The sequence below is a fragment of the Labeo rohita genome, chromosome 9, assembly GCF_022985175.1.
Source record: "Labeo rohita strain BAU-BD-2019 chromosome 9, IGBB_LRoh.1.0, whole genome shotgun sequence".
Lineage (NCBI taxonomy): Eukaryota > Metazoa > Chordata > Actinopteri > Cypriniformes > Cyprinidae > Labeo > Labeo rohita.
Genome location: NC_066877.1, coordinates 42,174,047 through 42,246,135, shown reverse-complemented (window position 1 = coordinate 42,246,135; position 72,089 = coordinate 42,174,047). Strand labels below are relative to the sequence as shown.

Genomic DNA, 72,089 nt, shown 5'->3' with positions numbered 1-72,089 from the left:
ACCGCCAGGGGCGTCGCTAGGGCTAATCATTCTGGGCTCGAGCCCCGAAAGTTTTTACTCTAGCCCCGAATGATTTTTTGTAGGGTCCTATGATTTCCACGGAATTTGACAAAGTTTGAATGATTTAATCAAAAGTTGGTCATTAAACTTAAATCAAGTCGCGATATGGACTGGTATCTGTAAATATTATGCCGCAAAAGACTTATATTTAAATATGAATCCTGCATGTTCTGCGTGTCTTGTTATGAATGAACGGCGCGGATGCGCGGTTTCGCTTTCTGTACATGTAATACTGACACGCGCAGTGATTTCAGCGTCTGCCGTTTCACTAAATGAGGGCGTAAATACAGCAACAACATCTCCAGAACTGCTCTGAGAGTCACTTCATGAGCATTTCACTGTTTCATTTGAGTAAAACAAGCGTCAAATGTATACACAGAAATTTAAAAGTATTCATGGCAAGTCGGAAACCCGTCAAAATAAAAGTACGGTTTAACTTTATTAATCATTCAGTATAATGTACGTGCCTACTACTACTACTACTACTATTAATTAATAAAAATGTATATATTTTTTTACACAATATTTCTTCCATGTTTTACATTTTAATAGTAAATAGTTTAATATTTTTCATTAAAAGATCAATTAAATCAATATTTTATACCTTCATCTGATAACCAGAAAAATACACAACACAGAATTCCATAAGGCTATTGTAAAAATAAATAAAAGTTGTTTTTATGCATTCAAATAAACAGACATGCTAAAACATATTTGGTAACAATAAAATGTAAAGTGAGAAAAAAGTTAAACATTTCATAGGGTCCTAAACATGTAATTTGTCTTAACTTTTGATAAATTGACGGTAAATTGCATAAGATTTTTAATTAATTACACATGATTAAATACATTTTGATTAATAAAATTAAATTTAACCATTAAAAAGAAGACCAGAAAAATGAAAACTGAAAAGAGAATTTGAAAAAAATAAAATAAAATGGAATTTGGGAAAAAATAGGGCCCTATTTTTGCATCCAACTATATATTTGTTACAGTTATAAATACATTTTCAAATGTATTATTTTATTTGTCTAACATATTTTTGTAATGCTATAATTTTGTTATAATACTTTGATGTGTTTGCTATTTGCAGTGATTACTATTTACTATTGTTAATAGTGTGACAAGGTCTTTAACCCCCGGTTTAATGCCCCCGGACCCCCCTAGAAGGATCCAGGTTCAACCACTTGTGTCTAACAAAATCTTATGTGAGCATGATGTGAGCTCCCACCGACGACCACTAGCCCCTGATGTTTTTGCACCAGCCCCGGATGTTTTAAAATCCTAGAAACGCCCCTGACTGAACTATGTTGCGATTAACATGGTCCCTACACAATGTTCATCGCTCCCCACTCCCTGAGCAGTGGTAATCAGCTTAAGTTTACTTAGGAATATTCATTCGTGGATTTGCGCTACGCCACCGGCTGCATAGTCTTCACACACAGACGAAACTTAGAGAAGTGTGATAATATACCCCTGTAAATAAATGCAATTTAAATTCATGTCTTGCACACTTTAATGCTCGTTGAATGGAACATATACGCTGTCTTCGAACTGTAATCAGGATGGAATATGTCAAGTTCGCAGGGCACTTACTTTTGAATAGAACAGACATCTGAGATACACACAAAATGTGCAGAGCGGTGCTTCACTTACACAGCCAACTGGCTGAGATCAAGCTGGTGTGTTTATTTTATCTGGCAGATATACCAGTGACACCTAGTTATTAAAAACTGCAAAAGAGAAATTAACACACAGTTGAGTGCTGGAATAAATGCAATGGATTCCAATATTAGTACAATTATTCTAAGCAAGTGCAAGCAGCTCTTAAAAATATTATATCGCCTTTAGTGATTTGTGTTTATAGTCATTGTCAGTGTTGGGGGTGACGCATTACAAGTAATGCAAGTTACGTAATAGTATTACTTTTTCAAAGTAACTAGTAAAGTAACGCATTACTTTTTATTGACAAGAAAATATCTGAGTTACTTTTTTCAAATAAGTAACGTCAGTTACTTTTCTGCCCATTTACCGATTAAAAGCTCTCCTGTCCCCATGTTGACAGAAGTCGGGAGTAAGACGTTAGTTCTAGAATAAATGTGAACATGCATTAATTCATCTCACTCACAAAAAACAGATTCAGTATTCCTCAAAATGAATAAAAACAGTGAAATTCAATTTAGAATATGACGCAAACCTGCAATAATTAAATATGTTAAATAATACAAATATCCTTTATGCATTTAATCCCATTTTATTAACCAGTGTCTTTGCTGCTGACCTTCGATGATGCAATTCAACCATACTAATAAGCAAAAATTACTCAAGATAATCCTTTTTCCTTGTTTTTATTGCTGAAGAGTTGACATTTTTTCTTCTGCGGTCTACTGTACAGACGTGAATTTACTTTTCTCAAAGTCTGAGGCTTTTGGTGTGAAATGGCTTTTACATTTGCCAAAAATAGAACTTTTTATATTAAAAACAAAACAAGCAAGCCCTGCCCAGATTTAAAAAGTAACGCAAAAGTAACGTAACGCATTACTTTCCATAAAAAGTAACTAAGTAACGTAATCAGTTACTTTTTTAGGGAGTAACTCAATATTGTAATGCATTACTTTTAAAAGTAACTTTCCCAGACACTGGTCATTGTATGCTATTTAACGTGTCCTAAAACATTGCGGCGACTACCCAGAATGCAGTGCGCACTGACGTAGACTCCCGACCTCTATAATACAAGTGAGGTTTTCACCATAAAACCCATACATGAAGATGCTGATCGTGCCTACTCTTAATTACGTAGAGATGACCTAATGACACACAGAGTATTCTAAACATGTGCAACATCAAACTTGGCATCAATATATTTGTTTACACCAACGGCTTTTGTGATTAAAATAAATCGCTATAGCAAAATGCAGTTGAGCACAAATACCTGATATTACCGCACACTTGTTTATAGCATCACTGAATGAACGAGACGAGAGCACACTATGCTTCTGTGCGTCTATATATAGCACGCACAGACGTAAACATTACGCTATGCTACAGACTTATGGGAAGTGTAGTCCCAGACTCATACATAGCCCCATCACAGTACACTTTTATGAATGTTACATTGTGTTTTCCTTGTTTCTTTTTGGTTTGGCTATTCTCCTCTGCCCGTAGAAATATAGTTGAATGTTTTATTGAACTTGTTCAAACAGAACAGCTTATTTTAATTTTGCCAAACAATAACTTCGTGACGGTACATTTATTTTCTGTAATTCAACGGCACGTTGTCAGTTAATCCTTTCTTGTATTTGTTGTGAATTTGAGACCAGGAGATGTTTTGGATATCTTGAAGCAGAAGTTTCTCTTTATTCAGATACTCGCTGCTTGGCGCTGCAGTCATCAAAAGTCATCTGACAAAATCTCAGCACAGCAGAGTATATAGGTTTGAAGGGGGAGGAGTACATAGAGGTGGAATCAATCTAAACAAAGCATGCAAATGTGGTACAGGAAAACAGCTCAGTTAAAGATTTTCCCAGCCTTGATCTATTTAGCATACAAGTGTCATTCAAATGCATAGGTGCTAAACAAAAGGCACAGTTGTACCTTGAGCTTAGAATTCACACTTAACTTGGGAAAACCTGCCAGATGTCCAGGAACTGCATAAAGACAAAAGGTAACTGTCTCAGGGCTTGGGCTGCCTGCTCTTAGACTGTCACAATATACATAACTTTTTCAGTTCATGCTGTTATTGGAACCTAGCATAGGATCAGCATATTTTAAACAGATTCTTAAATTTGTAATCCCACATATTATAATCATCATTATTTTTATTATTATTAAAGTGCTATATAATTGCTAATTTAAGCCATTAGTAGGCTAATCGCACATTTATATTTAATTGTGATGCGATCTAGGAAAACCCAACACATGGTGAAATTTTACCTTTTATTTGATACCATATGGAAGCTGGGTTCAAGCCCTTTTCAAACCTTTTTATTTCCATTTTTTTATTTATGTCCACAGCTTGAACATAACAGTTATGGCTATCTTACGTTGGCTGATATAGCGATGATTTTCAGAAATGGAATTTTGAGAAAAACGGGTTTAAAGTGAGACAGCTTTCACTTCACGGGTTTAACGAGAGTTGTCTGTCAAATCAGGAGCACTATACTGCATCATTACACAAACAGGGGTGTGTTTCCCAAAACCAACCATGGTCACAAGTTTTGTCATTACCAATAGAGTTCAATGGAACTAACGATCATAGTTAGCTAATGATGCTTTTGGGAAATGCACCCCAGACCAGTGGCAAAGCAAGTCAGCCATGTACTCATTAGTATTCACTTAAAATTAGACAAATCTGCTATTATTGTTTGTCAGTTTAGATAGTTTATTAATGCTTGGCAAACTATCAGAAGACACGAACCAGTTTTATATTCCAGTCGCGCTGATGGGGAACGTTGTAACACTGCGTTAAAATCTGCCTCACTATTATTAAACTATGCTATTCTATGACATTAGCCATTAATTTTCACTATTTACTTTTATGGATTTAAAAAAAACCCCACAAGAAACAGGTGAATAAAGACTCACTATTGATGTTTAATGTTGAGAAATTATTATTTCAAGAAATGTAAAGCATTTTGGCTGGTTTATGTGTCTCGTGTTATGAGAGCTGTGTGTGGAGGGAGGGGAGTGTTTTTTTTCTGAATGTCTGAATGTGTTTCATCTATTTGTGCGCATTGTTTTGAACTATACTGTATAGCTGTGTTTTGCGATCAGGGCCGTCCTGCGCAGCTCTCACACCAACACAACACCGATGCATCATGGTGCTCTTGTGAACATTTTTTTTGCCTTTGTGAATAAAAATGCAATGTTTTTTGTGCATATAAACCATTCACAGCACTTAAAAATTAAGCATAAAATTAAGGTTAAACAACTGGAGTCACATGGCTTACTTTAATGACGTCTTTACTACCTTTCTGAGGCTCGAAAGTGGTAGTTGCATAAAGTGTGCAACAGAGGGACAGAAATTTCTCAGATTTCATTAAAAAGATCTACATTTATGTTTCAAAGATGAACAAAAGTTTTACAGGTTTGGAAAGACATGAAGGTGAGTGCTGAAAATTTTTGGTTTAACTAACACATTAGTTAATCGGTTCCCTCAGGGGCATCAGTAGATCTCTGCCTGATCTCTGATCTTCTGCTTCTTCTGCTCCTTCCACCATCCCAATCCTGGATTATTGAGCCACGACAAAAGTTTCCACTTTAAAAGCTTCAGCCTGGCTGCTTTTTCTCCAGCATCTATAAATGAGAAAGAAAACTAGAACCAAAATGTAAATGTTAAAAACAAACAAACAAATACACAAAAGAGTGGGAACTGACTTGCAGCATGAGAACAATTTTCTAGAATTTCAGCACAGTTTAATGTCACTTCTTATATATGCATCACAAATGTGGTACAATTAAAATGACAATGCAAGTACTAAAAAAATTCAACTGCTGAAATGTTTAATGGACAGTACATAAGAACTGTACTAAAACAGTGAGCTCTAAAATGGTTATAAAAACCGAAACAAAAATAAATACTGAGAACGTGTTTGACATTACAAAAACAAAACAAAAAAGTACTTTCACAGCAAAAGATGCAGTGACCTGTGGCTGAATGGACTTTGGTTTTATTTAGCTGTGATTGACACACAAACAAAAGGGAATAGAAGATAATAACATCACTGAATATGAGTCAAATATTGCATATTTCTGTTCAAATTAAAGTGTACTCTTTATCACTTTATTAGTGATTATTAACTAACTACTGTGTCAGGGGTTCTTCTCAACTCTGGCCCTCAAAGTCCACTGCCATACAGAGGGTGTGTCTCAATCACCTTAATAGTTTGCTAGGTTGTGAACTGATATATTGTTCACAAATTCAGACACTGATAAGGACAGTGGCTCACTACACACTGGTTACTATTTTTTGAGTTTCAGAACTTCCTGTAATCCTTGATCAGCTGCTCAGGTCTGCTTAATTGGTGTTGGAGCTAAACTTAAAAAAGAGAAAGAAGACAATCAATTATGATATTGTAAAGTAAAATAAAGTTAAATTACATTTTTTTTTATTAAATTAATATGATATAAATATGCTCAACATCTGAAAATGCACAGAAGAAAGTGATGTGTTTAATGAGAACTTTAAATCCACTGAAAAATAAAAAGCAATATGAAGTCACAGATGCATTTTTTTAAATTCTTGTCGTAAAATAAGTTCTCATTACCTTGTGTTTTATTGATGATTTTCAGTCTCTGAAATAGAAAAGTTATATTATTTATGAATGGCATCATACCAGTTTTAACACCGTGAGCAAAATGCATACAAGGTCCAGTGCATAGAGTTTTATTAATATAATCCACAGGGAAACAGGAACGGACAGGAAACAGCAGGGAACCCGCAAACACAACTTAACATGACGGAGAACCATACAAACTAACTGAATGACAATTAAGAACTGACAATCTAACAGAGGACACAACCAAACTTAAATACACAGACAAACCAATCAGGGGAAGACAGGTGAACAATCAAACAGTGACATCATAATTACAAACGGAACAGGAAGACCAAATAAGGGCAACACAGGGAAAAACACACACAAATCAGTCCAAAGGGTCTGACACTACCCCCCCCCCCCTCCTAAGGCGCGACTCGCGCCATAACAAACACACTGGGGAGGGAGGGTGGGCGCCCTGGAGGCTCGTGCGGGGCAGACACCGGAGGGATAGGAGGTACGCCTCCAGGGCGGATCAGGGAGCCAAGGCGGAGCATACAGTCCCGGGTGCCATGGCGGGTCAGGGAACTCGGGGAGCCACGGCAGAGCACAGAGTCCATAAAGCCATGGCGGATCAGGGAGCTCAGGGAGCCACGGTGGAGCACACAGTCTATAGGGCCATGGAGGATCAGGGAGTTCGGGGAGCCATGGCTGAGTACACAGTCCAAAAGGCCATGGCGGGTCAGGGAATTCGGGAAGCCATAGCCGAGTACACAGTCCATAAGGCCCTGGTGGGTCAGGGAGTTCGGGAAGCCATGGCCGAGTACACAGTCCATAAGGCCAAGGCAGGTCAGGGAGTTCGGGAAGCCATGGCCGAGTACACAGTCCATAAGGCCAAGGCGGGTCAGGGGAGTAGCCCCCCCTTCCCAAATTTTCTTGGGGGAACTTAGGGCATAGCCAGCCCAGGAGAGTACAGGAAGGCCGGGCTTAGGAGACGCAGGCACAGGAGGGCGCTCGGGAGGTGCAGGCACAGGAGGGCGCCTCAGCACTCATGTTGTGGGTCGGTTATTCTGTCACGTCGTTGTGTGAGTGGAATGACGAGGAGGAGAGAGGAGGTCCAATGCATATTTATTAATATAATCCAAAAGGAGTTTTATTAATATAATCCAAAAGGAAACAGGAACGGACAGAAAACAGCAGGGAACCAGCAAACACAACGTAACTTGACGAAGAACCATACAAATTGACTGAATGACAATTAAGAACCGACGATCTAACAGAGGACACAACCAAACTTAAATACACAAACAAACCAATCAGGGGGAGACAGGTGAACAATCAAACAGTGACATCATAATTACAAACGGAACAGGAAGACCAAATAAGGGCAACACAGGGAAAAACACACACAAAACAGTCCAAAGGGTCTGACATTTTTAGAATAAATGGACTAATATTTGAATCCCTTGCATTATTAATGTTTGTGGTCAGTTTTGTTTATGTTTTTGACATAAAAGAAAGAAAAACTGCATTTATTTGGTCATAAATGAAAACAGTAATATTTATTATTGCAATTTAAAATAACTGTTTTCTATGTAAATATACTGTAAAATGTAATTTATTCCTGTTTTCACAAGTCTGAATTTCAGCATGATTTCTGAAGGATCATGTGACTCTGAAGATAACACCGTGTCTACACTGGACACGACACAGCGACCGCTGCAAATCATTTGAACTGTGTGTGAGCACGTCATCAATAGAATGCGGCAGCAGTGTTGTGCCGCAGCATCCACAGCATCAATGATTATAATGGGTTCTACTATATTTTGTCGCGTCGTGCTGCGCCGCATCCAATGTAGACACGGTGTAACCATAATGATGCTGAAAAATCAGGTTAGATCACTTTTTAAAACATATTGAAATAGAAAATAGTTATTTAAAAATGGTAATTTCACAATATTACTGTTTTACTGTATTTTAATCAAATAAATGCAGCAGTTGTTGCCATAAAAGACTTATTTCATTTCTTAAACTTTTAAATGGTAGTGTATGTTTAAGATATTACTTACTAGTCATATGGTTCATAATGTCTAGAGATGTTCTTCGACAGGAGATATGTCCTCCAGCATGGAAGAATCTAGGAAGGAACATAAACAATCTGTCGCAGGGCCAACAATATTTATTATACGATGTCAGGTTTATTAGAAGTAAACTATAGCAGAGGTAAAATGCAGAAATGAAAAATAAATAATATATAGAATATACAAAACAATACAATTTAATAACAGAATTTACATTTTCAGGTCTACTTATTTAATGTTCATATATAGTGTTTGTACGTTAAAGTCCTTTTAAAGTAACTAACAAGCAAACAAACATAACTCCTTCCGCTCCAGACTTGAATGTTCATTGATCATTGATTCATCAGTGAGGTCGGTGTATTATGAGTTTGGTCTTTTAATCAGAGATCATTGTGTGAGCCCACTGAGCCGCGGAAAGCATTTATTTTATTTTATTATTATTATTTTTTTAAACGGCATGAAACCTTGCACATTCATTCACGCTCTACATCTGCTTAACTGTAGTCTACATAGGTCATATCATTAATGAAGTGTATTCTGAGAAACAACACCATAATTTCCTTTGCATCAGAAAAAGCTGCAATGACTTGTACTACTGGTCGCTTTCGCCTTCATCAACAGCCGCTTGCTCCTCCTGCTGGTGAGCAACCGACAGCAGCTGGAGATCATGCATCGGTGCTCTACTGCTATTCCTGCAGCTCCCGGATGTGAAATACCGAATTTTCTGCCGAATTTGAACCACTGAATTTGTGGAAGCGAATTTGTAAAGTGAAATAAAATGGACCGAAATTTGCCTGTTGAATATTATACATCGTATTTTTTAACAGACTGAGTATTTGGGAAGTGAATTCTGGAAGGTGAATATGAATTTTTGAATTTTTAGTTTCATGAAAATGAAAATGAAAATGTTTGTGAAATATTTTGAATTGAAATATTCACAGCTTAAATAAACAACTCAGTTAAAGAACTTCAGAGACAAGAACTGTTTATTCAATGCATTATTTTTTCAGTTAGTGCAATTCAACATGCTTTTTTGTTTCAAAGACATTTGTCATTAATTTTCTTCCCTACAGACGAACCGACTTTTTGACATATTCGCATCACAGGAACTACGAATGATTTTAGTTCAAGAAACTTAGCTGAAGAAACTAAATTAGCTCCTACTTCACAGTACAATCTAAAACAGTTCTATAGGAACAATGATGTAAGCGTGCGCCAAACACATACAAAACACCAGATAACCAGCATTTTTAAAAAGCCGTTTAAAAATACTCCATGAACATGGAAAAGAATGATAACGGCATGTTTTTTTTCTCAGCCTCAATATGTAACACTGAAAGTTCTCATAAGAGACAGCTACATGGTGTGAAAGCCCCTTATTTCTGAATCTATCTTTGGTGGCTGGAACAATAGTTCTGCACGGCCAATAACATGGAGCCATATAGTTAATATCACTAATACATAGCATGCACGATACAAGGAATTGGCCAGTAACCTTATCACTTTCAGGTAAGATAATGTGACGAGTCGGCTGCCTCCCCCCTAATTGTCAGCTTCACCCCGTCGGTAATCGCCGCCCTTCACCAGGCTCCCGACGGGAGTGGGCGTGTGGGAGGAGGAGGGGCGCTGAAACATCCAGGTCTGGCGGCGTGTGATGAGGCACACCTGATGTGAATGAAGCCTCATCACTGCCGCTGTTAAAATGCCGAGTGCGCCTCTCCTCAGGAGACCGGTCTCTTCCCCCGTGCATGCACGCTGGTGTCCTCGTGGGTCCAGGAAGGGTGCGTAAAGGGACGAGCGCCGCCGATAGGATGGACGAGCTGCCGGACCCGCGGTCCGGACGTGAGCCGCATGGAAATGGCTGCGGGCCAGGATGCCAGGCCTTCTCACCCGCCTGAGGAAGTGCCGCTGCTGAGGAATGGATGAAGCCGCTAAAGGAAGCCGCTACCAGCCACGTTGCCGCGGACCACGGCGGGGAGCAAGTGCGGCCGCCGGACTCCGCCCCTTACCTGGACCCTTCCCTTCTGAACACTGCCCCTCCTTCACGGATTCCCTTCACGTCGAGGACACCAGATCCCCCGTTTATTTTGGACACTTTTTCCCCCTTTTTGGACACTTTCTGTTTATTGTTTAATAAAAGCCTCTCCAAGGCCTGACGTCACGCCCACTGTGTCTGTCGCTTTGCGCCGCACCCGTGACAATATCTATATCAGTAAGATTAATTCCATGCAATGTAATTAAATTAACCATATGATTAAAACAATGAGTGGGCCCAATGACATTTTGCTTGACTCCAAAAGAGTTTAAGTGAGTAAATTCAAGTCCTAACACATCATTTTTTTATCAGCACAAATGTTACAGTCTCCAAAAATTAGCACTTTATTAACATTAACCAATATTTCTGAGAAGTCAGTTCTTTTAGGAAACCTTTATACAGCCATGGTGGTCTATTCACAGTAGCCACAGCAAGACATATATTTTGCGTATCTGACAGTGTAACATTAAGTACAAGTAGTTGGACCTATATCCTGTTTTCTAAATGGCATTGGCAAAATACTATATATTGTTCAAACACCGCCACCACAACCAGTCTAACAGAGCTTATGCTTATAGCAGTTGGTGGAGTAGACTCATTTACACCAATACAATTACTTAGTTTGAGGCAGGTTTCAGTCAAGCTGAGTGCATCAAAACTATTGTTATCATTTCATTTACAATAACTACTTTGTGTGCAAATAATCTAATGTTTACAAGCCCAAGCTCAAAGAAATGGAGATGTTTCCCAACATGACTAATGCTCCATCTCTGCTGGGGTGCAGGCCATCACCACAAAAAAGCCTAGGACATTCCAAGAAAAGACTGCAATAACCATGCATTTAAATTAAAAAGTCTACTGAACCTTTAATCTCCTCATCAATACCTGGGAAGCAGTCCTAACATCTGGTCCTGAGATCTCGAAGACCGAAGCGGGAGAGGTCCTCGCCCGAGGCCTCGGTCACATCTTCCACAGCTGATTCAGTCCATGGTATTCCAGCACCATGGTAAAGGAGACCTGGGCCTATCATGTCCTGGATGCACAGGGCCTGTGCAGAGAAACAACCAGAGCAGAGGTGGTGAGAAAATTACTATCACACCAGACTTGTGAGTATCAGCCCAGGAAGTTTCCAGCACCCCTTTTCACTTTAATGTATAATTGTTTTTCTATCAATAAACATATCCAAACAGCTGCTCTCTCCTCTAATAAAACACATGATATACTAAAACTGTCAGGAACGAGACCGGGATCCAGTTGCAGGTGCAACAAAAATTTAATATTTATTTGGAAACAAAAATATTCAGACAAAAAGTCAGCAAAGCAGCAAAAACAGCCAGCAAGTGGTCGGCCGGACCAGCGCGGAGCACTTGTCCGCTTCAGCAAAGCCCACAGGAACGAAAGGAGGTGGGACGGCGATGAATAGCCGCGGCTGAATTTCGGAGGGAGCGCGGCGTGCGAGCGGGGAGAGAGCGGGCGGGACTGCCGTAAAAAGAAGGAAATCCTGGCGGAGTAGAGCCAAAGCGGAGAGCAGGAGAGAATCCTAAAGGACAGGCCAGCGAAAAACAAAAATTGACAAAAGACAGGAACGCTAGACAAGCAGGACTAGGGAAAAATAAACAAAACAAGACGACTAAAAAAAACCGGCAACTTGATTGACGAGGCAAGATAGTCAGAGCTTCCACACATTGAATAACGGACTGACGCAAGACAGAAAACACAAGGGCTTAATAAAGGGGAGAAAATTAGGACTAAACAGGGTGCAGGTGACGGGGAAAATGAGCTAACAAGGATAACAAGAGGGGCGGGGTGGACACCACAATGACAGCGCAGCACACGGCGAGCTGTCAAAACAAATGAACGTGCTCCAGGACAACAAAGCACCCGAACAACGAACACAAGACAAAAACCTAGGCAGACCACACCGAGATCGTGACAGTACCCCCCTCCCCAAGGGACGCCCCCAGGCGGCTCAAGGGGGGGTCTACCTGGTCTCCGGTGGAAGTCCTCGATCAGCGACCGATCCAGAATATCCAGAGCCGGAACCCAACTTCTCTCCTCCGGACCATAACCCTCCCAGTCCACCAGGTACTGGAAACCCCTGCCATGACGTCGAACATCTAGCAGTCTCCTAACAGAATAGACAGGAGAACCATCCACTAGACGAGGGGGTGGGGGGGCAGGGGGGCAGGGGATGACATGTTGGCATTAAGGGAAGATCTGAAGACAGGTTTAACCCTGGATACATGAAAAACAGGGTGCACCCGACCAAGAGAGAAAGGCAACTTGAGCCGTACTGCAACCGGATTGAGGACCTTAGTGATCTGGTATGGGCCAATGAACCTAGGTGCCAACTTGCAAGAGGCAGCCTTGAGAGGCAGGTCCTTGGTAGTAAGCCATACCTTCTGACCACAGACATAGCGGGGCACTGGAGTCCGGTGGCGATCGGCCGCCGCCTTGGTCCGTCTGGAGGCCTGGGCCAAGGCCTTCCTAGCCTTTATCCAGACACGTCGACATCTCCGGACAAAGGCTAGGGCAGACGGTACCGCAGCATCGGGTTCCTGAGAGGGGAACAAAGGAGGTAAATAGCCAACAGAACATTCAAATGGTGACATACCTGTGGATGCCACTGGGAGAGTATTGTGGGCATACTCAATCCAAGAGAGCTGTTGACTCCAGGAGGCAGGATCACGGGACGCCAGGCAGTGGAGAGCTCGCTCGAGATCCTGATTGGCTCGCTCACACTGTCCGTTAGTCTGGGGATGAAAATCTGAGGACAGACTCGTGGAGACCCTGATCTGTCGACAGAATTCTTGCCAGAAACGGGAGACAAACTGGGGACCCCTATCAGAAACCACATCAACCGGAAGACCATGGATCCGGAAGACGTGGTCAATTACCAGTTGAGCTGTCTCCTTGGCAGAGGGGAGTTTGGGCAGGGGGACAAAATGAACCGCTTTAGAGAAGCGATCCACCACCGTGAGAATGACGGTGAAACCTCTTGAAGGGGGTAAACCAGAGACAAAATCTAAGGCTATGTGTGACCAGGGACGAGAGGGAATGGGTAAGGGCTGGAGTAGACCAACGGGGGGACGATTGGAAACCTTGTTCTGGGCACAAACTGAGCAAGCCAATACAAACTGCCTGACGTCCTGGCCGATGGAGGGCCACCAAAATCGCTGGCGGATGGCAGCCAGCGACCTCCTGACTCCTGGATGGCAGGCAACCCTAGACTCATGCCCCCACTGAAGGACTTCAGGGCGCAGCGCCTCCGGCACGAACAACCGACCCGCCGGGCACCCATCTGGCACTTCCACCCCTTGTCCGGCCTCCTCCACCCGCCACTCGACGTCCCAGAAGAGGGCCCCCAAGACCACCCCCTCAGAGAGTATGGCATTGGCCGGAGACTCCTCTCCTGGGCGCTTGAACTGACGGGATAGAGCGTCGGGCTTGGCGTTTTTGGACCCGGGCCGGTACGAAAGGGTGAAGTCAAAACGGTCAAAGAAGAGTGCCCAGCGAGCCTGGCGCGAACTCAGCCTCTTGGCCGAACGGATGTATTCTAAATTTTTATGATCCGTCCAGACCAAGAAGGGCTGCGCTGACCCCTCCAACCAGTGACGCCACTCACCCAGGGCCAACCTAACCGCCAGCAGCTCCCGGTTGCCAATGTCGTAATTACACTCAGCTGGGTTGAGGCGATGAGAGAAAAATGCACAGGGGTGCACTCTCCCATCCTTGGGGGATCGCTGGGACAAGACTGCGCCTACCCCGACATCAGAGGCGTCCACCTCAACAATGAATTGCCGTTCAGGTTCAGGATCTGGAATGGAGAGAACAGGGGCAGAGATAAACCGGGACTTTAAGTTATCAAAGGCCTCCTGAGCCTGAGCACTCCAGGTGAACGATACCTTGGTGGAGGTGAGCGCCGTTAAGGGTGCAGCTACCTGGCCAAAGTTCCTGATGAATCGCCGGTAGAAGTTGGCGAAACCCAAGAAATGCTGCAGAGCCTTTCTAGTGTCGGGGACTGGCCACTCAGCAACAGCCTTGACCTTGATCTCCCCAGCCGCAACAACAAAACCCAGGAACGAGACCGACTTGGCATGGAACTCGCACTTCTCCGCCTTGACATAGAGCTGATTTTCCAGCAGCCTTTGGAGGACCTGGCGAACGTGCTGGGTGTGTACCTGAAGGGATGGGGAAAAGATGAGAATATCATCGAGGTACACAAAGACAAACTGGTTAATCATGTCCCCCAACACGCTATTGACCATGCCCTGGAAGACAGCGGGGGCGTTAGTGAGCCCAAAGGGAAGGACCAGGTATTCATAGTGTCCCGTGGGAGTATTAAAGGCTGTCTTCCACTCATCACCCTCGCGAATGCGGATAAGATGATAGGCGTTGCGGAGGTCTAACTTAGTGAAGACCCTGGCTCCCTGCAAGAGTTCAAAGGCAGACGACATTAAGGGCAAGGGGTACCTGTTTTTAACAGTAATGTCATTCAAACCTCTGTAATCTATGCAAGGACGCAGAGAGCCATCCTTCTTCTTAACAAAGAAGAACCCAGCGCCAGCAGGGGACGACGAGTGGCGAATGAGACCGGCTTTGAGGGATTCTTGAATGTATTTGTCCATAGCCTCTCGTTCAGGACCTGACAGGGAAAAGAGACGACGCCTGGGCGGAGAAGTGCCTGGGAGGAGATCGATAGTGCAATCGAATGGCCGGTGGGAAGGAAGCGAGGTGGCCCGGGACTTACTGAACACCAGCCCCAGATCACAGTACTCCCCCGGGACCCCGGTGAGATCAGCCGCCTCAACCTGCAAAACAGGAGACACAGACACGGGGGGAGAGGCAGGACCTAGGCAGCACGCAAGACAAGATTGACTCCAAGACAAAATCTGGTTGCGGGACCAATCCACATGAGGGCTGTGCTGAACCAACCAAGGGTGCCCCAGAACAAGACAAGCATGAGGGGACTCCAGGAGAAACAGCACAACAGACTCACGGTGATTGCCCGACACAACTAGACTTACACAGGGGGTGGCGTGGGTGATGGTGGCTACAGGCTGACCGGAGAGACCCCAGACAGTGACAGGAGAGGAGAGGGGAATGGCAGGTATGCCCCAGCTCATGGCCGTGCTGCGGTCCAGAAAGCTGGCTTCAGCGCCAGAATCAATTAAGGCCTTGCAGGAGTGGACGGAATCTTGGTAGGTAATGGTGGCGGGGAATTGAGTGCGTGACTGAGGGGAGACATGGGGAGAAACGCCCACCAGGACCCGGTTAACTAGTGGGCCTTGGCTTTTAAAGGACAAGATAGAGCAAAGTGCCCCGACCCCCCACAGTAGAGGCAAAGGCCCTGAACCAGCCTTTGTTGTTTTTCTTGAGCAGACAATCGAATCCGCCCCAATTGCATGGGCTCCGGTTCAGCCAGCGGTGATTGAGGGGGTGGGTGGCTCTTGGACGGTAGGGTTTCCTCTAGCCTCCAGGAGGAGTGGGGAGCCAAGCGTCGCAGACGCAAGCGGAGACGACTCTCATCCTGGATGTCAAAATTAAGCCCCTCCCGAAACATAGCTCGCAGCGCCCCCTCATTCCAATCGCAGGAAGCTGCTAAAGTCTTAAATAGGATGGCATATTCAGTCACTGACCGGCCTCCCTGACGGAGCCGCGCTAGCTTGGAAGCAGCTTCATCTCCCTTGACGGAGCGATCAAAAAGCTTTGTCATCTCAGCACGAAACTCCTCAAAATCAGTGCAGAAAGAGGCACCAGCGTCCCACACGGCAGACCCCCACTCACGAGCCTTTCCTGTTAGCAGAGTAATGACGTAAGCAACCTTTAATCGTTCAGTGGCATATCGGCGTGGTTGCAGCGCAAACACCAGCGAACATTGAGACAAAAATGCCCGACATGAATTAGGATCTCCATCATACAAGGGCGGGTTGTTGGCATGCGGCTCGGGCTCACGCTGGGTGAGAGAGAGGGGAACCCCTGACGTCGGTGACGACGTAACGTCTTGGAGTTCGCGGAAGCGGCCGCTTAATTCAGCCATTTGGACTGTGAGGGTTTCAACCTCCTGAGCGGTAGATGACAGCTGGCTGGCTTGGTGGCCGAGGAGCGCTCCTTGGTGAGCGATGGCCCTCAGTGTTTCCATACTTTTGACATAAAACTGAAATGAAGGCTCATGCAGATACAACATCATTCACAAGCCACACAATGACATGTTCCATCATATTACTGAAAATACCTCATTTCTGTGGATATAAACATTATTGAAAACATTTGGGATAATATAAATAAACAGTTGAACGACAAATATCACACTGTTATACTGCTTTTTGGTTATTTCATTGCAAAAAAAACTTACTACACTACACTACAAATACTGTTCCTCTCATTTTTTCTTACCAATATCATTTTTTGTCATTACAATCCTCTTACCACAGTCAATTGTGTTTGACAAATCATATACCTACAACTCTCATAACTCAATCAAAAACTCAATCTAACCATATTCTTGCGTCTATTATCAATGAAACGAAAAGAAAAAAATATATATATATATATATATATATATATTTGAAGAGTTCAGATGCAAAACCAGCTAAATCCATCTGACGTCTTTCTTTAAAAAATGCATTTTTATCAGGCTCAGATGTATAGGTTTCTATGTAAGTACTGGTACTTCTGATTGGGCTGAGGCTGGTATTTTTAGTTTTAAGTAAAAGTATTTGACGGATGTATAATACATGTCAGGAGCATTCACTCACTATCATTATCTCATTTTTGACCGAGATGGCTTTTAGCTGGTTTTGCATCTATATATATATATGTTCTGTTCTATATGTTCTCCTGCTTCCTGTTTCTGTTCCTCATGTGTTTCTGTGGTTTTTGATTAATTTCCCTGCATCTGTCTTTGATTTGCTCCCATTTATCCTAGTATTTAAACCCCGTTCTGGTCAGTCTTTGGTTGTCCGTTCTCAGTCATTATTACTTGTATGTACTCCCCGTCAGCCTGTCTTTTCAGTTCCTATTAAAATTATATTGTTTAAAAACGTCATTCCTCAGTCTTCAGTCTTACGTCACTGGACAAAAATAAAAAGTTATTACATTATCCCTCTCTCCAGGATCTCCACTTCTAAACTTCTCACAGAAAATGAAGGAACTAGTGTATGCTCGAACCAAACTCTCCCACTCTTTTGCTGCAAGCCCCCAGATATCAACTAAAAAACGGCAGGCACCACAACCACCAAACCTTGTGGGCCCAGCTCGCCCTCCTCCTCCTTCGAAAGCTCTCCGGCCACTGCCACAATCCCAGGGCCCAAACCCTCCTCCATCTGCTGTAGGTGAACCAAAAACAACTGATAACAACTCTCAGTGATATGTGTCGGGTCCCCGCTACGATAGCAGCAACACTCAGGAATGTTTACAGAACAAGCGGGAACCCAGTGTGCCTGTAGCTTTCTCTGTCTCTGTTTTATCACGTGATAGAAAGTCTAAGGCCTTCTCAAGCCGTACAGCTGACCCATCTAATCTGCGGCCTATTAGGCGTCAAACTAAGACTGCTCTAGAGACAAGAATTAATGCTATCAAGTTAGCATTTTTAAACATTCGCTCACTAAAAAATAAATCATTTCTGATCAATGACTAACCACATACAACCTGGATTTTATGTTTCTAATTGAAACATGGCTTAAAGACAGCTGCAGTGCAACAGTCCTCAATGAAACAGCCCCTCCTAACTTTACTTTCATGAGTGTCTGCAGAGCTGTTAGGAGAGGTGGAGGTGTAGCTGCTCTATTTAAAGATGTCTATCAATGTAAGCAAGTGTCATTTGGTCAGTACTTGTCTTTTGAATATCTAGGGATTGTGCTGAAAGGTGCTCCACAATTCTATTTATCATAATTTACAGGCCTCCAAAATACTCTCCAGCCTTTGTTGAAGAGTTCACAGAACTGTTATCAATGATTTCCTCAGAGTTTGACTGTTTTGCTATTGCAGGGGATTTTAATATTCACATAGAAAATGCTGAAATCAAAACCAAAAAAGAAATTATAACCATTTTAAACACTTTTGACCTGATTCAGCATGTGCATGGACCCACATACAATCGTGGACTCTTGATTTACTCATTAGTAAGGGTCTAAACATTTCACCCATTGTCATTAAGGACGTAGCACTATCTGATCACTTCTGTATTTTCTTTGATATATTGATCTCTGCTACCACTGAATCTAGATCCGTCTCTGTTAGAAAGAGATGCATTAACGAAAACACTAGCGTTTTATTTATGAAGGCTATAACTTCAATGCCAAGCATTTCTGCAGACTCTGTTGATCTTCTCCTGGATTCCTTTAACTCAAAAGTTAAGAATGTCATTGATGACATTGCACCAGTGAAAGTCAGTAAGACGACTGGCAGACAAAAATCATCTTGGAGAAAATCAACAGCAGTACAGAGTATGAAAAGACAATGCAGAAAAGCTGAGCGGATGTGGCGGAAGATGAAACTTGAAATTCACTATAGCATCTATAAAGACAGCCTTCAAGCTGAATGAGTAATGTGGAACTAGCTACAGCAAGACAGAAGTTCTTCTCAAACCTTCTAAACAGTAACCTAAACAACACTCGAACTCTTTTTGCTACTGTTGAGAGACTAACAAACCCCCCAAGTCAGATTCCCAGTGAAATGCTCTCCGACAGCAAATACAATGAGTTTACTTCCTTCTTTTCCGAGAAGATCAGTAATATCAGAAAGGTGATTAGCACATCCTCAAGTTATGCAAAGGTCACACAGATTCGACCGCAATTTCAAAAAGAAGTCACTATGTCTGTTTTTGAAACTAACCATTTTAAATTGATTAAAAATCAATTTTTAATTCATTTTAAAAGTTTTTAAATTCCTTATTTTATTGTTGTGATTATTATTTGTTATGATTATTTTACTATTTTACACTTTGAATTGCCATTGTGTATGAAATGTGCTATATAAGTAAACTTTGGTCAGAAACGATTGGTTATTTTCATGTAAAATAATGCAATTTATATACTTTTTAATGTCAAACGCTTGTCTTGTCTTACTCTGTCTGGACTGTTTTTGTTCTGGTTCATGTCAGTTAGTGTATGTGGAAAAACTCCCATCTCATGATCTCCCTCAACTTCAAAATCGTCCTATATCACTGTTTTACCTTTTTTGTTAAGGGTGTTTGATCTTTGCATGTTCACTTTGTAAACACTGTGTCTGTACTTCTGCAGCGATGTAGGATGATTTTGAAATGATTTTTGAAGTAGAGGGAGAAAATACGATTGGAGTTTTTCGACATACCCTAACTGTCTCGAACCGGAAAAAAATTAGTTCAGGCAGAACAAGACAAGACGAGCCTTTGAGATTAAAAGGTATTTCAATTGCATTTTTTAAACATGAAAATAACCGATCGTTTCACTAGATAAGACCCTTCTTCCTCAACAGGGATCATTTATAACTGCATTTGTGATCGTTTGAAGCTGCATTTAAACTGCATTTTGGAAGTTCAAAATCAGGGCACCATATCAGTCTATTATATGGAGAAAAATCCTGAAATGTTTTCCTCAACAAACATAATTTCTTTACGACTGAAGAAAGAAAGACATGAACATCTTGGATGACAAGGGGGGTGAGTACATTATATGTGAATCTTTGTTTTGGAAGTGGACTTCTCCTTTAAAAATCTACAGAACATACAAACATTTCCTTTTTAATAAAAATAATTAGCCACTGATTTATTTATCTAAAGGTTTAAACAAATGACACGAATTATGTAACCTTCACAACCACTTTAAAAAGCTATCTGCACATCCAAAAACTAATTTAAATTTTTTTTTAGGTTTAATGACACATCTTGTTTGTTTTATATTTTTGTAAGACTTCTATGAAATTTCCAAAACCTATAGGCCTACACAATAAATCTAAAATAAAACTATGAAATCACCATTATGACATATCTAAATAAAAACAACTGTTTTAAAACTATCCTATGTTCAGTCACTGAAAAAGACTATAATACAACCATCAAAAATATATACATTTATCTACAAAAGTCAATCACACATCAGAAATGATCTATAAAAACAACACTTTATTAAAATGCCAGTCAGAACAAACGGAATGAACAGAACAAATCCGAACAACAAATTTAATATGGATAGACTGTGAACAAACATAATTCGCAAAGAAAAAAATATATATTTTAAATACACAAAATACTTTAGCAAAACAACAAACAACCTAACATAGCAATACAAAAATAAATGTAAAAATCATTTTACATATGAACAATATTACATTTAAATGCAATTTACATTTCAACATCATTTAACATTTCAACATCAATTAAACAATTCAGCTTTCATGAATAAGTTCTGCTGCAGCAATTAGGCATCACATCACCTATACCGACATAGACTCGGATTCACCTGTTGGACACACAAACTCTAAATCACCTGTTGCAGACACCGGCCCCGCTTCACCTGCTGCCACAGACTGCACTTCAGCTGACACGGAGGATTCTGACAAGGATTCCTCAGACGTAGACAAGGTTTCCTCTGGTATCTTCACCATAGCAACCACACTGTGGTTCTGAATGTGGAGTCACCTTGACCAGAACAACCTAAGAAAATAAGACAAAACAGCAAAGATAATTAAAAAACATACAGCTAAATAAACACACAAAACCCAACAACATTCAATAAAATGCTTACTAGGTTCTTTGGAAATGCCGCTCAACCTAACTGCAGTCCTGCAGTTTTGCGCTTCCAGAAACAAGGTGCGTTTGTCCACACTGAACACAGCAACATTGCAGAAATCGTCACGACTAATTTTAATCACGGCAATGATTTTAAATACTTGTTTTTCTTCAAAGCCGCTGTTTTCACAACTGAAACATTGTGAATGTATCCAGTCACAGTATTTACGTCCTCTGTTTTAAGTTTCTTAGCCTCAGATGCCATGATGACTTTGCCTTCTCAACGCTTATATACCCCGTCAGCACTGCAACTCAGACAAAGAACAGAGCAGACAAACCAATTAGCATAACAGATAGACATCAACACCTGACCAGTTCAAAAAGAGGTCAAACATTTACAATAAATACAAACAATAATGAAACACTTACCTAAACAAGCCATGCTAAAATATTCATTCTTCATTATTAGGGGCCAAGCTCCACGCCCCTGTTGCGTTTGTATGTGCTCTTTATTTTTATTATTCCTCCCTAAAGAGAGTCTATGGCAGCCCTATGAACAGAACGTAGGAAGATGATGAAATTTGGCACACTTGTAGTAGTGGTCCTGAATAGTGATCTGACCAACTTTGGGGTCTCTAAGACCAACTCTATAGCGCCACCACTAGTTCAAAAAATCACTTTTCAAATGGTTATAGCTTTTGAACGCTTTGTTCTAGATAAATGAAACTTAGTACACCTGATTACTCTCCTCGTGCTGATTACGTTCATTGGCTTACATTAAGACTCCGCCCATTACAATGGTGGCCATTTTGAAAAGTACAGTATTCAGTTTTTTTGCTACTTTTCCTTCAAAATGTATCCAACTTAACAGATTTTTTTATTCATCTTTGTTCATAAGTTATGATGTCACAAACTTAACGAGGTTGGCCCAATATTGGTTCAGAGGCTATATCTCAGCCTAACTTTGATCATTTGAAATGAAACTTGGTATGCCTCATCAACACCACCCACCCGGCAAAAACTCGTCGAAAAGACGTCGAAAGGACGACAATGCCAGACGTCTTAACAACATGAAAATTTGGTCGAAAAGTGAAAGACGAAAAGACGTCTATAAAAAGACGTCCAAATTACGTCTAAATATGGTTGTAAAGTGAAAGTTAAAAAGACGTCTTTTTCAGGCCAAATTTCAACCGTAAATTCATGATTATATTTATCTCATATTCAAAATAAGACAATTCACAAAAGAGTACTAAAACATTTATTGACACATTAAATACATCTTTCAAGTAAAAAACACTTTCCTGATCACAAATTAAGCCTGCATTTAAAATTATAAAAATTATAAAATTACAGTAAAATTATAAAATATAACTATATGTTTTCTATATGAATACATTGTGAAAGGTAATTTATTCATGTGAACTACATTTTCATCATAATTACTCCAGTATTCAGTGTCACATGACCCTTCAGAAAATATTTTTAATATGATTTGCTGCTAAAGAAACATTTCATATTATTATCAATGTGGGAAACAGTTGTGCTGCCCAATATTTTTTGTGGAAAACATATTTTCAGTATTCTTCAAATAGAACTTTCAAAGGAGCAGTATTTATTTGAAACTGATTTTTCAAAACAATAATCTTTGAAATACTGAAAAATGTTTATAACACAGAACAATGACCAATTCTAACCACATTAGAACATATTTCACCCAAAAAATGCCAATTTTGCCATTAATTACTTACTCTCATGTCACTCCAAACCCATAAGAAACTTCTGTGCAGAATGCAAATAAAGATATTTTTAACAGATGCCTTATATGCAAAAAAACAGCAACAACAACAAAATTACGTCTTTACTCATACATTAGGTATCTCCAACGCATTTTCACAAAAGCACCATAAGATTTTAGTTTGTGTGTGAATAAAATGCAATGTTTTTTGTGCATATAAACCATTCACATCACTTCATAAAATTAAGGTTAAACAACTGGAGTCACATGGATTACTTTAATGCCGTCTTTACTACCTTTCTGAGGCTTGAAAGTGGTAGTTGCATAAATTGTGAAATTGAGGGACAGAAATTTCTCAGATTTCATTAAAAAGATCTACATTTATGTTTCAAAGATGACCAAAAATTTTACAGGTTTGGAAAGACATGAAGGTGAGTGCTGAAAATGTTTGGTTTAACTAACACATCAGTTAATCGGTTCCCTCAGGGGCATCAGTAGATCTCTGCCTGATCTCTGGTCTTCTGCTCCTTCCACCATCCCAGTCCTGGATTTTTGAGCCACGACAAAAGTTTCCACTTTGAATGCTTTAGCCTGGCTGCTTTTTCTCCAGCATCTAAAAATGAGAAAGAAAACAAGAACCAAAATGTAAATGTTAAAAACAAACAAACAAATACACACAAGAGTGGGAACTGACTTACAGCATGAGAACAATTTTCTAGAATTTTCAACACAGTTTTATGTCACTTCCTATATATGCATCACAAATGTGGTACAGTTAAAATGACTATGCAAGTACTAAAATAATTCAGCTGCTGAAATGTTAAATGGACAGTACATAAGAACTGTACTGAAACAGTGTTCCCTGCAATGGTTATAAAAGCCAAAACATATATAAATACTGAGAATGTGTTTGACTTAAAAAAAAAAAAAAAAAAAAAAACTTACACACACACACCAATATCTGAGTTTGAATTATTCTGAAATATTGATTATTACCTCATTTGTCATGTGTGGACTATGTTCCATAGGGTTCCACAACATCCCTCTGCTTAGACAGTGACATCACTATTTTGGATTTACCTTTAGTACAAAGTGTGTGTATGTGTAAAGCTACGTTGACTTATGTTATTCATACAGTACCTACTCACAAATAAACATCAAAAACAAAGCCGGCTGCAATGAATTTCTGTGCAAAACAGCTTTTACTACAAACACTTCCACACAAGAACATTGTTATCACACAAGAACATTTTGATAGAAAGCAAAAAATATTTAAAGTTTTAAAATTAGGCAGTAGCACCCCTGCGCTGGGTGCGCCCCTCCCCCTATAACTGTTCTGTCTCGCGGAGGAGCTAATTTGTGTGCATCTGTGTGAAACACGCATAGGAAAAAGAGAACGACAGAAAGAACGGCTCCCCCCAGCCGCGACTCGGTTCCCATCGTTCATGTTTATGAGCCGTTCAAAAGAATCGGTTCGTTCGCGAACGTCACAACTCTAGACTTAAGTCGCACACACAGTGACTTCAGACTCGACTCGGGCTCCAGGTGCGGGACTCGTGAACAATGTTTATTTTTAGGAAACAACTGATGAGCTCGCTGTTATCCCCCCCGCCTCCGTTACCTATAACCTGCCCAGGTAACACATGACGTGTATCTGCTGCGCGCGGGCGCGGCCACACATTTTTTTTATTTTTTATTTTATTTTAGGCGCGGCCGCCACACATGAGAGGACAACGAACAAAAAACGAGCATCATGTGCGACTGACCCGATCAGCATATTTGTGTTTGCGCTCAGGGGAGATTTAAAGGCTTCTACGTGTTTTTGCAACGTTCAGTAATGTATCACATACATTTTACGAATCCTTTCATAAAGTGTAGAGTGTGTGTAGAGTGTAGAGTGTTACACAGAGAGAGTGTAAATAAGAGACTGATTAGTGACAGTATAGACAGCGTCGTTGATTATAAAAGCTTAGTTCGCGATATCACAAAGCTTTTACTAATTTTAAGGGAGTTTGTAAATGAGATACTGATTTAATACAGCTGTTAAATAAACGATGTTATTATTAAGTGACTTACATTGTCTGACTATAACACTATTGCCTGATTTTGCTCTATTTCGTCGTCAAAAGTAGTCTGAAACAAGTCACAACTGAGCCGCTGCGCATCTCCATTCAAACACAGCGCTGTTTTTTTGGTGTTTTTGTCATGTTGCAATAGCCTGTTTACACTGATTATATACCAAAATCAAAGCTGATACTGTATGCTAATAGATAAAGGAGTCATTATAACATATTACATGCTTTGAATTCCTTATATATAGCTATGCAGTGTTGGATGGGTCGCTGTGCGTGATGCAACACTTATTATAACCAGAGACTTAATATAATAAAGAGACTTGACTTGGACTCTAGCTCAGAGACTTGTGAGCATCTCTGAGTTTTGAGCTTCAGAACTTTCTATAAGGTAACGTAGTGAGCATCGACACTTCCTGATTTTCACAGCTATTTAGGGAGCACACATTTCAGTGCACAGTAAAAATTTTGTGATTAAGGCATCCCTTAAAGGAGAAGTCCACTTCCAAAACAAAGATTCACAGATAATGTACTCACCCTCTTGTCATCCAAGATGTTCATGTCTTTCTTCAGTCATAAAGAAATTATGTTTTTTGAGGAAAACATTTCAGGATTTTTCTCCATATAATGGACTGATATGGTGCCCTAATTTTTAAATTCCATAATGTAGTTTAAATGCAGCTTCAAACGATCACAAATGCAGTTGTAAATTATTCCAGCCGAGGAAGAAGGGTCTTATCTAGCGAAACGATCGGTTATTTTCATTAAAAGAATACAATTTAAAATACGTTTAATCTCAAAGGCTCATCTTGTCTTTCTCTCCCTGAACTCTGTGTATTCTGACTCAAGACAGTTAGTGTATGTCGAAAAACTCCAATCGTATTTTCTCCCTCAACTTCAAAAATAATTTCAAAATCATCCTACATCACTGCAGAAGTACAGACACAGTGTTTACAAAGTGAACATGCAAAGAAGATCAAACACCCTTAACAAAAAAGGTAAAACAGTGATATAGGACGATTTTGAAGTTGAGGGAGAACATGAGATGGGAGTTTTTCAACATACACGAACTGACATGAACCAGAACAAAACAGAGGTCGGGATGAGAAAGACAAGACGAGCATTTGACATTAAAAAGTATTTAAATTGTATTATTTTTATTAAAATAACCTATCGTTACGCTAGATAAGACCCTTCTTCCTCGGCTGGGATCGTTTACAACCGCATTTGTGATCGTTTGAAGTCGCATTTAAACTGCATTTTGGAAGTTCAAAATCGGGGCACCATATCAGTCCATTATATGGAGAAAAATGCTGAAATGTTTTCCTCAAAAAACATAATTTCTTTACAACTGAAGAAAGAAAGACATGAACATCTTTGATGACAAGGGGGTGAGTACATTATCTGTGAATTGTTGTTCTGGAAGTGTAGTTCTCCTTTAACCACTGACTAATGATCAAGGGACCTGAGAGATACACACCCATAGTTTAGGTAAACTTATAGTTAAACTGAAGACCTTGATTAGTTTGTTCAGACGCACTGGACTAGGTTGGAGCAAAACACATGTAAGTGGACCTCGAGAGACAATGTTGAGATCTCCTGAAATATGTTCTAAACATGACAATTCAGAGAGGCAGGATGACTGCTAGATTGATGACTTACAACTCTGGTTTCCAGTCCTGGGTATTGAGGACCAAAGTTCTGCAGAGTTTCTGGTGATCCTTGATCAGCTGCTCAGGTCTGCTTAATTGGTGTTGGAGCTATCAATCCACTGAAAAATAAGAAGCAATATGAAGTCACAGATGCATTTTTATTTATTCTTGTTAGTCTTACTATATTCTTAAAATAAGTTCTCATTACCTTGTGTTTTATTGATGATTTTCAGTCTCTGAAATAGAAAAGTTCTATTAGTTATGAATGGCATCATACCAGTTTTAACACCATGAGCAAAATGCATACAAAATTCGACACAATACGATAGAACCTATTATAATCAGTGATTCTGTCTACACTGGATGAGGCACAGCACAACACTACAAATCCCCGACAGCAAACTGATGCCGCGTTATATTTACCATGTACTGACACAAAGTTCAAATGATTTTCAATGGTCGCTCTGGTTTGCATCCAGCATAGACAGACAATCTGTATATTATATTGTAAAAATGTCAATTTGGTGTAAAGCTGCTTTGCAACGATATGTATGAAAAGCGCTATACAAATAAATTTGAATTGAATTGAATTGAACAATCTACGTCATTGTGCATTGCATTCTTGGTATACAATACAAATCGCCAAAGGTAAAAAAAAAAAAAAGTCTGTTTACGTTAATATTTTTAAGAGCTTCTTGCACTTTATTAGAATAAATGGACTAATATTTGTATCCCTTGTGTTCTTAACATTTGTGGTCAGTTTTGTTTATGTTTTTGAAATAAGTCTCTTATGTTTACCAAGAAAACTGCATTTATTTGATCATAAATAAAAACAGTAATGTTTATTATTACACTTTAAAATAACTGTTTTCTATGCAAATACATTGTAAAATGTAATTCGTCATAAATAGAATGCGGTAGCAGTTTACTGTAGTGGATTTGTCGTGTCGCCCCTCGCCGCATCCAGTGTAGACAGCATCAATGATTATAATGGGTTCAACTGTATTTTGTCGTGTCATGCCACTCGCGTCCAGTGTAGACACAGTGTAAGCATAATGATGCTGCAAAATCAGGTTAGATCACTTTTTAAAACATAATGAAATAGAAAATAGTTATTTAAAAATGGTAATGTCACAATATTACAGTTTTACTGTATTTTAATCAAAAAAATGCAGCAGTTGTTGCCATAAAAGACTTATTTCAAATACATGACAAATCTGACCCTTAAACTTTTGAATGGTAGTGTATGTTTAAGGTATTACTTACTAGTCATATGGTTCATAATGTCTAGAGATGTTCTTCGACAGGAGATACGCCCCAACTCTGGTGCACGGCCATTAGAATGGAAGATTCTAGGAAGGAACATAAACAATCTGTCAACAATATTTATTATACAATGTCAGGTTTATTAAAAGCAAACTATAGCTGTAACATCGAGTGAGAGGCGAGAGGCGAGCGGATCCATACGCAAACTTTTATTTATAGGACGTGACAAAGACATGGTCGTACAGGCAGGGTCAAAAACAGGAGCAGACAGGAATATAACAGGCAATCGTAAAGAATAATCCAATAAACAAGAGCGAGAGTCCGAAAAGGCAGGCGGCGTACGGTCGAAAACGGGATGGGCCAGGCGAGGGAACTAAACACTGGGAACAAGGAAACTAGGAAACGCTAACGATAGAAATGCAACAATACAACAATCCGTGACTTGCATGGGGAAAGACCGGGGCTTTTATAGAGCCGCTGATTGGTCGCCTGAGTTGACGCAATCAGCGTGAGGCCTGACAGGAGATGTAGTCCGAAGTGAGGTGCAACAGTCAGAGTGTGTAGGTAAGGTGAGAGTGACATCTGGTGGTGAGCGGACAACGGGACACCGACCAGATTCGTGACAATAGCAAAGGTGAAATGCAGAAAAGAAAAATAAATAATATATAGAATATACAAAACAATACAATTTAATAACAGAATTTACATTTTTAGGTTTACTTATTTAATGCTCATATACAGTGTTGCTTCTGTTTGTATGTTAAAGTCCTTTTAAAATATCTAACAAGCAAACAAACATAAAAGTATATAGATACATATAATTTTGCAAAAGAAAATTACAGATGCATGGTGATATAGGCTAAATATATTATGAAAGATACATATTAAGTAATTTAATAAGCTTTCTCAGATCACCTGTGTTTTTTATATCTCTGTCAGCAGCTTCAGAAATGTTAAAATCAGGAACTTTTCCTATGTCGTAGAAGTTTTTTTCTGAAACTGCTGAAGTCACAGGACAAGAAGAATCAATATTTGTTCACCATGAAAGGTCAAAACATGCTTAAAGTACTTTCAGCCCATTTTCACGCTCCATGTTAATTTTGTATCTGATTAACCGTATATTGCATACTTCTAGGTTCAATAAATTAGCTTACTTCCTTTCATCAAATTGCCATGACAAATTGCCTGCAAAACCTTTATAAAAAAAAAGCAAAACACCAAGTAACGTTAATTAAGATGACATTAAATCCGATAAAGACGTAAAGTTAGCCGTTTGCAATGTATGTTGTGATGAAATCCCTCGAGGTGGAAGCAAGCAACGGCATTTTAACACCACTAACATGATTAGGCATCTTAGAACACGCCATACAACTGAATATGCCGAGTATGAGAAACTAAACCAGCCGAAGCCAACAACATCCTCATCCCTCAACCAGCCGACTGTGAGTGATGCATTTAAACGACGTGAACCATACAGCAGGGATAGTACGAGGTGGAAAGACATCACGTTCAGAATTATGGAATTAATTTGCCTCGACGAACAACCTCTATCCGTTGTGGAGGATAAAGGGTTCCGTCGCCTGCTAAGCTGCCTTGATCCACGGTACGACCCCCCAGGCAGGAAATACCTAACTGATGTGTGTCTCCCCACGCTGTACCAAACAGTGAACACAAACTTTGACAGGCTTCTGAAGGATAGTGTATATATTAGCTTCACAAGCGATATATGGAGTGCAGACGCCTGTCCAATGTCCCTGCTAAGCTTAACAGCACACTTTATTGACTCAAACTTCGAAAGACACAACATTGTGCTACACTGTCAGGATTTCACAGGGTCACATTCTGCGGAGGCTTTGGTGAACGCATTTAGCGGCATGTTTCAGTCACGGGGGATCCAAAGAGAAAAAATCCACGCAATTTTAACAGACAACGCCAAAAACATGCAGAAAGCAATGTGTGGCACACACTCCATGATGGGGTATTATCCCAGCGAAGTATTTTGGATATCACAGCCTCAGGGAGACGCATCGTTGGGCACTTTAAGCATTCTCCATTGGCATATACCCGGCTGGAAAATGTTCAAAAGCAACTCGGCCAGCCGATTAAAAAACTCCGCCAGGATGTGTCCACTCGATGGAACAGTACATTGTACATGTTCCAAAGTCTGTTAGAACAGAAACTGGCGCTTGCAGCCTATGCTGCAGAACACGAATTGCCATGCACGTTCACAATTCACCAGTGGAAATGAATCGAAAATATGGTCTCCATCCTCGCCGTTTGAAGAGCTCACACAACAGATCAGCTCATCAACTGCGTCCGCTGCGGATGTGATTCCGTGTATAAGAGCTCTCACCCGACTCATGGAGAAGACGGTGGAGTGTGACCATGATGTGAAAACATCAAAAACAGTACTACTGGAAGCTGTCAGAAGATGATTCGCTGACATTGATACACAGAAGCTATATGCAATTGCGACGATGCTAGATCCAAGGTAAGAGAAACTTATTATCATTACTCTTTCCCTATCTTTCAATCTTTGGCCAACTATCTCTTTGTTTTAAATAGATAATTAGGCTTTTCTTATGCCTTATTTGAAGGAAGGCTTATGGTAATCTAAAATATTTTATATTTTTTGTCATAGTTGGAAATGGGCTACTCTGGTAGTATTTAATTTTTTTAGACTATGTAATCTGACACAAATGTATGTGTGTGGCCTGCATGGCATGTCACTATAATTGATTTCACATAGTTTTTCATTTTTATATCTATTTCAGATACAAAGACAGATAGTTTCCAGAGGATCTCAAACCAACTGTGCGTGATCTGTTTCGGGACGTCGTTACAGCCCATTGCCACACTGAACTGCCAAGTACAAGCAGCGTGGAGGTGCCCAGGTCCAGCAGGTCAACAGACAAAAGCCCACCAGCGTGCTCTTTACAGGCAATGTTTGCTGAACTGGTGGAGGAGGATACAGGACAAACTGATGAGGAAATCACGATCGTCTCACAGATCAACCAATATCTAGCAGAGGCCGTAATGCCACGCAGTGGACAGCCACTTGCTTATTGGCAGGCGAATAAAGGCCGCTTCCCTGCACTTGCACAGGCAGCAAGAGCATATCTTTGTTCACCGTGCACAAGTGTGGATAGTGAGCGACTGTTTAGCACAGCTGCAAACGTTATTGATGACAAAAGAAACCGGCTGACATAAAAAAATGCTCATAGTCATCAAGCGAAACTTGCCTTTTATGATTGAGACCTGAAGGATTTTGTACTCTGTGTTAGTAGGCCGAGGCCCAGCATGTTTTGGTTTGAAACATTTTGTGGCCAATTGTTTAATTTTAATATATTAAAAAAGGCTACATTTTACAAGTAGCCTGGGCCTATGTAACCTCATCCCATCCCAAGTTCATCTGGTTGGTAACTATCTGCTTGGCCTCCTTGTTTCTTTGCCTTGTTATTTAGGAAGGATGGCTTTGGCTTACAGTAGCTTACATTATTTTATTTTTTGGATCTGATGTAGTTGGTTCCTCAACATCAGACGTTCATAATAATAACAGAAAAAAACACTTGCCATAGTTTTGTCCTTTGTGGCAGTAGCCAGTTTTGGTGTAACAAGTTTTACATTTTGCTGCCAATTATAAAATGTAATCAGTGTATTAAGAGGCTACATCCCATTAAGCTGATCTGATGTGTGTTGGTCTGCCTGACCCCTCTTTGTTTGGAATAATTTTAAGTTACTCTGCCTTATTTGGGAAAGATGGCCTACAGTAGCCTTAAGTTCTCATTTTCTAAAATAAACACTTGGTGGTTCTTCAAGATCTTGACTGTAGCCTGTTTCTACAGCTTTTTTTCAATATAGTTAATTTAGAGTTAGTTTCATTTCTACAAATGGTGCAAACTCTGCTAGATTATAGATAAAAGATTCCCATTCCCCTGCCATTCTGTGATCGGCATTGATCGGCAGTCGGCAGATCATGATCTTGGTGATCGGTAATCGGTAATCGGTGATCGCCCCAAAAATGCTGATCGGAGCATCTCTACTTACCTCTTATAGTTAGCTTTACGGTTCAGATGCTAACAGACTTTTTCTGAAGACAATAAACCATTTCTATAAAGTAAATATTCAACAGAAGTGTGTCATTTACATGAAAGAAAGTGTCAGGAACACATGCATGTACTATTTGTGTAATATTAGAGACTAAACTTACCTGAAATTTGTGAAAACAACAGTGGGAGATGTGTTTTGCTGCTCAACAGTTGAGTTTCCGCCCCATTTCATGGTAAATCCTTCCGCTCCAGACCTGAATGTTCAGTGTGCACCCATTAAAGCAAGCAGATGTCACGCAGAATGTATAAATGTCATGATACAGTAATATTATTTTATAGAATACATAATGTAAATGAAGTAAAACACTTACTTAAATACATATTTTAAATGAGATAAAACACTTAATTCAAGTGTTTCCCTGTTAAGAGATACCTTCACCTCAGCACTGCACAGCAATTCAGATCTATGAGAAATGTTTAGGTGCACACAGCATATTAATATCATTATACAGTAATATTACACATAATGTAAATGAAGTAAAACACTTACTTTTGGCATTTTCCTTGATAAAACCAACTTTCCCGTCTGCTCGGCGTTGTGATTGAAAGAAAATATCTCTCTGAGAAAAAGTTCAGAACAGCACATAAACATATAAATCCATATGACGTTATAAAACACATATTTTAAATTACGTAAAACATTTACTTCTAGTGTTTCCCTGTTAAAAGCGACCTCCACCTCAGCGCTGCATAGCAATTCAGATCTGTGAGAAATGTTTAGGTGCACACAGCATATTAATATCATCATGAAGTAATATTACACATAATGTAAATGAAATAAAACACTTTTCCTTAATAAAACCAACTTTCCCATCCGCTCCGCAGCGTGACTGAAAGAAAATCTCTCTCTGAGAAAAAGTTCAAGAGAGCACAACACAGAAATACGGTGGTCATAATTATTATACATAATGTAAATGGGGTAAAACACTTACTTTCTGTGTTTTCCTTGATAAAACCACCTGCCCTGTCTGCTCCGCATCGCGAGTGAAAGGAAATATCGTTATCTCTCTGAGAAAAAGTTTAGGAGTAACATTAACATTAATTGCACAGTGCTCTCATCTGGCGAGTGGAAAAAATGTGTTTGAGAAAAGTTTAGCGGCATACAGCACATTAATATCGTTATAAAACGATATGATATTACAAAACACGGTTTGTGCGTAAGATTAAACACTTTATTTCGTTGTTTCCCGTCCTCATATGCTCCGCATCGAGAGGAAAAAAAAATGGCGCCTATAAAAAATATTTCAAATGGGTGAGGCGCGCACATGAGGAAATATCCCGGATGTGAATTACTACTAAATCCGACGGACCAAACAACGACCAATTTTCAACGTCCATTTTTGGGCTAAAAGAAGTCCATGACGGGCCGACTTGATTTAGCCCAAAAAACGACGTCCAAATGACGTCTGGTGCTGGGTGGGCACAAACTGAGGGTCCATACCGAATTTGATAATAGTGCCATCTATGGATCATGAGATATGAAAAATGGCTATTTTTGCTTTAAACTTTTGAACAGTTGGTCAGTCAATCGTTATATTGCGGTCAATGGATTTCTTGGGTCATGCCAAGTCTGCAGATACCAATTTTGCCAGGATCAGCTGAACCATGTGTTCGCCATTTATAAATTTGTCATAAATTTTGTTTTTGTATCATTTTATTCCCCGGGACAATGTCTCCCCCTGGTGAAAACAGCATATGCTGGTAGGTATGTTTTGATGCTGGTTTAAGCTGGTCCTTAGCTGGTTTATGCTGGTCATGTTGCTGGTCAAGGAGCAGCATCCCAGCATCAAAACAACTAATTTGAACACATACGCTTCCATTTTAACACATGACCCCATGTAACGAGATGCAGAAGCACCAAAATAATTAAAATAATGATCTCATTACAAAAGAAAAGATTGTTGCCCTTTCTTACCTGTTTGAAGGTGTACACACATCAGCTGAACTGGGCAAACCGCGCCTCGCTGGTGACGTCACTGCTGTAGAAGAGGCTGCGTGGTATTTGTAGCATCTGCTCTCCAAAGAAGTTAATGGGAAGGATTGGCCTATCATATGCACGCGAAATTGGACTTTGGCGTATGTATTACACGCAATTAGAAAGTGTGAAGTCATGTTATTTATATGCTGATTGATAAGAACGGGTTGGTTGCTGCCATGATTAGCATGTTACTAGCATGTTGCTACCTTGTTTCTAGCATGATTAACATGTTACTAGCATATTTCTGCACTCAAAAAATGATTTGTTGGATTTACACTCTCAAAAATAAAGGTGCTTTAAAAGGTTCTTCACAGCGATGCCATAGACAAACCTTTTTTGGTTCCACAAAGAACCTTTTGTGAAAAAGAAAGGTTCTTCAGATGTTAAGGTTCTTTATGGAGCCAAAACGGTTCTTCTATGGCATTGTGAAACACCTTTATTTTTAAGAGTGTACATTAAAAAAAAGTGTCAAGTGGTTCCACAAAAGTATGTTGAGTAGTTTCTACAATTAACAATTCAGTTGAATGAACAAAAGAAATGTAACTGCCAAGAAATTGTGAAAAATGTTTTAATTACACAGGTCCTTAGAATCAGATAGACCACAACATCAAGAGTTTAACACTAAACATTCTTCACAAGGTCTTTTAAAGTGCAACTGCCTTCAAGAATTTGTGATAATCCTACTTAGAAAAATATTACATTAAATGAATGGAATGTCAGTTGAAATTAAAGGATATAAATAAATAAAAGGAAAGTTTGTTCAAGACAGGCAGCATGCCACAAAATGCTACAGTGCTCATTATATTTATATATTTCAAATCTTTTGAGCCATTGGTAAAGAAAACATTAAAACTGGCCTCTAATTTTTGTAAACAACTGTAAACAATTTTAACTTCACAGTTCTTACAAACAATAAAACAACAGTTTGCTCAAGACAGGCAACATGCCTCAAAAAGCTGCAGAACTCAATTTCATATGTTGGTGCCATCAACAAAGTTAACATTAAAACTGCACCCTAATTTTAAAACTAAAAACAATTTAAATGTCACATGTCAAAAAAACTTAATTTTGGACAAATGCAAGAGAAATTAAGATGTACTGATTCCACCAACATGTTTGTTGTTGAGAACCTGCATTTTTGCGTGACAGTTTCTGTGCATCAAGTCCCAGCAACACTTTCTGGAAAACTCAAAAGTGTGCTTCAGGTCTAATGGATAACTGAGATTCAAGCTGTATATGACTGCCAAAGGAAGAGCACAAGCCTTGGTGACGTCACCAAGATTCTGCAGAACTTTCACTCCCTCAACAATCAGTACAACTTCTGATGGCGGGTCACAGGTTTCTGCATCTTCAGGTCTGATGATGTAAATTCCATGTCTCTCTCTGAATTCTCCAAGTCCGTGTCCTACAAAACACAAAAACAGTAACACTGTTCAGTCACTTTAATTGCATCAAAAAAAGCGAGTTATAAATTTAACATGACTTAGTTATACATCCAGAAAAAGCCAATCATCTGAGAATTCTGTATCACGTGTCCATTCCTTAATGTTTCACATCACTGACTTGCCCAGGAAAAAAAAATCTAGATTTGAAGGTACAATAAAACCACTAATAATTATAAAGCACCACTGATGCTACCACAACTGCACCCGAGTTACTTACCAAGCAATTCAGTTTAAGTTTTCCATTAAAAGACTACTTTACTGTGTTTGTTAGGGTTGTCAAATGTACAGACTTCAGTACCGGTCGGTACTGAAATCTAAAAAATGTGACAAAACCAGCATTTTCCACAGGAATTTTAAACGCTGTTGAGCGGATTTTCAAACACCACTGATTGGCCGTAGTGTTCACACGCTTGACAGATGAGTGTGAGTGGCTACGTCGATCATCGCTTCCCGCTCTTCACCAAGCGCTCACACAGATTAACACAACGGAGCGTTTGAAAGCCGTGTCTGTCAGCAGATCCATCAGTGTTTTCCTAATATATCTGAGCTGAGAGACACGGCTTTCAAACGCTGTTGTGTGTGAGCGTAACCTGTATAAGCAGTGATCACTGTAGTCAGTCACACATCTGTTGAGTGTGTGAACACTACGGACGATCGGCGGTGTTTGATGCTGGCATCATCACATTTTAACAGCCCTGAGTTAAGGAAAAACTTTCAGTGTGGCACTTGTGGTTGTCCTAACGCAGGCCTCATCTGCTCAAATGCAATCAGTCGTTATCAAATCAAATCACATTGCAAGACTGTGAAACTGATGTTATAATACCCAGCCCTAACAAATGCTGTTTACTAAATGCAGAGCTGTTCTTGGACTATTCCAGTCTTAGATGTGTCAGTGATTAACAACAACACAGATTTTGATGCATTATTTTTTGAGCACTATTACAGTAAATAACTTCACCTGTTTACTTTTACCATATAAAACTTATTTTATTATTTATGTTGCTCTTAATTTTTTTTATTTATATTGCTGTAGAAAAAAAAAACTGCAAAATCACTTTGTACAAGAACAAAGTGTATCTCAAAAATATTCAGAACAGAAATAATGGCCATATGTAAAGTGAGAGAGCCCGGTTCATCTGCAGTATATGTGTGGCCTATGCAGATATGTTTGTCACACTTGTTTTTTTTCTGTGTCCTCCTGTTGTTGATTGATTCAGGATGTGCTGTCTCAGCATCACTCAGTATCATCCCCCAGCATGTCTAAAAACATCCTCTGCCTAAATGTTCTCCCCTGGCTCCAGGAGGCTCCATAGCTGCACACAGTACAAATGACAGAGACAGAGACAGAGACGTCCATGAGGTTGTAGAGCCACTGGCCACCAACAACAGCCTGCTAAATAAACAGTTCATAAAACATTCTTCTCATTATTCACAAAATATAACATTGCTTATATTGATGCAAGAATTACTGAACCGAAAATGCACTACGTAGAAAGAACGACAGTGTAATGAAAAAGCTCTGTAGTTAGTTCACATTTGCTTACATGTAGATATAGCCAAAAGCTTCTGAAATAGCTCAGTGGTTTTGATAGCTTTGAGAATTTTGATTCTTCCCTGAAATCAAGCCGTTATCTTATCACTTTAATATGTTTTCTAGTTATTTTAGTGCGACTTTTATTTTGAAGTGGAGTGGTGACGTCACAGGGCTGCGCCGCGCTCCGTGTCTGTTGTGGTTCGGCAGAGGAAAGGTTTGTTTAAATCATTACAATTTAAAATGTACAGATGATGAACATTATTGTTTTTTAATGAGTAAAGCGCATCGAGAAGAAAGATGCGTCTCGTTTCACTCCGTATGTCGTGAATGATGTGAATTCAGTGACTGAAACTGAAGCTTTTTGAACGAGAGCTGAACCAAACGATTCATTGATTCAGATCCGCTGGTTAAAACTGTAGCGCGTTTGAGATGAGCACAATCTGCGCAGATCACCGCGAGATGCACGTGTGAATGTGTTAGTGACGGTGAAATGAAGCTTCGTATCGTAAAACGTTTCATTACTGGAAGTTTTTCAACAGGACGCACACTAATGACACCTCGTGGTCAGATGGTGGAGAGAGCCTTGTATCTGCGTCCCAGACATTTTTGGACCATTTCAATGATAAATCAGTTTGTGCTGTGAAAACCCATATAAAGCAAAGAAAATATAAATAAGCAGTGGTGGATGAAGTACCTGAAAGACACACTTGAGTAAAAGTACACAGATCTTAGCAGAAAACGACTCTGGTAGAAGTTGAAGTCACTGTATAGAATGTTACTTGAGTTAAAGTTTTAAAGTATGTGATATTTATTATACTGAAGTATGAAAAGTTTTTTTTATTATTATTACATGTACTTAAGGATTGAAAAGGTGCAAATAAATATATTTAAAAGTTTATTAACATGTCTTTTGAATAGAAATAAATAACAAGTACTTTGGATGTCTTATTGGTTATACGTGTTACATGTGGTAAAAACAAAACAAAACGCAAAACTCAAATCACATGCGTGTTTATTGGGAACACGGCATGATCCCAGCAGCCCAGGCTCTAGACTCATTCTTCCCACGGGTCACTCTTGTGCGATTGGTTTTCTCAGCTGGTCGCACGAGCACATATTTGGTTACTTTTTTTTTTTTTGTTACAACATGGGTTCAATCAATGCATGCTGATGAACTTTTATCATAGTGTTCATACTTACATGGTGACAAAGTGGTTAATATTCAGTTTGTGTCATCAGTAGTATTATTTGTGAACGGGCGTTCCTCTTTTGCTGTGTTATGAGCCAGGCTTCAGATGATTTCAGATTCACAGTCTTGTTGTCACGTTTTACAAGAAAAGATAATTATCTATTTAGCTCACGTCTATACACCTTTCATATATAAACAAAGCCTCCACAGCCTAATGTGAGCAAAACAGTAAAGATAACAGCTTTTCAAAATGAAAACAAAATGAAAGTAAAACTAAACTGGCTGTCGGTGACGGTGCTTGCATGTTTATTTTTCCACAAAAATACCACCATGTTCACCTCCTCTGGTTTAAGAAGCGCTCTTTTACTTTGCTTTAGGTTGAAAACCAAATCCTCCGTCTGCCATCGTTTCCTCGAGATTTTTGCCATGCCAAGTATAAACCAGGCTCCACAGCCGAAGCGCTCGCATTATAAGAGCCTCTCTTCATGTGATCGGTGAAATCTGACTCCTGCTGTAATGCGTGCTGTGTGGAGCAGACGCTTTGGAGCGCCGCAGACCATGCACTCACACAAATGCCACCACGTCAAATATAAACTCACACAATCTCAAAGAATTGTCCCAAATGCAACCATTTCGGAGGCAGTCTGGAGACCTGCAGAATTGCAGCAATCCGTTTGCTTCTCTTTTCTGTAGCTTTCAGCAGCCTGTAAAAATAGATCTCAGGTTTCGCATCAAATGTATTTGTCCAGTCAATCTCAAAGGTCTTTCTTGTTGTAGGTGTGTTCCCTTTCGAGGAACTCGGACTGCGTCCGCTACTGTCACTGACACCTGTCACTATGTCCCCTAAGCTTGAGAGAATTGGTACTTCGTGCTCACCTCTATGATGGCATGTACTCCCCTCAGCATGACAGCGTGGGTATTACCATTCCCCATAGCGACCCCTAGCGCTGAGAAGGGAACGAGACACTGCGTCCTCTAGTCTCGTTGCCATGTAAGCTTCAGACGAAAAAGCGAATGTTGTGTTCTACCGGCGTCCTTTCATACTGCGGTCGCACTGTGAGTTGCACTGGAAGTGATGTCGTAGGCTGTCTATGGCCAACATTGTTGTTGTTTTTGTACGAAGGCTTCAGACACGGGTCACGGAGATGGCGTTCCCCATAACGACCCCTAGAGGACGCAGTTCGAGTTCCCTTCTCAGGGAACCAGGGTTACACACATAACCTGAGACGTTTTGTGTGTTCTGTCACAGCATTCAACCTGAAAACCAGTGCAGCCGCTCAGTGGGCAGAACCGCAGTGACTCCAGCTGACGTCACGTACATACGCTTTATATGCAACCAGAACAAATGACAACTTTTACTAACTGACTGTAAATATTTTCTTTTATTAATTTGTAGTGTTCGTGTTGAACTCTCACTCTGACTGACTCCTTCACCAATGCGTGACTGCTGATCTGAGATGATTCAGATGCACTCAGAGATTTAGTTTGGACTAATATTTTATTTCTATAATTATTCTCATCTACAGATGGCGTTTATTAAAGAGGAGAGTGAAGATTTGAAGATTGAAGAAGCATTAAGAGTCAAACAGGAAGATGCTGAGGAACAAACAGGTTGGTTTCATTCATTCTCAAAGCTGAACTCAGTTATTTGATCCTTACTCAAACATCCAGCTCTACAGAAGTCAATGTTTCTGAACAATCACTAGGAGCAATTTCATACTCTGTTCCTGTAGCTTAAAATATTAAAGGAAATTGTCTTTCTATGGTCACCACTGCAGAATATGGAGTTACACAGTGACATATAATATCTGATTTTGCCTGCTATAGGCTAGTTTTTCCCAAGCTTTTTAACTTTATGTGCCATTTCAGCACCATCAATAAGACTCAAATACCTCTTCATCACCACTAAATCAAAGATGTGTACCTAAAACTAACATTAACGGTGAACAGTGGTTGTTATTGTAAATGTTGCACGAATATGAGTTCAATCACAATGACTTATTCTGGTGTATTGACATGCGTATTAAGTCGTAAACGGTGTCAGATTACATTTTCATTAAGTTTTCCACCAAGCTGTAATTTTTTTTTTTTTTTGATTTCCAAGGGCATTTTAAGTGTCACATTATGTCAAATTCTAAAATCACATCAAGTTAGAGTAATGAGACACTGCAGGCTTTTACAAATCACATGAAATCAGTATGAACATAGTCTTTGCATTGGTAGCAGAGAAGCAGAACCTGGTGTGTTTAGTTGTATTTACACAATTATTGTATGCATTTTATATTTTCCTTGCTGCTCAGAAGTGACATAAACACATTTAGTTATTTTATGTTAAATACAGGGGAAAAGCATATGCCAGAGTCCCGCACGCGGACAGGCATTCGCAGACGAATGGACCGCTAAAACTGATGTAGCGGGTCTAATAATATTTATGTGTGGGCTGTGGGTCGGACGGGTGACAGGGGTGGGTATTTGGTTTTGGACTCGATCTGGTACGCGTTAATAGGCAGCTGCTCTCATACGGTCCCGTGCTCGTGTTCACGCTCTGTCCTGAAGACCGTTTAAAGGCCTTTTCACACGGGACGCAGCAAGCACTGGAATCGTCGCACGGCTAATGGTCTCTCTCGTAGTGGAAGTGGTTTTTGCAGTCGAGGTGGTGTTTGCGACGCGGTCGTGGCCATAGGTGCAAACAAAGTCACATTTAATTTTACTAAAAAACAAAATAAACAAAAATAGAGCTGTCAATTGATTAAAATATTAATCACGATTAATCGCATGATTGTCGTGAGTTAACTTGTCATTAATCGCAAATTAATCACACGTATTTATTTGTTCTAAATGTACATTAAACTGATGTATTTCAAGTTTTTAATACTCTAATCAACAATTAGACATATGGCATGGACAGATATGGATGCTTTATGCAAATGTATGTTTACTGTTAGTGAAGCCACCCTAAACATAGAGCATAAAGAACATAGACATTTTTCAAAGAACTTGTTCATGTCTGTTAAACACATGGAAAAAAGAACAGAAAAACCCCATTACTTCTCTTTCTTTGTACTGAGCAATTTACTTACACAAGCCAGTTTACATTTTAACATGACTGGGGAGCTCATTTCTTCTGAACATGCAACATGTACATTTATTATTACTGAAACCACCCTTAACCCTTTAAGACCTAAGGGTAAGGGTGCAATTTTCAAGTGCAAGGTGTCATTTTTTTTTTTTTTTTTTTTTTTAGGAAACTAATGGCTTTCAAAAAAGTACAGTTATTGACCATTAGTGTTGTTTGGTGAGTTTGTAAACAGAATTTAAATAGACCAAAAAAAATAGGAATAAATTAATTATTTAGAAAAATAAGAGAGAAATCATGATGAAATAAACGAAATAAACCAACACTTCATACTTGAATATTTAACTGTATTACATATATACAAGTGTTTTTGTGACACTGGGTTGCACAGTTTTCATTCAAGAGACTTTTTTGTTCACGCACACACACATACGGGTCAGTGACAAAAAGAGGTTGGCAAGATGAGAAATTAAAAAATCTTTTAAAAACCTGTTTTTAAAAGCATCCATCAGATATTTCAAAATGTACACTGCGTGTTTATGTTGATTTTATGTAATTAAAAATGACATATGCACCATTTTTTTCAAAGGTTAGGACTGAATGTACATGAAAATGTCAAATGGTGTAACCGACAAAAAAAAGAGAAATATTGAACATTTTATCCACCTGGATGGCATGTAAGCTTAACTTAACTTTAAATGTAAATTTGAATGCGTTTTTGCTATATTTGGTGGGACATATGCTGAAAACACCTCTGTTTTCTAAATAATCTTTAACAAATTATGTAAAAATTGTTAAAAACCATATTATTACACTAAACTTGATGATAAAATTTTATTTCACATTCATTTCTATGTACGTAATTATGTTTTTATTAAAAATACTGGTTACACCAGTTGACACAAACCGGTTACACCACCTGACCATGTTGCTTCTACTGCCAAAGTTCACTGCTTGATGAAGAAATTGGCACTGAAAATCAAGCATGACAATCAACAAGTTCAGCTGTAGTGGTTTTAATTTCTTTTCAATGCTGAAAAATACATCTGGCACCAAGAAATCGCCACATTGAACTCTGTGAACTCATGTTTCCTGATTTAAATACAGTTAAGGAACAATATCTAATAACAAGAAATCAAGAGAGGGATAAATGGTGAACTCATGTCTTGTGTTTCAAGTACAGTTAAAAAACAATATCTTATAACAATAAATCATCAGAATGATGCACTGTGAACTCATCTCTCGTATTGCAATAACAATTAAGAAAAAAATCTGCCTACAACAAATTAGAGTAAAATCATATCTTCAAAAATCAAGCGTGCATGTTTGTGTAATTAGTCAAGGGATGAAATGGAAAGAGAGGGTGATCCATGCGTGTTTAGGACTCAGTGTGTGCTTTGTCTTGTTTCCAATTAAGTCTTATTCCTGTCCAGAAAGGTGTCATAGTGACAGAAGATTCTCAGGCTGTGTGTGCTCGGAACTGCTTCCAGTCCTCAGTCGTGAGTTTTGAATGACACAAGTTCAAAGGTTCTGGCTCAGATATCATGTGCAGGACATGGGACTTATGGTAGAATAGGAGGTCAGGTGGATGAGGCCAGGTGGATGAGGCCAGGTGAAGGAATTCTTCCCACCCAGCTGTTACATGCAGCTTACTTTGACTTCTTGATGACCTGTCCCACAAAAGGTTTACTTTCATATCTGACCAGAATGAACTTGCCTTTCAGATCTTGCAGACAGTCGGTAGCGGTTGAGGGGACGCTCTCTGATAGGTTGCAGAAATCTACTGTAGATGGATCGTAGCCCTTGCAGATAGCAGGTCTTGCACAGAAATGTCTCCGGTTACGTATGTAACCCTGGTTCCCTGAGAAGGGAACGAGACACTGCGTCCTCTAGAGGTCGCTATTGGGGAACGTCTCCTATGTGACCCGTGTCTGAAGCTATATATATAAAAACTACATGGAACTGGCCGGCAACAGCCTATGACGTCATTGCCGGCGCACCGCATCGCTGCTGGCGTGTCATACCAGCACGACTGCATTGAATAAAAGGGCGCCGGTTGAACACAACATCCGCTTCTTCGTCTGAAGCTTGTGTCCGAAGCATGGCCACAAGTCTAGAGGACGCAGTGTCTCATTCCCTTCTCAGGGAACCAGGGTTACATACGCAACCTGAGACGTTCCCTTTCGAGGAACTCGAACTGTGTCCTCTAGAGGTCGCTGTTGGGGAACGGTTATACCCACGCTGCCATGCTGAGGGGAGTGCAAGCCGGACACAAAAGGCGAGCATTAAGTACCCAAAGGACGTCCAGGTGGGTGTCAGTGACTTAATCCCTTCGGCCAGAGGCCTGAGCTGCATACCCAAGGACTTACCTGTAAGGTCCAGGCTAACGACGCCTGGCTGAGGGCAGAGCTCAGACTTGGAATCAGAAAGAAATTCCTTTAAGGGATATAGCCTACAGTCTAGGAAGGTAGTCTAGACCTTGGCTTGTCACCAGAGGGTTTACCTATTGCTTGTGTAACCCTGCTCGAAGGGAAAGCAGCATAGGTCATGAGCACCCCATTCAGAAGTATCGTTTTTAAGCGATACATAGGTTGAGTGTAGCCCAAGATTCCGGGGCTGAACAACTCAAGAAAGGGTACGAAGCTGAGCGCGTGATCCCCATCATACAGGATTTGAGAAAGAACGCAGGAAGCTAGTGTGCGTTCTTACCACAACGTGGATTTTAGAACGTGTCCGGCGAGCCTGGACACTGAATACCATTCAAGAGGAGGCTCTGGGAAGCAGAGAACACAAATCTCAAGAAAGGGAGGTTCTGAGCACTCAGGGAGCCGAATCGTGCTCAAAGCAACCCTTCTGCAGAAAAGGGGTGCACTATAACACTCAGTATGAGCGACCTGAATGGGATGCCCCGGAGCAGAGGAGATACTCTCAGAGAATAGAAATCTGATTGCTCAACAGGGTACAGCATGCTGACAGAAGACTCTCAACCTAGAGAGGAGCAAAGAATGCTGATTTACTTCATCCCACCAGGGGCTACCACTTGGAAAGCCAGAGCCATAGGGAGCGGAGGTCCTTCTCTCTTCTCTCTGTTCTGGAGGAACTTATGAGCTCCAAATGAGAGTGACAAGCTCACAAAAGACCCTCAGTGAGGGGAGCATTTGTCAAGCTCATGCAATGTCAGGAGACATCACTGGGGCAGGAAAAACTGCTATCTACGGGGCTTCTAGAAGGCCCTAATGGATCAGAGCAGCTTCCGCACACACAAGTGGCGAAAGACAAAACACATTGGGCGGCAGCAAGCGGCCGATTCATCCGATGAGGTAAAAGCTCAATCTAGTAACCAAGGCGAGCATTTAGCAGCCACAGGGTAGACACCTCACCCACGGAGGGGAGGATCCCTGTGTGTTCTACTAGGAACGATGCATTCAGACGACCCTAAAGAGGGAGGCACCGCCATGCTCATCTCCTAACAGGCAGAAACAAGGTTTAGTGACCCGTGCCGCCGAAATCATAAGCCAGACAGCCTTGGATACCCATATACAGCTTCCATACACGCCAATGTGACAGAAGCAGAAACACGTTGGGCGGCAGCAAGCGGCCGACTCGTCCAACGTGGCAACGATGGGACGCACAGCAGTTATAGGGTAGGTACTTAACCTACTATAGAGGAAAGGACCTACCCGCTCTGCCCAAAGACGGCCTGCTTAAATGACCCTGCGTAGCAGGGAAGCACAGCCTACTCATCTCATGTCAGAGAGACATCACAAGGGTAGAGAAGAGGTCTAAGGACCAAGATTGCTGATTCTATGAGGCTTCAGGAGGCAAAGGCCTCAAATACCCAGATAGGTCACCCTTCAGCTTGTAGCTGGGGTGAGCACCAAAGGCTAGCCCTCCAAGGAGGGGAGCCTATCCAGGGCGACAGAAATGGCTAGAAAAGGAGATCATCACCTTCTGCCAAAGGGATTCTAGCTATATTCACCCAAGTAATCTGTGCTCTCCTTCTCAAAGGAGAGCGTAGGCCCTGTTCAGCTAACCCTCAGGTATGCCTGAACAGAGGCCTAAACATGCTTTAAAACAGGCTGCCACTCCTCAGAGTCAGCACCGAGAAAGGGGTTTCCGCAGAAACACCTAAAGCATGAGGAATGGGTGGATAGCTTAGCAACAGAAAGCCCCTCAGGGCGAGGCATGAGAAGAGTGTGATGTACTCAGCCATAGACGTCAGGGGCATCTTGTGAAGAGACTTCCGAGAGCTTACCTAGAAGAAGGACGGAAAAGTCCTGGAGGAAATAGAGGTAAGAAGAACCAGAAAAGGTTACCTGAATGGCGATCGACAATCCCTGGGGGTTGCAGTAATGTAGCAAGGACCCAACATATAAGAACTACCCTGTAGTGTCCAGTGGTACCTCTGTCAGAAACAGTAGCCAAATCCTCCAAGCCTGAAGTAGGATGGAGACATCAATAGCATCCAGGGGTCCTGTCCATAGGGGAGCATCCTGCCCTGAAACATAGGAGGAACACAACAACCCAACCGTATATACTGCAACACAAGCCAAAGAAGGCTTAACACCAAATATAAATATAATGAAGAGGATTGAGAATCGTACTCACCCACCATGGTCCATTGGAACGGTTTACACAGGGACTTAGATAGAGTCCGGACCATTAATAAGGCTGCTTTATATAAAATAGAACAAAACCCAGCACATCATGTGGTAGACACATAAGAAGGGATCATACTCACCCATCATGGTCCTCAATCATGGTGCATCAAAACGGTTTACACAGGGACTTAGATAAAGTCCAGACCATCGGTAAGGCTGCTCTATAGAAATAGAACAACACCCAACACATCATGTGGATCAGCAGTAAGAGACTGCAGTTTTAGCGCAGCAGGGGAATTAAAGAGGGGAGGTGAGGGCCGATGTTACCACCCCGAGAGGAAGGTAAGTAGATGTTGTTGTTATTATTATTATTATTATTTTATTTTATTTTATTTTTTTACTCTGGTCCACTTCTCCCAGATCTTGACGACCTCTCCTCGGCCCGTGCCATCTCCTGGAACCACCCGCAGGTGGAGGAGGGGCACGGGCCGTAACACTAGCCTTCTGAGCCTATCTCCGATCCTCAGACCAGGACGGGCCAGGACTAGTCTGAAGACCGAGTGAGAAGCATCAGTTAGGCTGTTCTAACATAATAGAACATAACCCTGCAGAAAGACAGCACCATCTCAGCAGTGCTGTAGGAAGATGCTATTAAGAACCCCAAAGAAAGGTCTTAGTAAGCACATAGCTACCCTCAGATAGCTATGCTTCCATAGATAGTCTCTAAAGTAAGTCCATCTTACCATAAACATGGCTGAACCATAACCACCCTCAGATGGCTATGCTCAGGAGGTGTCCATAAACCCGATTTTGGCACAAAATTAACACCGCAACGTGCAGCATATGTTCAGCTCCCACGGAGTTAAACACGCTCCGCCCACGCGCTAGATTCCCCCGGGAACCAGGCGAGAACAGAGCCGCTGTCACCGCGAATGCATTGCTAATGCTGTTTTTTTGGCAAACGCAGTCATGCAAATTCGGATATACAACTCGGGTACACAGTTGAGGACTCACCCCCGTCCTTTTGCGAATGCATCGCGATGAGCACATCCAATTCCCTCGAGAGCTGGACGCGCTGCTCTCAACCACACACACACACAGCTTGCAAGCTCGTGAAAGCGTGTATGAGAGCATGCCTGTCTCTCACAAGAAACAAGCATTGAATGCGACGATTGCGTTCAACTCCCTGGAGACTGATATTCGCTTACTCCTCACCATACATACACAGCTCGTGTAGTTCCGTATAGAAAGCTGCGGGTATCAGAGCGTGTTTGCCTCTCGCAAGAGGATGAGGATGAGCCGCCCTGGTGAGAGAAATGCACAAGACAAAAGGTCAAAATGAAGATGAAGAAGAGGATGTTGTGTTCAACCGGCGTTCTTTTATGCAATGCTGTCGTGCTTGTATGACGCACCAGCACCGACGCGTCGTGCCGGCAATGACATCATAGGCTGTCGCCGGCCATGACATCATAGGCTGTCGCCGGCCAGTACCATGTAGTTTTTATATATATAGCTTCAGACACATGTCACGTAGGAGACGTTCTCCAATAGCGACCTCTAGAGGACGCAGTTCGAGTTCCTCAAAAGAGAACATGACATTTCCCTCCACTGAATTGCAGCTGGTTCTTCAGAGGTTACTTGATGAATTTTCAGTCTACCTTTCACAGCTGGGACATTTTTCGGGACAGATTCGTCATACTTTGCAATGGCTTCCTCTGATATTCAGTAGTATTTGATGGTCGAGTCTTGCTCCTTCAGGAATTTGTGAAGTTCCTCAGCTGTTTGCAAGTCAGTGCCTCTTTGGACTGCTGTATCAGCCCCACCTACTCCGTCAGGTGCTCCTTTCCCATGCGATCTCTCATTAAAGTTCCAAGTGACCCTTTGGAAGCCAGACTAGGTAGATACAAGTTTTTCTTGTTCCTGTATTGGGTCACTGCTCCATCACTGATAATATGTAGAGTACTAGATGGGGTGTGATACATTTGTCTATGGCATCCCTCAATACAGGCTCCATGTGAGCCCGTACAGCACGTTCATCGTGGCGCAGAGATAGTGGCATGGGAGCAGGATGATGAGGCCATATACACCACACAGGTGTGGACTGTAGCCTGTTTGCGGCTGCCACCGAAGTGGAAAGCCTGAATTTCACTGCTGAGCTTACAGCCATAGTGTCAGAAAAGTCCACATGAATGCAGACTTCATCCTCACGTAGTGTTTCTTTCAGCTCTCTGAGTGTTTTGGCTTGGTGGAGCCAATTGAAATGGTGCTTTGCTAGAGAGTCCAGCTTCTTGTTAAGCAAAGCCAACAGATCTTCACACTTTCCACTTTGTGTGACTTTTGCAAAGTTAGCGAAGTGTTTCTCTTCTTCAGATGTGACTACTCTGGACCACTGCTGCCATGTTATTTCAGTTTCCTCCAGAGGTCCTTCAAACTCAATCTCGCTGTAACAGCGCTTCACACAGGTGCGATACATGCGTTGTTTGCTGGTGGCATTGCATGCAATAACTGCTAGCAGCTCTGAAATACTGTTTGTGAGAAGAGTGCCTTTCTGGTGCAGTTTTTCCACAAGCAGCTTGACATTTTCATGGTCTATGCAAGCACATGTGTTTCTGTCAGTGTCTTTTGCTGGTGTTACATAAAAAGGGCAGTATCTCCTGAATTGTCTATATGACCATTTCAGGTGTCTCTTGGCTGTTTTATTGTACTGTGCGTGGAGCTTTTTCAGAGGGTGAAGCAGGAGCCTCCTTTGCTGCTTGGTTTTATTTTTCGTAACTGTGTCTTTTTTGCCTGACAACATGCGACTATTCTCATCCCATCAAAGAAAGCTGACCACTTCCTCTCTTCTCACTTGAGGCTTTCAGTTTGTTCTTTTCCCTAACAGTTTTCTGGTTTTTCATTTGCCTCTTTAATTTCCTCTGTATCTTTTGTGTCTTTTGTTTTGCTATTTGGAGTTCCCTTTTAGCTTTGTGAAGTTCAGCCTTCAGCCTCTCGCTTTCTTTTAACATATATGATTATTTCTTTTTTTCCTTTTCTTTCCTTGTAGGAGTTGAGGATGCTCGCGGCCTCTCTAAACTTGGCTGCTTATAGTCATGATCATCAAGGTGATTATGTATGGGCTCAAGATTGTCAAGATGCGGAATTTGCTCATTTGCTGATGTGTTCATAGATGGTGGAGTTAAGTTTAGAACATCATCAAGCACCCTTTTGTTTTTCCTGTAGTTTCTCTGGTACTCTCTCCACTTTTCCCTCATCTGCTCCTGCTTTGTTTTGGAAAGCTCGGCTACTGGAATATGCTTCGTCTTTCCCTCTCTTTTTCTCTTTTGATAACTACAAATACAACAGAAAAGTAAAAGCAACTGGCCTACAGAGCTTCTAAAAATAATTATTCTTATATTACCACCTCACCCTGTGATTTCTACTGGCTAACCTTTCAGAACACCTACATCACTGCATCCCTCTTTAACTTTATCCTGACGTTCTTATAGTCTTTCTTTCACAGGGTCTCTCTCTGTGTGTGTGTGTGTGTGTGTGTGTGTAAACTATCTTTCACGTCTTTCGGCAAGGTAATTGGCCCTTGCGACAGGATCAGCATTCACTTGTGCTCTGTGACGAGACACTTTTTCCTTGCTTGAAAGTGGCATCTGTTGGGGGAAAAGGGGCTCTGTTATATTGTATTAAATATCAGAAATTTTATGAATTGTATTTTACAAATGTAAATTATCATCTTTGGTTAACATTTCTTTTTATCACTGAATTTATGTTCAAATATAGACACCCACTTCATTCTACTACATTATTAAATAAGGTATATGATTACATTACATTATATTAAGTGACTGGAATAGAAATGTGCATTAAAGCTGAACATTTAATGTTGTGCATGTTGTGTTGTCACGTTGTGCAACTAGGATGGTTGGGTATGATTTCGGTACAGCAGGGGGAAAAACTAAACTTTTTTTTTTTTTCTTAGTTGTTTTTTACTGAACAAGTTGCTCTTTCTTTAAATACATTCAGTTATAATTAAAATGTTCTTAGTGATAAAAATCTACCTCATCTTATGCTTTAAACTATAGGGAGCCCTTTTACATTATAAGGTTACAATTAACAACTTAACCGAAACGTAAATTTAATTACTACTTATTTTTAAATATAATCAACACTTAACTTTAAAAAAATAATTGTATGCAAACATAATGCAGTTTTTAAATTAACTTCTAAATTATATAATTAAAATATATCGAATTACACAGTGACTGTCATAACATGTTTCATAACAGATTCATTTAAACATACATCAAATAATTAAGACTAACAGGTAACATAAAACATTGAGTATTTAGTGAAGTCATTCACGAAATGCTCTTCTGTGGACTTAATTTCTCTAGTGAACGAGCTGTGGACACTGATGACTTGCCTGAGGTAAATGAAATGCTATGTGATGTTTTATTCCACGCTGTTTTGTTGACATTTTTCCGCGGTTGAAACACTGATTGAGCGATTACATGAGGCATGAGATGTTCATTCATTTTTATTTGCGTTAAGAGGAAGGAATGATTGCGTTCACTTGCGCTGGCATTTCGAAGGACCCCATTTACACTCCACAAGTCTGCAGTGCGTTACGGCTCAGACACGGGAACAGGAGCTGATCGCCACCATTGTAAATGCTTGTGCTTATACTGTGGTTTATATCAGCACGCTTCTGAACCGTCCCGGAAACGGCTCTCCGAGGTGTTTATACAGCGATCTGTCATGCCACATCAAAGACTGCCAAAACACAGTTTATTGTTTGCATTTCGCGGGGAAAATGCTGTACTTGTTCGGTACACGTGTACCAAACTAAAAGCCCCATACCATTATACCATTATATGTCTTGTTATAGGAGTCAAGTGGTGTAGCCAGTTACACTGTTTGACATTTCAGTTTAAAATCAATTGACAGGTGTTATCATGGACCGCTATGTAAGCACATGGCCTTTGTGGGAATATTTTTAAATGTATTTTTTAAAGTTAATACTCATTTTTATAATAATGATTAATTATCAATGTACTCCTGGGGTCTTACCCTTTGACATGTATACCTAAGAATACCTGACCACACCCTAAAAATGTCAAATTATCTCACCTTTTGAGGAAAGTTACTAACCTTTGCATGTAGCAGTTAGTCTCATCAGGGGTCCTTCTCTGTGAGAAACTTTCCTGTCACATGGTCTTCTGCGCAATATTCTGCACAAAATGGCTCCTTGAATGGTGGTTACACCACCTTGACACTTAAGGAATTTGACTTGACTCGCATGATTCCCCAAACTAATTATAGTATTCGGAACAGTTGTGTTCCATTTACCTTTATTTACTATTAAATAGAACAAATGTAAGATTATGCCAAACTAGCTGATCTGGTGTTTTATTGAGAATTTAACCTTTTTCAAACAAGACGGTTACGGTTACACCACACTGACATTTTGGCAATTAGACCCCAAATATTCTCTCAAAATGAATTAAAACCCGAAATTTTAGACTGGGTCCTCAAAAAAGACAATGTATGCAAGTAATTTGCACATTTATTTTGAAATTTTAACTCTTTTAAATTTAATTAAACCTCATGAACACAAGAAAAGTAGTATCACGACATTGACCTGCACACGCATGCACGCACAGACACGTGATGGAGATGCACACACCACATGTGAAAAAGTCTCACTCAGCCTGCTCTTAAGTCTCATCAGAAATCATCCCAATCACCTTTTGTGCTGTTTGCTCCTCCTTTACCATGTTTTTCTTCAATTTGTTTACTATTTTACGCAACCCAAATCTCCGCACTCCGTTCAAATTCTTCCTTCCCGCTGTCCTGGAAATCTGCCGTCATTTGCCAACCGAGTGCAAAACATTACCGCAATAAGCTATACATTGCCGGAAAGCGCATATTGTCTGCTGTCAGAAGCAATTTGATTTGTTTTGGTGCAAAAGGTTGAAGAGTTATGGTAACATTAATACAACTTGGTTTGATGTGTTGGCGCCGACACAACCGGTTTAAAAGGGTTAACAAAGAGCATAAAGAACACCGACATGTTTCAAAGAAGATATGTTTTTTTTCAACTTGTTCATGTCTATTAAACACAGAAACACAGAATAACCACGGGTCCACATTACTTCTCTTTCTTTGCACTGACCCAGTTGATCAAACAGACAAGCCTGTTTACATTTTTTTTTTTTAGATGACAGGGCAGCTCACTTTTTCTGAACAACAGCAGACAGAACACAAACTAAAAGCTGAAGGTAACATACTGCACAGAGACTACTTACAAAGTTACATAAAGTGGTACAGAGATAATAATAATAAACGTCCACGACAGGGTACAATTTACAGACTGAGACCTGAAGAGTAGTATTCAGAGAAAAAAGGGGTTTTTAAGAGGTTTTTGAAGGAGAGAATGGTGAATGCTTGACGGATGTTTAGGGGACGAGTGTTCCACAATCTGGGAGCCACAACACTGAAAGCCCTAGCTCCCATAGCCAACAGACAAAACTTAGGGGAGACTAACAATCCTTCACTAGAAGATCATAAGGAGCGTGATGGAACATAGGGGAGAAGTAGGTCAGATAAAAATGTGGGACCAAGGTTATGGAGAGCTTCATAGGTGAGAATTAATATCTTGAAGTTAATGCACAAAGAAACCGGAAGCCAGTGAAGGTGATACAGGATTGGGGTAATGTGATCGTTCTTACTTTTGTGGGTAATCAAATGAGCAGCGGAATTTTGAACATATTATAGTCTTTTGATATTTTTAGCTGACAGGCCATAAAGTGAATTACAGTAATCAAGTTGACATGTGACAAAGGCATGAATAACAGTTTCAGCATTCTGCTTACTGAGAGAGGATCGAATACGAGAGATATTACGTAGGTGGAAAAAAGTTGTCTTAACTACTTTACTAATGTGATCGTTACATGAGAGAGTGGAGTCAATCAGTACTCCAAGATTACAAACTGTTGTGGAGGGTATGATCAGATCACAATCCAGATCCACCAGTTGTCTGGAAAGCTTTAATAAAACAGCTTTAGAGCCAATCAGAATAACCTCAGATTTATCAGAATTAAATATAAGGTAATTTGCCTCCAGCCAAAATTTGAGATCAAATGCAATTTGTTAAGGCAGGCGGAGGAAACACTGAGGTGGAAGGTGTGCTAAAATAAATCTGAATGTCGTCTGCGTAGCAGTGAAAGTTAAATCCATAGCGTTTGATTATTTGTCCAATTGGTAGCATATAAATAGTGAACACCACGAAAAGATCATTAAGGACCTTAACCAGGGTAGTTTCAGTACTGTGTAATGGACGAAAGCCAGACTGGAAAGTCCCATGAAGGTTGTGTGTTGTTAACTAGGCCTGTAACTGGGAGGCAACAACTTTTTCTAATATCTTAGAAAGAAAAGATAAGGTTGAAATAGGCCTATATCTACTTAGGGAAGAAGGATCAAGGCCATGCTTTTTAAGAACTGGGGTGACTCCAGCAATCTTAAGCTTAGCGGGTACAGTTCCAGTTGACCATGAAGTGAGTGATGGGTACTGACAAAGCAGGCAGACAATTCTTTAGAAAAAAAAGCAGGTGCAGAATCAAGAAGACAAGTAGAGGAATTAGACAGCCTGATTATCTCATCAACCACTGTAGGGAACGGGAGAGTCGAAACTAGAGAAGCTGTGATTATGGCATAAAGAAAGAAGTTCAGTAGTGGGTACCAAAGTGGGGTGTTGACAGGTATGAAATGTTTTACTCTGAAAAAAGTTCAGGAAAGCATCACACATTAGATCAGAGCCCTCTAGAGACTGCGTGGGAGGCTGAGTTAACTTTTTAATCATAGTAAATAATGTGCTAGGCCTGTTTTTGGATGTAATAATGAAAGTATAGAAATAAGATGATCGAGCTGCATTAAGAGCATTCTTGTACTACATAATGTGTTCAGTATCTGCCATGGAGTGAACAGTAAGGCCAGTTTTCTTATAGAGCCTTTCTAGCTGGCGGCCCTTGGTTTTCATTGCCCTAAGCTCAGAGTTGAACCTAAGAGAAGTGCGTGAGGAAGAGACCTGTCTAGATTTTAAGGGAGGAAAATGATTCAGAATGGTAGAAATACTTTCATCATAGATATTAAGAATGTCTTCAGCACTGGAAAGACTGCAACAGTCAGAGAGGGGGGAATCAGCAGAGAATGACAGAGGATCAACCAGCTTCCTTGCACGATAGTCAATTAAGGGTTTAACAACAGTTTCTGGAATGCAAAAATTACAAGAAACTTCTATCAGTTTATGATCAAAGCTCCTAAATCAGAGCTTCTTAAGGCACTAATGTCAATACCAGTAGGGCAAACCAAGTCCAGTGTGCGGCCCTGTACATGAGTTGGAAAATCAATATGTTGTTCAATATATGATTAAAACAATCAAGAACAGACATGAAATCAAGAGCACGAACAGTATCAGTATCCACATGAATATTGAAGTCCCCTAGCAATAGCATAGCTGCAGAAGCAATTGTCAGCAATTCACACAAATCTGATAGAAATTGAGTGTTCATTTTAAGAGGGCGATACACCAGCATTATAAGCAGTGGAGAGTGACTAGTGATATTAAATGCCAAATATTCAAACGAAGTCACCTCATGGAAAGGAGACTGCTCAATATGAAGACTCTGGCGATAGACCACTGCCAGGCCCCCACCCCTGCCTCCAATTCGGGGCTTAGTCAAAATACTGAAACCAGGAGGAGAAAGCAGATTAAGTTCAACAAAGTCATTAGATGTTTGCCAGGTTCTGTGAGCATCAGCATATCACAGTTATTGACAGAGATGAAGTTCTGAAGAAATGTTCCTTTCCCATTCGAACACCGAGTGTTGAGTAGAGCAAAATTACCACTTAGCTGCACACTCTTGTTAAGCACTAGGGATGTGACGCGATCTCGTGGCACGAGATCTCGCGAGATCAGATGTTTCATGGGTATGAAAACATGAAACATTTTGCAGTGTTTACAATAGAACTGCACGAGGACCGTTTCACATCGCGAGTGTCAGTGGAGCGTGAGAAGCAGGTTTTTTATGGGCAGCGCCCATGTTAATGAATCAGAGGGTCGGGGTAAATGTGAACACAGAAAGAGCAAAACAAACTGTCTTTTCAACCACATTATAATTATTATTTCTGTGTTACAGACATTTAAATAACAGAAGTACTGTGATAAAAGTTTATAGTTTGGGTATTAACACATATTGTCTACAGTAGCGATCAAAACGAAAGTATGTTAACGCTTGTATGTATAGTAACGCTTATTCTCTTCCGCCATGAGGTGGCGACAACTGCCCGTTTAAAAAAAGTATGTCATTGAATCATTCATTCAGATTTCAATAGTCAAACAAGCCTTAATGATGTGAGACACTGACTCCTTCATTCAATGTTTGTTTGTTTTTTTGTTATTATTTTGTTTAAATAAATATAGGTTTTTAAAAGACTTAAGCAATGAACAGTTTGTCGGAACCACTAGTAAATTGTTATTTTGTTTAGTTTTCTAATCTTTTTTCTCCAGAATCGTGAGAGAATCGTAATCTCCCATTTATTAAAAATACCTGGGATTCTCAATTTATCCAGAATCGTGAAGCTCTTGTTTAAATGTTGTTTATTACTGCATATAATTCATTAAAATGGAAGTTTAATTTCATAAAGTTCAAAATGCAACTACATTTTTTTTTGCATTTTGTCTTTTTCTGTTGAATAAAAGACTATTTTCCCTTTATATTCGATCATTGAGAATTTCTTAAGAAAAGTTTAAAAGTCTCGTTTCGTCTCGTTCTCGTGAACCCAGTCTCGTGTCTCGTCTCGTCTCGTGGGATAAGTGTCTCGTCACACCCCTATTAAGCACAGAGTCATCACTGGTCCTGAGCGACGATAAACGAACTCCGCGATGTACATACAGTATGTTGAGGACGACATCCATATGCATAACCTATAAGACCAGATACAGAGGATAGACGCAGGCGAAGAGTAGTTAATGTTCAGGAGACGTTTTGGTGAGTGATGAATATAGCTGGAGGTCGGACTGTTACAGCTGGTCTGAGGTAAGACGCTCATGTCAATCAACTATCGTGGGAGTGTCCTCGGTGGGTGTGACGGCACATAGACAGGCATCTGAGAACGGCTCAATTTGATTATTTTAACAGATGAATTAAAAACCACTGCATGGATTTTTATCATAACAGGGTAGATTTGTACATACACTGTCAACACACATTAATGTTCAAACAACATGTAAAAGTGAACTTAGCATCCTATGATCCTTTTATCACAACAAATCTCATATCTCACTTGAAAGGTTGTCATCAAAGCTGTATTAAAAGAATATGAAGCAGCCACAGCAGCAACTACTAGCGCGAAGCCTAAAACAAGTTACGGTTCCCAGACCTTGCCTTGCAAGGAAATACCCATCAGCCCCAGCATAGACGTTAATTTTCTGCTGCTGCAAATGTTATGGATGAAAAAAGAAACAGAACTGGGTGTGAGAAAGCAGAGATGCAAATAGAAAAGGCAAAACACATTAAACAGAGACAAGTGAAAATATATGCACTTTGCAGGAGGGTAAGACATGTTGAGTAGTGCAAATTGGAAATCATTTTAAGTTTATTATTATTTTTTATTTTATGTTAAATATATCATATAATTTCAGGGAAATCTCAACTATGCCCTATGCACTTTTGAGGATTGAGGTTGACAAATGTCAATGCATTTGATTTATTATGTATTTGAAAAATATGTGACTTAGTCTATATACATTCCTCATCCTCATGCACTAAAGGATGAATAGATGCATTTCTTTATGCATTAAATACTTTAAAAGAAATTTGTTAATGAGTTGTTAATTGTAGATAAACCATAGTTCTGTCAAACCCTTTCTGTTACAGTAACACTTTATTTTACAGTTTCTTAACTAGTTGCTTATTAGCATGCATATTACTAGAATATAAGCCATTAATTAGTACTAATTAAGCACATATTAATGCCTTATTCTACATGACCATATTCTACATCCCTAATCTTACCCAATACCTAAACTTAACAACTACAAACAAATAAAGCAATATAAAACTGACTATCAACGGAATAACAGTGAAATAATGTCTTTCAAGGGGGCATCGGATGCAAAGTTCACCAAATGTGTGTTGTCAGTGTATGTACAAATCTACCCTATAATGATAAAAAATCCACCCAGTGGTTTTTAATTAATCTTAAAAATAATATCCCTCTTTTCAAATCGAGCCGTTCTCAGCATCTTGTCTGTGTGACGACACACCGACAGAGGCCGCTCCCACGATAGTTGATTGACACTGGCGTCTTAAACCCGCCCTGAATGAGCTGTAACAGTCTGATCGCCATTGTTTCGATGCCGGAACAGGGACGTAGACAAGAATGGCTGCTGAGCAATTGAGGTTTTCTGTGGTTGGATGTAATAATGAACATAGTGGTTGTCATTTACTCTCGACATCTGAGCCGCTGAAGATGCAGTGGATTATGTTTGTTTGTGAAGGGAATGCGCCTCCCGATCTACATATATCCGTCTATGTTCACGCAAATCATTTGTGATCCACCTTCACTTACAGCAGAAGTGAGTATAAGGGGGTTTTTTATGACTCTTTGTGATCGCCTTTCCTAATAATGTGCTAGTTAGCAAGTTTTGTGACTAAATGAGGCTAAAGCAAACAGGGTCATCGCTCCACAGAGAGAAGAGAGGGGCGGGGCGAGCAGAGCTCATTTGCATTTAAAGGAACAATCACTCAGAATGGGATGATTTTTGCAGAGCTCATTTTGACAAGGTAAAAAGGGTGTTGTTTTACAAAACCATTAAGAATTTTTAACCAAAGCATGTTATAGACTTTTCATTAAGATCCTAAAGAATCATATCAACTTGTGGAAAATGGGCATCCGAGTAACCCTTTCAGGGGATGTACCAGGAGAAAAGCAGAGGACCTAATACTGAGGCCTGTGGTGCTCCATACTTGTATCTAATGAGATGTCTCAATTTACACAAACAAAGTTGTTGTGGTCAGATAGGACTTAATTCTCAAGATGTCTTGGAAAGTGTTTTAGTCTATGTTGTGAAAAGATTTAATACCACTAAAGTAAGATGTAGTTGAAATCAAATGAACCACATATTTTAGTAGTTTAAAGTCCACTTCCAAAACAAAGATTCACATATAGTGCATACAGTATCAAAGTGTAACACAGACGTTGTTGGATTTGATGTTTGTTGCTTTGTGTCATTAAACTGGGGTTAATTTGTATTGGTCTTTTTTTCCTTAGAGCTGATGCCACTGAAAGCGGAAAGTCAAGATTTGAATGAAACTGAAAGAAAAGATCATGAATTCATTTTTGTAGAAAAATCATTTAGTTGCTCACAGACTGAAACGACTTCACAAAAAGGAGCAAATGGAAGTTATTTCATCTGCCAACACTGTGGAAAAAGTTTTAAAGGAAAAGGAAACCTTAACAAGCACAAGCTAATTCACACTGGAGAGAAGCCTTTCACCTGCCCTCAGTGTGGAAAAAGTTTTACTCAAAAAGCAATCCTTGGCAGACACATCAGAATTCACACCGGGGAGAAGCCTTACACATGCATACTGTGTGGAAAGAGTTTTGTTCAAAAAGGAATCCTCAAATCTCACATGAAAATTCACACTGGAGATAAGCCTTTCACCTGCAAACTGTGTGGAAGCAGATTTGTTCACAAAGCGAATCTGAGGAACCACATGAGAATTCACACTGGAGAACAGCCCTACACCTGCACTCAGTGTGGACAGAGTTTCACTCAAAAAGGAAACCTTACACAACACATGAGGATTCACACTGGAGAGAAGCCTTACACCTGCCAACAGTGTGGACGGGGTTTCACTCATAAGGGAAACCTTAAAAAACACATGAACAGTCACACTGGAGAGAAGACGTTCACATGCGGTCAGTGTGGAAAGAGTTTCAGACACAAAGACACCCTTAATTCCCACATGAAGATTCACCTTTAATTGTGACCAGTGGAATAAACGATTCTTTGCCTCCACATCCATCAGTTTGTCCCAAGTTTTATTTCCCACCTTCCTGACCACTTCTTTCACACCATCTTCTTTTCCTCAAGTTTTATACATAAAATGTATATGTTGTAAATCCAGACTTGAATATGGGTATTGTTGGTGCTCATGTTTCTAGCTCATCAATTACTCTTAAGCACACATCTCAACTCATATCAACTTTTTTGGGAACACTTACAGCAAATCATAACAAACTAACACCAATTAAAGTTAAATTAAAAAATTTAAATTAAAGCAGAGGGACAGATTAGACACGCGCGTGTTTATCCGGTGAAGAGTGAATGATGAAGGAATGCTGCCATCAAAGTCTTTCAGTGAGTACACTACAGACATCAATAAAACTTCTTAAGTTCTAGTTTATCTGAATTGTTGTGATTTCAAACAGAGCTTTTCTGATTCTTGATTTCTGTGCCTTTGCTGCAAATCTGGTGGAGCAGGACGTGCAAGGAAAGGTGACGGCAGCATTTGTGGGGAAAAAAAAGGAAAACCTGATAAAAAAAAAATATATAAAAGATAATTTTGTTACTTCTAATACAGAGATCAAATGATACTGCGCTATTAACATGACAGCTTTTGAATCATATTTGTACATCTTTGTATGATCTGAAATGTCTGTAGACTGGTGTGAGAACTGAGAAAGGAGAAATCCACAGCAGCATCCTGAAAATGGTCTGGTGCCATGGATGAGACCCTCCACCTGCCCTTGTTCCCTCATCTGGACCAGATGTTGCTGTGGCCTCTTCATCATCAGTGAGCTCAGGGCCAGCAAAAGCAATTAGAAAAAGACCAAAAGACACTGAGGATGTGATTTTGGTCAAGTTTGTTCTGCTGAGCTCCACTGACTGATGTTGTATGAACAGAAACAAGCAGGTCAAACTTGACCAAAAATCACCTTTCAGAGGAAAAAAAAAAAAAAAACAGACATAAAGATTGGACAGTGTGGAGGCGAGTAAATAATAACTGAACTTATGTTTGGATGAACTAACGCTTTAAAGGGATCATCAGTCGCAAAGTTCACTTTTATGTTGTTTGAACATTAATGTGTTTTGGCAGTGTACACAGCAAAAAGCCCAGTGAATTTATTTGACTCCACACTCAAGACTGTTAAAAGTAAGACTGTAGTGTGTCAAATTAACACTGAAGTTAATGAGATAATTAGTGATTAAGTCACCAAAAGAGAAAATCACATTTGTATTTCACCATTATAGTGATCAGTGTTTGATTTGACATTAATTGGGCTCTTGATCCTTACATTTTTAACATGAGATTTTGTTTGGCTGCTGTAACTGAGTTATTACAGCCAGACAAGCCAAGAGCACAAGTCATCAGGTGGAGATGATTATGTTTTAACGTAAATAATTAAATACGTTTTAAAAACATTTGTCTGATTATAGATATTATATTGTTCACAGGGTTGGTGTAATCAGTAAAGAAAACTTAACTTAGTTTTACAGGTCACTACATGAAGTTTATGGCAAAACATAATCAAGGCCACATGATTATGGCCACATGGCCAGATATTTCCAGAAACACAGCAGCTTCCTCATGAATCAGTGGTGTCAGCTGATGATTTCCCATCACTAAAAACACTGATGGGCACATCAATATTGCATAATGTATTTATTTATTTATTTTTTTGTCTGTTTTTAGTTGTAGTTTTTTTGTTTAGTTTTTTTTCTTTGGTTTGGTTTACCGGAAAAACTTTTACCCATAGCGCACCAAATAAGATTTCAAAAACCCAGAAATGCGAAATTGGCCTATCAGAGCTAACTGGCCAAATGGTGCAATTGTCATTTGCAGTGCTTCATGGGATTGTCGTTTTTTTTAACCAGTTGGCTGTAACACACGTAAGTCTTGTACTTTTTGACAATTTTTCAAATATTTTTATTTCAGATCGAATATTGTACACGTTGTAGCTGGTTGTTATGATTCACGTCTTATAAGGATCTTATCTAGTGAAACAATCTGTAAATTTTTTAAAAAATAAATATTTGTATACTTTTTAAACACAAAAGCTGGTGTAGCACAGGCTCTGGGATGCGCGTCCACAACACTACGTACTATTGAATCACGTCAAAAGGTCACACGGAACTACAGAGCCAGTGTTTACAAAGCAAACGCGCAAAGACTAAGAAAATGCAAGCAAGTCGAACGCTGTTTCCAAACAAAAAGGTACAACGTTGTCGGACAATTCTGAAGTTGTAGGAGAAAATAAGTTGAGAAGAGTTTTTCGCCATACTCTACATTTTTGAGCCAGAGTACACAGACGATGAACTAAAGCTGCGCTCACACTACAGGATTTTTAAAATCCTAACCGATTATGAAATCTGGTTGCAGCGCACACATAAGGAGAATCTTTGCAGATGATCTTCCCTCAAATCTTAAACATGCACACACTACAAGATTTGAAAATTGTGGTGCATCACACACTACAAGATATTATTAAGATTATCATGACGGAGGGAGCGCCTCACGTGATCTTACGCAACAGATCATCATTTCAGCAACTAATGTTTACAAATGTTAGTTAGCGTGCTAGCAGCTTTATGCACTCACCCGGTATGTTGAAAACTGAGATGATTTCACTCCAGAGCTTTCCTTGCTCCATGCGGTTCTGGTATGTTTTCAACATGTTATACAGACAGTGTTATTACAAAAACATAAGAAGCAGTTTCCTCCATCTCCACTATCCAATAGACCGTACAGCAGCTGTTTTGCGGTCGCACATTGAATGTTGTGAAAGTACTGACGTAATCACAGCCGTGATCATGCCGATTTAAAATCCTGAATATCAAACATGTTTGATATGATCGGGGTGGCCCCGATTTGTGTGTAAGCAGATCGGGAGGTGCAAGATTCGATCTGTGAACGCCTCACATTACCAGATAATCCATGCCGAACATCGGGACCGATCGAGGTTCTCGACAAGATTTTTGTTCCGATTCTTGGGAGGGGAAAATCCTGTAGTGTGACCCCAGCTTTAGACATGATTCGTAGCATCGTGGATGCATCCCAGAGCCTGTGCTACACGAGCATTTGTGCCTAAAAAGTAATTTTTATTTTTCAAAAAAAATGAGCGATCGTTTCACTAGATAAGACCCTTCTTCCTCAGCTGGGATCGTTTAGAGCCTTTGAAGCCGCATTTAAACTACATTTTGGAAGTTCAAACTCGGGGCTCCATATCAGTCCATTATATGGAGAAAAATGCTGAAATGTTTTCCTCAAAAACCATAATTTCTTTTACGACTGAAGACAGAAAGACATGAACATCTTGGATGACAAGGGGGTGAGTACATTATTTGTAAATTGTTGTTCTGGAAGTGGACTTCTCCTTTAACTGAGGTCTCGGAGTACACTGCACAAGTCATACATGCAGCATTTATAATAAATGGACTCTAGTATGAGGCACATTAAGGTGGATCTTTTCCTGATAATAGAAACTAGTGTCAGTCTGGAGCGTGAGCTTTGTTTTAATGAAACTAAATGTAGATTCGAAACACTCCACACCCGTTCTGACCATCTCTTTTCACAACCACTAACACCTCCAGCAACCCCCCTCTCCCCCTGCAGTTTGCTTACCGAGCAAACAGGTCTGTGGATGATGCAGTAAACATAAGACTGCACTTCATCCTGCAACATCTGGACAGACCAGGGACTTATGTGAGGATCCTGTTTGTGGACTTCAGTTCTGCCTTCAACACCATCATTCCTGCACTCCTCCAGACCAAACTAAATCAGCTCTCTGTTCCTAGCTCTATCTGTCAATTGATCACCAGCTTTCTGACAGATAGGCAACAGCTGGTGAGACTGGGGAAATTGATGTCAAACAGCCGTACCACCAACACTGGCGCTATTCAGGAATGTGTTCTCTCTCCACTGCTCTTCTCCCTCTACACCAATAACTGCACCCCTCTGTCCAGAGCTTCTGAAGTTTGCAGACGACACCACACTCATCGGCCTGATTCAGGATGAAGATTCTGCTTACAGACAGGAGGTTAGAGAGTTGGCTGTATGGTGCCGTCATAACAACCTTGAGCTCAACACGCTCAAAACTGTAGAGATGATAGTAGACTTCAGGAGAAACCCCCCTGCACTCTCTCCACTTAGCATCATGGACAGCACTGTGGCTACAGTGGAGACATTCAAGTTCCTGGGATCTGTCATCTCCCAGGACTTGAAGTGGGATGCTCACATCAACTCCATGGTAAAAAAAAAAAAGGCCCAACAAAGGTTGTACTTCGTCAGCTGAGAAAGTTCAACCTACCACAGGAGCTGCTAAAACAGTTCTACTCAGCCATCATCATGTCTGTTCTCTGCACATCAGTAACTGTCTGGTTTGGCTCAGCTACAAAATCAGACACCAAAAGATTACAGAGAATAGTTCGGACTGCTGAGAGGATTATTGGTTCTCCCCTGCCCACCCTTCAAGAACTGTACTCATTCAGAGTGAGGAAAAGAGCTCAGAAAATCACTCTGGATCCCTCACATCCAAGAAATCATCTCTTTGAACTTTTACCATCTGGCCAGCGCTACAGAGCCAAACACCAGGACAACCAGGCACAAGAACAGTTTTTTCCCCCAGGCAATCCACCCCATTGTGCAATAACTTTTTATCTATCAGTTACCACCCCCATCCTAGCACATCGTTACATCTCTACCTCTTCTATGTTATTCTATTCTATTCTATTCTATTCTACAACTAACTGTACATACAACTTATTTATTTCCCAATTTATTTTTCTAAGTTTTGTCTATTTATATTTACACATGTATTTTATTCTCTATCTTATTTTTATTGTCTGTACGTTGTTGCTGTCTCTGTGTACTAGAAGCTAATGACACTAAAACAAATTCCTTGTATGCGCAAGCATACTTGGCAATAAAGCTCTTTTTGATTCGGATTATGTTGCTAATTTAGCTGCAGCAGTAGGGAGTTGTCAGGGTCCTGCCCCGACAGCCTTGTTGTTTAATGTCTCTTTGTTTGTCTTGTGCTTCAGCACATGGCTGTGCCTTTGTTTGTGTTGGCCATGTGCTCCTCTTGTCCTGCCTCCTCATTTTCTGTTACCATGCCCACTTTGTCTTTAGTCTTGTTAGAACTTGCTGCTCAGTACATTTCTTCCAATCTAGTTTTGTTTTTTTCCCCTTTATCTCTTGCTAGATTCTAATTTTTATTTTGTTCCTGGGTTTAGTTTTCAGTCTAGTTCCAGTCTTTATATTTGAGTTCTTTAGCTTTTATCCCCTGTTGTGTGACCTGCCTATTGTGTGGACTGTCTGACTGCCTCATCCCATTGTGTTCCCAGTTCTGTCAATAAACGTCGTTCCCCTGTTCATTCTGCATCTGGGTCCTCTCTTGCTAAACCCTGACAGGGAGTACTTTAGTTGTTGCCATGCATAGTAAATTTATATGCAAGGTTAGAAATTATAATATTAGCAGCAGTGTGCATACTAAGTCAAACTGTTATCTACAGCAGCAGTAGATTATGCTTAGTAAATTCTGATTAAATACAACTGCAGCAGTTTGCACAGTAAATCATACTACAACATCGTGAATATTATTAACAGCTCACGTTTGGTGTAGACACTCTACTAGAGTAAAATAGACTTGCCTAGCTACCTGTATGCCTAATTAACAGAGCTACAGTCGTTTCATTTCTTTGTGCAGTAGCCACAGCTTGCATAGGCATTCAGTCATCAGGAACAATAATTTTCTCAGCAGCATTAATAGCATTTCTAGGTTGCAAATTTTATTTGGTCACAATTAATATAAATAGCAGCGGTATGTATAGTTAAATGAGATGGCCATGTTGGCAATAATATACAGCATGGTCGCATACAAAGCAGACATTACATTAAAATAAAGTTACTGCATTGTCTTAATGAAGACCATCTGGAGTGAGCCACGCATGTAGCAAATGATTTGATCATTCAATTTATTTAGGTCATTAGTTAAATAAACCTAAGGGTACAGCACCCAGCACAAGCTGATTGGTTCATGTCGCGTATGCAGCCAAGGAGTTTGCACCTTTACCTTTAAATGGCTGGTTGGCATTCACTTGAGCCTTTCGCAGCAGCGTGCTTTGAGTTCCTCTGAAACCCTCCACCTTCCCCAGCTCCACCTGTATAGATCTGCTAAGGGTTGTTTTATGTTATTTGTGCAGCAGCAGTATGTCTTAAATACTCACAGCATCGTATCACCATATGCTTTGGCAGTAGCAAGTTCCTGTACTTGCTTGCAGCAGCAGCAGCAGCGATAATCTACAACTACAGCAATAACCAACAGCAGCCGCAATTCAGCAGCAGCAGTGTAACAGATCTATTCCGCCAAGACCAAATACAGTCATGTGAAAAAGTTAGGACACCCTATTGAATTCCATGGTTTTACGTATCAGGACATCATTAAAAAACTGGTCCTTGGCTGGTCTTAAATTTTTAAAAATAAAACCACAGATGAACAACAACACATGACAAATTACACCCTGTCATTATTTACTGAACCAAAATAAAGCCAAAATGGAAAAGCCATGTGTGACAAAGTTAGGACGCCCTTACTGTTTACATTGGAATTAAGAGGGTAAATAACAGTCAAGCACTGCTAATCAAATACTTTTGATTAACTGATCATCAGCAAGTCTGAGCGCCTCTATAAAAGCATAAGCTTTGACAGTTTGCTGGTTTGGACCCTTCAGGTGTGTGTTAACACACTGCCAAGGAGGTAAGACATCAGCAATCATCTTAGAGTAGCAATTGTTGCTGCCATCAATCTGACAAGAGTAATACGGCCTTTTCCAAACAATTTGAAGTTTATTCACAAGTGGAAGACATTTAAATCAGACACCTCTCCTTCCAGGAGTGGACGTCCCAGAAAATTCACCCCAAGATCAGACCGTGTAAAGTTCAGAGAAAATGGCAGAAGAACCCAAGAACTACAGCTCAGACTCTACAGGCCTCAGTTAACATGTTAAATGATAAAGTTCATGACAATACCATTAGAAAAATATGGGACAAAATGGCATGTTTGGAAGGCTTGGCAGAAGAAAGACTCTTCTATCTAAAAAAAACCCCATTGCTGCACAGTTTAGGTCTGCAAAGTTGCATCTGAACAAAACACAAGTCTTCTAGAATAATGTCCTTTGAACAGACGAGACTGAAGTCGAGATGTTTGGCCATAATGCACAGCGCCAAGTTTGGTGAAAACCTAAAGAGCATATCAGCACAAACACCTCATACCAAAAGACAAGCATGCAGGAGGAGGGCTGATCATTTTGGGCTTGTTTTGTAGCCACAGGACCTGAGCACCTCACAGTCATTGAGTTGGCCATGAACTCCTCTGTATGTCAAAGTATTCTAGAGTCAAATGCGAGGGCATCTGTCCCACATCTAAAGTTGGGCTAAAATTGGGTCATGCAGCAGGACAATGATCCCAAACACATCAGCAAATCTACAACAGAATGGCTGAAAAGAAAAGAATCAAGGTGTAGCAACAGCCCAGTCCAAGTCCAGAGCTCATCCTGACTCAAATGCTGTGGTGAGAGCTGTGCATGAGCAAATGCCCACAAACCTCAATAAACTGGAGCAAAGCTGAAAAGAAGAGTGGTCCAAATTCCTCCAGAACGGTGTGAGAGACTGATAAAGTCACACAGAAAATGAATGTTTCAAGTTATTGCTGCTAAAAGTGGTTCTGCAGGCAATTGACTCATAGTGTGTCCTAACTTTGTCACACATGGCCTTTCCCTCTTGGCTGTATTTTTCTTAAATAAATAATGACACTGTGTGATATGTCATGTTATGATGTTGATCTGAGGATTTATTTTTCAAATTTTAAGACCTGCCAAGGACCAGATAATTTTTTATTATGTCCTGATACAGAAAACCATGAAATTCAATAGGGTGTCCTAACTTTTTCACATGACTGTACATTAACATTATCATTTACACTGCCAGCTTAAATCTTCAGAGAGTTGTCATGAAAGAAACACAGGTACTACATCTTTAAATGTGCACTTATTTAAATTCATTATAAAGATTTAACCATAAAGAAATAACTAGTACCTTTAATGTATACAAATATGCATACAATTCTAAGCACTCACATGACATGAGGACTTCAGTCACATCAGTCATGTTATGGAGAGGGTACCCTTGTGGAGTTAAATGGATCATGGCTAACTGAGAATAAAGAATATCTGCAATGGCTACGAATGCATGGGATATAATAGCAGATTGAGACCTTTCAGCAGAGTCTCACTTTCCTCTCACTTTCCTCTTATGTAAACACTGCCCTATAAGAGACCTGGGCATTGTACGGCCCCCGGGCCACATCCAGCCCTCTGGCTGTCCTTGACTGGCCCACCTGAGGTCATTCGTGAATTAAAAGTCAATCGCAAATAGGTGTAATTAGATGCACGCATATAACCGCACTGCTTTATTTTTCTAAGCAACTGCTATCATTTTTATTATTATTATTTTCATAGCACATTTTTTTTTCACTACATGTCTTTTTTAATCTTATTTTCGTATCATTGCATGTTAAAAATAGCCTAATTTACTTAAATGTAAAATGTAAGACTGCAAAATGTAAAACTGCAGTCTAGGTTAGCATTTTTATAAATATTTGTAAGATATTATATATTCAGCATATTTTACTTAACCTGTTTTGTATGTTAATTATTCAATCCATAAATTAGTCTTTAAAGCAAGTTTTCTTTAGGCTAAGCAACATCCGTTTAACCTTTATCAACAACAACAACTAATGATCAACGAATTGGAGCAGCATCAATTTAAAACGTCAAATAGTCTTCTATTTATTATAGGTTGTAACTGCATCTGACTTGAACGTAGACTGATGAAGATTTATTTTAATAAACCTGTTTGTGCGGAGTGTGGGAATGAACCTGCATAACAGGGAGACGGCCGCGCCATGAGTTGCATTTTTTCCTGCAAACTTATGCAAACTCACAATAACATGAAAACGTCGCTTTTGTAAAATAATGAAAACAAACAGGACACACTTTCTGCCGTCTCTGAATCTGGAGCGCATCACAAAAAAGAACCGAAACTCAGCGTAAGCTATAGACATGAGAAATATATCTATAGAAAGTTTCAAATGCAACCAATGCAAAAACAAATATTCCCCGATTATTTGATCTGTATGAAGGTTGCATTTGTCTCTAAAGGCGTGTCATGTGGTCCCTTGGGAAAATTAATTGCCCACCCCTGCCCTATAAGGATCATTTTGGTTTGATGGTTTCTTCAATTTCAGGTTTATTTGGATAAAAGCGTCAGCTAAATGAATGAAAACTATTCATTTTTAACTATTCTAAAAATATATATATATATATATATGTGTGTGTGTGTGTGTGTCAATCGTGCCTGTACAGTGTACTAACTAAAACAGAGATAAGTCTTGTCCAAACACACTGCTTTGTGTTAATCAAAGTAGTAGCCCATGTGTAGGATGCTACATACAATTAAATTAAAGAGTGTTTGTTTGTATTTCAGCTTTGTCAACAAAGGATGAGACGCAAGGAGCTTCCTCCAAAACCCAAGTTGTTTGTTCTTCTAGGCATGTGCTCCTGCATTAATTCCTCTAGGTGGAGGACTGTGTAGGTGATGGTGGTGTAAGTATTATTTGAGGTATGTCATGGTGCATGAGGTTTGATTCCAGTTGATGTGTTTGTTATATTTTCCTAGTGTATTGTGATGGTTACGCATTGTAGAGCAATCAGGGAGTCTATGACTGTGTGGGGGGTAACATTGTCCTGAATTTCAATTACATATTTAATGAGATAAAAATAATATAAAGAAGTTCTCACACTGAAAAATAAGTAACTGTCAAAGTATTGTAGTACCTATGAGATGTGTGATTCTATATCCAGCCCACTAGGGGGACTCAAGGAGTGCTGTATCCACAAGTTTCCGGGGGACGCTACTGTAAAAAAGAACGTGGGTACAACTTCCGGTGAGGCGGCGGACGTAGTATACCAATGGTATTTTGTGTGTTAATTAGCGAAGAGGCTAAGTGTTTTTCGGATCATTTTTTACTTTGTAAAGATGCACACCTTTATGAGAGATGTCAGTACGTTATTATGGACAACATATGCTTTTCGAATTTGTGTTCCCACATCATTAGCCAGTTTGGACGCTAAATCTTGAATGAAGATCAACTAGTGTCAACTGGTGAAATGACATCTGAAAGGGCAGATGCCAGATGAAGCCTCAATTCGAGGCTTGTTAACGTAGAAATCACTTTCGTAGAAGCCTCACTTTCTGTTCAGTCGTGTGCGCGATTCACTGCGTGTCTTAATGTTCGGCCCCCAGATCTTACTTTGTGAGTACATTTTCATTGGGACCTATTTAATAATTACATTTTTAAATACCCAGTCATACAAGCAATATGAAGAATACAAATTATTTCAGGAAAATTAACTATATGCCATATTCAATTAATATATGTGTACATTATTCTTCTATTACATCATACTGATATTCATACTGACATTTAATGGCACTGTTCAATGGTCAGAAAAATTCAGAAATTCAGTCAGAAATTCATCAAACAAACACACACGGTTAGGCTTTTATTTGTGCATATAACATGGACCGATATATAGAAATTGTGACGGACTTCCGACGGAGCTTTGGTCTTTTGGCTGCTTTATTTTTTAGTGTTTTCGACACGCTCGAAGCTTTGACTCTTTTCCCGAAACAGTCAGAGGAAAGTCTCGGTGCTGCACGAGGCTTCATTTGCCCGTCACTCCTGTCAACTGTTGAATGAATGAGTGTGACGTCCCGCTTGTTTACTGTGAACCGGAAGACGCTCCCACTTTTGACGCAAGGCCTCCTGGGGCATAGGAAACTTGTGGATCGGAAGAAGTCACTGAGTAAGAGAGTCAGACTGTGTTCTGGATGAAAACTAAGTTGCTGTTCCAAGTTTTCTGAATTGCAAAAATTGGTCTTGAATTGAATCAAAAACCTATGAATCATGAATCGAATCGATGCTGGTGAATAATGAACTTAAAGGCAGGGCAGGTGATATGGTTCAAAACGTTTTTTTGTTATGCTGGGTGAAAGTCTCTTCATATCCTGACAGAAATCACTAAGTTAAGTACTCTACATTTTTTATTATTTATATGGTCTGTAGAAGGCATAGGACCATAAAATGTTTGAGCAATCAGATTATTGGGTTTGAATGTCACTGTCGTAACTGCCTGTCAACATATGTATTAGCACAGCTCCGCACACCCTGTTTGCACAGACATGATACACCATCAGTGCTTTCCATTACGATACTGCAGACCAAGCGAGAAGGAGAGTTGATATTATTGTAATATTATGCACTTTGTACTGTAATCTTTTCTCAACGGTGAGTAAGAGATGAGCTAATCTGACGTGCCTCTGATGCCTCTCAGCATGTCGCTGGTTGGACTCTGGTGTGCCTGTGCATGTTTTGGAGGAGAAGTGGCTTTAGAGAATTATTTGCAGGGAGGGTGGGATCTTATGCTTTTGAAGCTAGCCTGCTATTGCTGTCTTTTATGGCTGTTGCTTGATGACGTTTGCAGAGTTTGAATGAACTAAACATGCAGATCTCATCCGGTTGTAGTGATGTGATGTGATGAACACATCAGAAAGAGAATCTAAAAGCCTGTCATTTCACTAAACACTCAATATCCTTCCTCAGGACATCAGAACTGGACATTTTCTGACATGTCTTCAGAAATCAAAAAGACCACAAACAAGCATTTTGTAGAAGACAGGAGATTCCAGTGCACAGAAACATACAGACATAGTGCAGACAGACACAGCAATTAAAGCAAATGAAGTTTTAAGAAATTTTTTTTGGTGTTGTAATGAAAATGTAAAAAAGGCTACATTAGGTCACGTGAGTGTTCCAGATGTCAGAGCTGTTGACAAGATGTGTTTTTTACATTTTAATTTTTAACTTTCATTTTGTTTTGTTGGCTCAGATAAAAAAACAAAAAACAACCATGATTTGTCTATTTTAACACAGAATGCTTTACATGTGATAGTTAAACATCTCTAGAATCCATTAATCTATAATTGACAATCATTCATTCACAAGTAACTGTGTATTTAATGATTATAGATGACAAGAAACATACAGCTTTCAGTGTGGATAGGAGACTGTAAATGACACCGTTTTAGCTCATTTCAGCTCATGCAGCGACATTTTCCAGAGTATATGTGTTTGTGGTGTTTTGGAGGATCATGTTGACAAATAAATTTCTCTGTGAATTCTTTGACTGTTGGTGAATCACTCACCACATCCTGGTTTTGTCACATAACTTCTGCTTCTGTCTACAGTGATAATATGTTTGCCTTTATTGCGTTCACTGACGAGCATCCATCCTGATCGCCTCTGCCTGAGCGACGTGAATTATGAATCGTAAAAAAAAATTGTCTGAGCTTTTGCCCTCTAATGTATCTGCATCTCCTGCAATGTCTAACTTACCACCAACACCACAGAGCAAAGTTCAGCAGCACAATACTCCCGTTTTTCACTACTTGCTGCCAGAGGCAGACTTTACCTACCTACAGACTTATCCACTGACCTCCATTCACACACATACGAACGCAGGAGAGCAGAAACGTAAGCGCATGTGAAGTTGTTTGGCTTGGTGAACTCTGATCTGCAAATTTGCCTCACGTGGACCCGTGTGACCAATAGAAGATCGATATATCACAGCATGACCTTGTAGCTGAATTAAAAGAACATACATTTAAAACTGCAGCGCTGCACGAAAGAGGAGTAGATTATATGTTTTAACGTGAAGTAGCGTTATTTGTTATGTGTTAAATTTAGGTTTTAAAAAGAAGCCAGGGAAATTTTGCATGCTCAAAGTCTAGTGTGACCACGACTTTAGACAAAGATACGACAACCGCTCTGGGCCCCCAAAACCCAGGAGCCCCCTACAATATGGAGACAGAATTGTTGCATAATTCCAAATAGATTACGATCCACAAATAAATGTAAATAGATTAACAAAATACAAACATAATGACAAATAAACAGTATGAGATCCACAAATAAATGAATAAAATTCCCAAATAAATAAAATGAGATTTGTAAATAAACAACAAATTCACAAATATCTTTCTATGTCACAAACGTTTGTGAATTGTGTCCTGTGCATCGCTGCATGCATTTCTGGATTTTGAAACAATTCTTGC

General features: G+C 40.0%; 1 protein-coding gene and 2 long non-coding RNA genes across 4 annotated transcripts; 1 reads left to right on the top strand and 2 right to left on the bottom strand.

The window, feature by feature from the left end:
* Window positions 1-26,498: 26,498 nt before the first annotated feature.
* On the bottom strand, window positions 26,499-27,969 carry LOC127171067 (uncharacterized). The gene is made up of 3 exons (XR_007828454.1): window positions 27,867-27,969; window positions 26,809-26,836; window positions 26,499-26,719 (listed from the first exon to the last, which is right to left on the bottom strand). It is a non-coding gene; the product is annotated as an uncharacterized LOC127171067 (long non-coding RNA).
* A 6,882-nt stretch (window positions 27,970-34,851) lies between these two features.
* Window positions 34,852-37,066, bottom strand: LOC127171070 (uncharacterized). Its single transcript, XR_007828458.1, has 3 exons — window positions 36,943-37,066; window positions 36,576-36,711; window positions 34,852-35,358 (listed from the first exon to the last, which is right to left on the bottom strand). It is a non-coding gene; the product is annotated as an uncharacterized LOC127171070 (long non-coding RNA).
* Window positions 36,696-59,989, top strand: LOC127171052 (gastrula zinc finger protein XlCGF8.2DB). 2 transcript variants are annotated; one of them, XM_051119474.1, is made up of 4 exons: window positions 36,696-36,758; window positions 37,056-37,146; window positions 39,648-39,732; window positions 58,123-59,987. In XM_051119474.1, the coding sequence occupies exons 1-4, from the start codon at window positions 36,727-36,729 to the stop codon at window positions 58,836-58,838; spliced, it is 924 nt and encodes a 307-aa protein (XP_050975431.1). In that variant the 5' UTR covers window positions 36,696-36,726; the 3' UTR covers window positions 58,839-59,987. The 2 variants fall into 2 exon arrangements, with proteins under 2 accessions (XP_050975431.1, XP_050975432.1); XM_051119475.1 differs by lacking the exons at window positions 36,696-36,758; window positions 37,056-37,146 and adding an exon at window positions 38,822-39,033 and having other exon boundaries at window positions 58,123-59,989.
* Window positions 59,990-72,089: the final 12,100 nt, after the last annotated feature.

Excerpts from the sequence above, each read along its gene's own strand:
- LOC127171052 (XM_051119474.1), top strand. The coding sequence starts at position 36,727 with ATGACAGAGACAGAGACAGAGACGTCCATGAG. Across the intron at positions 36,759-37,055 it reads GAGACAGAGACGTCCATGAG|TTATTTTAGTGCGACTTTTA; the intron begins GTTGTAGAGCCA and ends TATGTTTTCTAG. Across the intron at positions 37,147-39,647 it reads TGTGGTTCGGCAGAGGAAAG|ATGGCGTTTATTAAAGAGGA; the intron begins GTTTGTTTAAAT and ends TCTCATCTACAG.